Below are 72,089 nucleotides of genomic sequence, written 5' to 3'. Positions count from 1 at the left end.
ACTTGAACTTCTTCATGCCTTCAAAATTCATCCTTGACGCCAAAACTTCAAGCAAAGTCTCGAAAATATGCTCCACTAAGTCTTTAGAACAAAGGGTATGGATATAACTATACTAAGGTTAAGGGTTAAGGAATTTTGAGGGTGATGAAAGAAAAGGCTCAATGTAGGCTCAAAATGGTTAAACTAGGGGGGTCCCACGACGGGCACAAATGGGGACACAGGCTATATTTGGCAATGGTGGTGAAAATCCTAAGTAAGTACCTTTATCCTTTCCAGAATCAGGGCCATATATTGATCATAAACGTCTCAACAAGCATAACAGTGAATTCTAGCATTCTCTAGTCCATTAAAGAGCTATGGCATGTAGTCAATCAAAATGAAAGAATAATGAGATCAACAAATCATCGCCAAGAAAATAAGAGTATAATCATTTTTCGTTAATCACTCACAAAGAAAGGGCACATGGCTCAAATTCTCACAAGGGTTTATTATGAATCACAACTTATCATCCACATGTTCATATTCTGTACCAAAGTTACGCATGCACCATATCTACTACACATTCATATGCTTTTCATAAATCATAATTAACCAAAGAATATCATCACACATTATCTCAATTTTGTGATCCTCTTTTAGCCTTAATTTCAGAGATATAAGCACATCCTAGACAGTTAAAAGGGCATCCTAAGACTCGATCACAAAACAAAACAAAAACAACACACAAAAGTGACGCAAAAAACATAACAAAAACGTTTGGACTTAGGGTTATTTCCCTTCTCCTTTCGGTAATTCCGTTGAGACATGACCAGGTGAAGAGGGGATCGATTTTGGCGGAGCTCAGCTCACTTGATTGACAGGGGACGAGACCCTTTGTCAGCACTTCTAGGATCCGAACTAGACCTTAGACATCACATCCTACTAGGGTACGCCTACGATGAAGAAGATAGTTTCCCAAAATTCATTTTGACTCTTACAATAAATAAAACAAACAAACAAAGAACACAAGTATAAAACCTAAACAAAGTTAACGCAAATTTTTTTATTTTTCTGTATTTTCCGATTTTTTTATTTTGTTTTCTTTTTTTTATAACCACAAAAACTAGCTAAGTGAAACAAAGTGAAATGTTATACCCTTCCCCCACACTTAAATCATGCATTGTCCTCAATGTATAAACAAGTATAAAGCATACAAAGCATCAATCAAGCATTGCATAAGAGTTAACGCAACAAATCCTAAAATAAAAACAAAGTGTACGAAATTAAAAGAGAAGGGAAGAGTTCAAGAAAGCAAATCTGCGTTGATGGTTCCTCCACAGCTACAGATGAAATCGGTTGCCTCCCATGCAGCGCTTAATGTTTAAAGTCTTTCAGCCTAGACTTGTACCTCCATTTATTCTTTAGTTGGTGGCGCCTCTTGGAGGGGTACATCCTCCACAGTGTGCTCCACAAACGCCTCATAGTAAGGCTTTAGACGATGGCCATTCACCTTGAATTCAGCTCCAGTTGTTGGACTTTTTATCTGTATAGCACCATGAGGAAAAACATTAGTAACAATAAAAGGACCAACCCATCTAGAACGCAACTTACCAGGAAAAAGCCTTAATCTATAATGAAATAAAAGAACTTTTTGACCAACTACAAAGGCCTTTCCACGAATCATCTTATCATGGAAAGCCTTTGTCTTTTCCTTGTAAATCCGTGCACTATCATAGGCATCATTTCGAATTTCCTCAAGCTCATTGAGTTGCAACTTCCTATGAAGTCCAGCCTCATCCAAGTCCATGTTGAAGTTCCTCATGGCCCACCAAGCTCTATGCTCCAACTCCACGGGTAAGTGACATGCTTTGCCATATACTAACCGAAATGGTGACATACCAATTGGCGTTTTAAAAGCGGTCCTATATGCCCACAATGCATCCTCCAAACGTTGGCTCCAATCCTTCCTTGAAGGTCCCACAGTTTTCTCAAGTATCCTCTTAATCTCCCTATTTGAAACTTCTGCTTGTCCACTTGTTTGAGGATGATAAGGTGTGGAAACCTTATGAGTAACGTTGTACTTCTTAAGCAAAGCCTCAATGGTCTTGTTGCAAAAGTGAGAACCTCCATCACTAATGATTGCTCGAGGCATGCCAAGCCTACTAAAAATGTTAGACTTTATAAACTCTGCAACAACCTTAGAATCATTAGTCCTGGTGGCTTTCGCTTCCACCCACTTAGAAACATAATCAACAGCCAAGAGAATAAAAAGAAAACCACTAGATGAAGGAAAAGGACCCATAAAATCAATACCCCAAACATCAAAAATTTCGACAACTAGCACAAAATTCATAGGCATTTGATCCTTAGGTCCTAAATTTCCAGTTCTTTGGCATCTATCACATGTCATACAGAATTCATTTGAATCTTTAAACAAATTAGGCCAATAAAAACCGGATTCCAACACCTTCCTAGCAGTTCTATTAGAGCCAAAGTGACCACCACAATGTTTAGCATGACAAAACTCAAGTATAGCTCTTTGTTCATTATTAGGCATACATCTCCTTATCAATTGATCAGAACAAAATTTCCACAAGTAAGGATCATCCCAGACATATAATCTAGCCATATTCTTAAGTTTATCACGTTGAACACTTAACATAGCACTAGGAAACGTTTTAGACACCAAGTAATTAACAATATCTGCATACCAAGGTTCACTTACCTGGATTCCGAAGAGTTGTTCATCCGGAAACATCTCCACTAAAGGTATGGCGGCTTCTTCACTCACTAACCTGCTCAAGTGATCAGCCACAACGTTTTCAGAGCCCTTCTTGTCCTTGATCTCCACATCAAACTCTTGAAGCAAGAGTATCCAACGAATTAGCCTTGGTTTTGCCTCCTTCTTTGACATAAGGTACCTTAAAGCATGCATCTTTGAAACGTACCTGGAGCGTTGCAAAGTCCAAAGGGCATCCTTCTGTAGGCAAACGTCCCAAAGGGGCATGTGAATGTTGTTTTCTCTTGGTCCTCATTAGCAATGGCGATTTGGTTGTATCAAGAATACCCATCCAAGAAGCAATAGAACTCATGACCAGCTAACCGCTCAAGCATTTGATCAATGAATGGCAAAGGGAAGTGATCCTTCCTAGTGGTGGCGTTGAGCTTCCTATAGTCTATGCAAACTCGATGTCCAGTCACAGTCCTTTGACGCACTAACTCATTCTCTGCATTCTTCACAACAGTTATCCCAGACTTCTTTGACACAACTTGAACTGGTGACACCCACTTAGAATCCGAGATAGGGTAGATGACGCCACAATCAAGAAGCTTGATGACTTCCTTCTTCACAACTTCCATCATAGGTGGGTTCAAACTTCTTTGAGCCTCCCTAGTTGGCTTGGCTCCCTCCTCAAGCAAAATCCGATGCACACAAGTGGTAGGGCTAATTCCTCTGATATCCGCTAAAGTCCAACCAATTGCAGTCTTGTGTTGCTTAAGCATCTCCACTAATCTACCCTCTTGAGGTGACGTCAGGGATGATGAAATGATGACAGGTAATGTTTCGTTTTCCCCCAAGTAAGCATACTTCAAGTGATCCGGTAATTGCTTAAGTTCTAAAGTAGGTGCCTGAATCACTGAAGGTAAAGGTTTATTAGTAGAGGGAGAAATAAACACAGAAGAAACATTACCTAGCTCAATTGGTGTTGCCTCAAGAAGAGCAACATGTTCCATTATGGAATCACTATGAATGGCGGTGAGCTCCTCCTTAGGGATGGTTGTGTCATCCTTCATTATTCCCACACTATTGGTAATGGTTGAAACCAAAGTATCCTCGTTCATCATCTCCATAAATTTCTGTGCAAGTTCATCAAGTATATCAATAGAAAAACATGATGAAAAATCAACCAAAGGATACCTCATTGCTTCAAAGATGTTGAAGCCAATAATTTCACCATCGAACTCCATTGTTAATGAGCCAGAATAGACATCAATTTTAGTCCTAGCCGTCCTCATGAAGGGGCGGCCTAGCAACAATGGCGTTCCATTCTTAGGGGACTCCTCCATCTCAAGGACATAGAAGTCAGCTGGAAAGATTAGCTCACCAACCTGCACAAGTACATCCTCAACTAACCCCTTGGGGTATGCATTAGATCGATCTGCCAACTGAATAATAACATTATCATGTTTAAGCTCACCTAGACCTAGAGTTTCATAAACAGAATAAGGCATGACATTGATAGAAGCACCTAAGTCTAGCATGGCATTTTCGAATCTACTTGTTCCAATAACACAAGGGATAGAAAAACTCCCTGGATCCTTACACTTTTCAGGCATTCTGCGTTGAAGCATAGCTGAGACATTCTCACTTACCTTCACCACTTCCTTCTCACGGTTTTGTCTCCTTGTGGTGCAAAGTTCCTTCAAAAACTTGGCATACTTAGGAATTTGCTTGATGGCCTCAAGGAGAGGGATGTTGATTTGCACCTTCTTAAAAGTCTCCAAGATGGCCTTTTCGGCCTCATCCTTCTTGGACTTAGCATATCTGCTTGGGAAAGGCAAAGGAGAAGAAGATGGATTAGCAATAACCGAATTGAAAGAGTTAGAAACTTGTCCTTGAGGTTTCGGTTTTGCATTTGAAGATGGAGACGTCACTTGAGCCTTAGACGTTGCAGGGTCATCCTCCTCCTCTATTATGGACGTTGCACTAGGCCAAAAAAGCTAACAGACAACGGACCAAATTCGTTGTGTGATTTGGACGATCTCCGTTGTGTATCGGAGCGTTGTGTGATGAAAAATGGCACAACGGTGGAAACCCGTTGTGTGAAACACAAACAGTCAACACTTATTTGTTAAAAGTGTTGTGCCTTCTCTCAGCAGATGGCAGCCACAGTTGCCGCGCAGTCATGCTGTGTGTGGCATGTGCATCCTTCAGACAACAGAACTTGTTCCAAAACTGTTGTTGGAAAGCCTAGTCAGACAACAGTTTTTTTAATTTCACCATCGTCTGATATACCATCACACTTCAGTTTTGCAATATGCTTGTTGTGTGAATTGGTTTTGGACAATAGAGTTTAGTTTTTACCGTTGTGTGATTATAATGAATGCATTGTGTGAATGGCCTAATTTTGTGTATTCAAACAATGTTGAATTGCCGCAAAATAAAACTGCTGTACAATCATTTTCATTTTCTATATTTTGTGCACAATAATGCTCAATTTTACCTAATGAACGCAATCAATTGGAAAGAAAACACATTACAAACCATCAAATGAGTAATCCAACCCATTCTATATATATCAAATGTTAAAAGGGAGCATTTCTCAATCATCCAAGCCAACATTAAAAGAAAAAAAAGTATTCTAATACATGCCCATCTACTTGGGATATCCAAAACTGATACAAATTATTCCAAAACAAGATAGCATTCTAGTGCCATGCCATTATCAATATCAATAAACCATCAAAAATTAATATGATTATTGACAAAAATACGAGCAGCTGCTGCATGTGAATACTATATGCTAGCAGACGCAGAAAATGGTGCGTCCATCAATATTTTCCCTCTTTTGCAGAATCTAGAATGAGTCTGTAAAGCCTTCTTACTAGCTTGAGGATCTCAGTTATCTGCAAAAGCAAGAGGATAGGCTGGATTAATATAGAACTTTAATCTGTACATGTACGCACAATTGGGACTTTCAAAGTGATACTACTATGTTAGTTAAGTCCACAACCTCTGTTATTAGCTGAAGCAAAAGAAAATACAAATGTCCAAAAACAACTTTAAGATGCATCCTAGCAAAATTTTATACATTCTGCAAAAACTTACCAGAAATTTGACCCTTTATATCCTGGTATTGGAGATCTCACAGAATGTGGTAAACTGATAATACTCAACATCCACAATGAATATAGAACTGCAACAACACATATAAAAGACAGAAAGAAAAACAAACCAGAAGAAGTGGTAAACTGATGAACTTATAGAATTGCAACAACACATACAATTGCAGAACTGATAAACTTAAAGAAACCAGAAGAAAACCTAAACCATTAATGAATACAGGTCACCCAGAATGGATAAAATAGAACAATCAGGCAATTATAAAAATTTACCAGCAAATTTTTCAAGTATTGTCCTCCTAAGTAGCTAAACCAGAGAATACAGAAAACAGATAGGATTCATCATAATATGTAACTTTACCTGAGGAATAAGGAAAAAGGATTCCTTTGGCCGATGCACAAGAGCAACAAGTGGATCAACATCGGAACTCGGAAGCAAAAGTCCTCAAAGCAGGCTGCTTCAGAATTACTCTCAATGGAGCTCCTAGCACCACTTCCCTTACAGATGCAATCTTTACCAAAAGAGCATGTTTGTACTCTACACATCATCAACATCAAACAAAAAAAACATGACAAGACAAAATATTAGAAACTCAGCCAAAATACAAAATCAAACGGAAAAATACATAATCTGGAACATGGATAACAAAGGGACGCCTAAAAGACTATAATCCACTAAAAGATCATCTAAACCAATCCAAATAACGAGAAAGAACTAGGCGGGTTTTATACGAGAAGCAAGCAATCCAAAAAGCTCAACAACAGTACCAAAAACAGTTGAAGAAAACCTCTCCGAAAATTCATCATTCTACCCAATATACTCATATACATAACAAGCGAGAAATGTTGATTGCATTCACTGACTTTGACACTGTCCTACAATGTTTCAGCATCTTCATGGCAATATAGCAAGCTTATAATGACTGACCTTAGAAAAGGAACTCGTTGAACCTTCATCTGTAGGAATTTTAGAGAGATTGAGCTTCAATGTAAGATTAAACCTGCTATCTCGATGTGGGTCAAGAATCTGCACTACTGATCCATACGCAGCCTTTATAGCCTCTATAGCCCCAGCAGGAAGCCCACTCAAGAACACAGTTTCCGGCAGCGAAACCGAAAGCAGCACAATGTGTGGGTTTTTCATCTCGTCACCTGCATCAAAATCTCAACATAAAAACAAAACCAGTTCATTTATTCACCAATCTTAAACAGCTTAGTATTACAAAATCAAATAATTACAACAGTTCTACCAAATTCAATTTGGCTGCAATTTCAAGACTCATAAGCTTCTTTTCTGACGCCCAATATACTCAAGGAACATTTAAAAACAGAGATTTCAAGAAGCCACCAAACAAACAGATTAATGCAATTGTATAGTTCCACTAACCAATTCCAACAAAACAGGTCATGATTTTAAACCAAATAACCACAATTTTTCTACCAAATCCAATTTGGGTTCAATATCAAGAGTCACAAACGTCTTTCCCTTTCTCTCTCCAACAAATTCTTTATATTCAAGAGCATAATTACTAATCTAACATTTAACAAACAGAGATCTCAAGAAACCACCAAAAAGAAAAAGACTCATATAATAAAAATCCTAATTCAAGAAAAGGGAAATGAAAAGGTTAGAGAATCAAGAACATACTGGGGCTCTCAAACATGAAGAAATATAAACCTCCATAGAGTAGAACCGATCACAGCAGGAGAGAAGCCTCCATAGAGGCATAGATCCTCTCAGTCCCTGTAACAGAAAGAAATATGAAGCAGTAAATCATCAAAAACCCAGGAGGTGAAGCACGGATTTAACTTTACCTCCAATATATCGAGCAATGGTGAAGATAGCGTCCCAGTGTTATTGCAAGTCAGAAGATTGAAGATTCGACCTCATTAACTTGAAACCTGGTGCACACAACGTCGAGGGGATGCATAGCGGCGACGGTGGCGAATCAGGCGACGGCGCAGGCGGTGGCGTTTTCCCACTGCCACTGCGGCGATGCTAATAACCATTTAAATCACTTTCTTTAAAACCAGAGAATAACCCACAGATTTAAAGATTTGAAAATAAACAGATTGAAAAGAGAGGTTACCAGCGAGGTCAAGAGAGAACTTGATGATTGAAAAGAGAGGTTCCGCTACTAGGAGCTCTACCCATACCCAGCATCGTTAGCAATGGAGGAGAGAGAAATCCCAGATCTGTTTTCTCTCTCCTCGAATTCTTTCTCATCTGCGTGCTTTCTCTCTCCTCCGTTGTGTTGTAGAGGTGAAGAAGGTGAGAGTTGAGACAGGAAGTGAGAAATGATGATTGTTATAGGGAAGAAGACAAGTTGTTGGTGTCGTGCCGGAGAAGACGAGCGAGAAAGAGAGAATGACCTAATTGGGTTTCGAAATTGAAGACCCGGATTCCCAATCCAAGATTTCCCTTTAGTATTGGGTGATTCAAAGAGACCAATTTCAGTATTGGGTGAGTGATGGTTGTTTGGCTCGAATGAAATTTTGAAGAGGGAGAGTTTGGGTGCTGGCACGAAGAAAAGGGAGAGTTTTTGTCAAAGTGTTGAAACAGCTTTAAGTGGGAGTGAGAGAATCTCATAATAGAGAAGGTAGCTAGCTAGCCCTAATTAATTTGTCAAAGGCGCGCATTTGGTTCTTTTATTTTGTGTCCGTGACTCAGACAACACATAAATCAAGTTATGTTGTCTGATTATTTACATATTAAAATTGAGATGAGGGAGCAAAGAGGGAAAATTCCCGCTTATGTGCAATCAAAGTATCACTTTTGGCGCTAGCCATAGGCGTTTTTCATTCAGACAACACAAATAAGGAATTACGTTGTAGGAGTACATATATGTAACCTACATTTCAATCAAAATTTGTTCGCTTTGGGGGAAATGAATGTCATTCTGGGATACATCTAAACCTTCCCAATATATCCTCCTCATTTGGACAACACAAAGTAAAAAACTGTTGTATGACATTTTGCAAGCTACACTCATACAACAGATACAAATAGACTGTTGTACTATAGAGGAGGGAAGTTTGAGCAGAAATAGGAGGGAAATGTGCCTCTTATTTTTTTTCCATTCACACAACATACCTTTCTTATAAGTATTGTGCAATGAGTTTCTAACTAAGAACTTTTGAATTTTAACGACCTTATACGACGAAAGTTTCTTAAATGTGTTGTATGATTCACTTTCCTTCATCACACAACAGAAAAAAAAAATTCGTTGTGTAAAAAGTGTTGTATATTGATGTTATTGGCCTAGTGTTGAGACCTTCTTGGGAGGCGTTGGAGGATCTACAAGGGTCTTACCACTCCTTGTAGTGACGAATTTGGCTTGCTCAAAGTGAGGATTTGGGATGGTACCACTTGGTAGCTTTCCTTGCTCATGAAACTTACCCATAAACTCCACAACTTGACTCATCTGCTTCTTCATCTCATTGACATCCGTAGATATTGCATTGATCTGATTCCCATGGTGAGTTTGACCTGCAATCAAAGCTTGAGTAGATTTAGTTAGGGTTCGAATCAACTCATCATTAGAAGAAGAAGAAGCATTGGAATTAAAGTTCGAATTAAAAGGAGTAGGGTTAGGAGGTTGGGGCTTTTGATAAAAGCCTTGAGGACGTGGTTGGAATCCTTGAGGTGCATTTTGAACGTTGTCATTGTCCTTCCAACAAAAGTTAGGGTGATCCCTCCATCCAGGATTGTAAGTATTCGAGTATGGATCATTCCTAGGACGTTGGTACCCTTGTTGGAAGCCTATGGCGTTGACACCTTCTTGTCCTCCACTTTCCATGAGTTGAGGGCATTGATCAGATACATGCCCTTGCATAGAACATACTCCACACACCATGACTTGTCCTTGTGCTCCCTGAGACACAAGAGTAGTAAGTTTGTTAATTTTTTCTTCCAATTGAGCTAAAGTACTTACCTCATGGACCCTTTCACGTGTGGTGGTGGTCTTGGACCTAGAGCTTCCATATTGTTGTTGATTCAAGGCCCTATTCTCAATAAGGATCATTCCAGCCGCAGGCTCCTTGTCAACAAAAGATCCACCAGAAGCTGCATCTAGCATATCTCTTTCCAAAGGGGTGAGACCATCATAAAAGCAAGTGAGCAAGGTCTCATCCTTCATGCCATGTTAAGGGCATTGAGTGATAAGAGACTTGAACCTCTCATAGTATTCTGCGTAGGACTCATCCTGCCCTTGTTGGATGCCACTTATCTTCTTCCTAAGCATGATGATGCGAGATGTAGGAAAATACTTCTCAAGAAACGCCTTCATCATGTCTCCCCAAGATGTAATTCGTCCACTAGGCAACTCGTAGAGCCATTGTTTTGCCTTGTCAGCCAACGAAAATGGGAAGGCTTTCAACTTCAAAATATGCTCATCAGCTACTTGAGGCTTCATGCTAGTGCAGATGAACTGAAATTCCATCAAGTGGTTGTTGCAAAAATTGATACGCTAAAATTAAGCGCTCAACTTAACCCTGCAAAATGTAGTCGTTAGCAATATAGAGTAAGCAAGGATCGTTCAAGCCGGGGATTGAGGGTAACAAATGAATCACACAAAATAAAAACAAACTAACTAAAACACAAATCAAACAAACAAAGAGACTAACTAAAAGAAAAACGCAGAAAAGGGGAAAGAAGAGAAGAAGCAATCGAAAATAGAAGAAGAAAAGAAAAATAAATGTTTTGGGGATTTTTAGATTTTACGTAAATAAAAGGAAAACAAAACAAAGAAAGCAATTTCGATTTTTAAGTTGAGAAAAATAAAATGGAGAACATGTTAGAGACTCGGAAATCCACCACCAATTACTTTCGAACAATGTTAAGTTAACCTAGTTTCAATTACTAAGGTGTGAACAGAAATCAACCAAGAAACAAGTCGGAGCAGATCATGTCCCTTATTAATGTTTCCCTAATTACTTAGTCTACGTGAACGCACAATAGCTAAGCCAATCAAACATGCAATCAAGGTATAGAACGCTATCCTATCAACAACACATATAGTGTCAACATATTTGAAGCATTAAGATCTCATGGAAACAATTGATTATAGAGTTGCAATCTAGTGTGAAACGCCTACCTAGCATGCTCTTCTAGTTGTTTAAAACCTCAGCTTTTGTCCAAAGCCTTGCATACTTGTGGATTAGAAAACAAAACGATTAGGTGAATTATTTTCTAAACCTAGCTCCAATTACATGCATAAATCCTATGTTGGCCACCATAAAACAAACACATGCAAAAGTTTTCAATCAAATAGAGATAAACAACCAATCCACACCAAAGATTCAGAAACTAAATTTAAACAAACATATGTTCTACATAATTGGGGCTTCAAACCTCGCCCCTAACAAAAAGTGACTAGCCACACATCGTCTTAAATTCAATAAATAAAAACATGAGTATTAGATTACAAGATAGTAAAAACCGTAAAAAGGGGAGTATGAGAGCCACGAATTCACTTTTAGGCAGCCTTAGATGCAGGCACTCCTTCAAGATAGGTCACGGCAGAAGCTTGATGGAAGGTGGAAGATGGATTGCACGGTTTTTCTTCTTGAAGACTTGGGAATTTTAGACTTTGTGTGCTAGGGTTTGGGAACAGAATATGGCGCTGTAGGATGGTTCTTTTCAACGTGTTCAGAGCCTCTATATATGTGGAATACACAGCCCAAGTTTCCTTTTCCAATTCTGCTTTGAAAGCCTCCCCTAGTTACTTGAGGATTACTCTGATTGGTGCACAATTAAATGATTTTCAAGGCTTAATAATCTTCCGAAATTCTTGATGAATCATTCTAGGACTCTCCTTGTAATTTTCAGCATCAATAAACTTCCAAAACTGCACCCAAAATTCGTCCATAGAAGATTTCTGCCAAACAGTCCTGTTTTGACTAGGATTCAGTTTCTGATTCTGAAGCTTCCTGCTTGGACAAGGAACGACTTCGTTTTGACACGTTTCTGGATGGTTCTTGACTCCCACGTGTTCTATGACATCATATCTTCTAGATTTATCAACAACCTTCGGGAAAAAATCCAAGAAAATCGCCGGAAAAGATCTCCCAAAAAGCTTCGTGAAAAGCTGACAGTTTCTGCCTTATCGGGAAGCCTACTTTGCATTTGATTTCCTGCTTCCTCGTTGACGTTTCTGACCCGTTATTTGGCTCTTATTGAAGTATGACATCATGTATTCAAGGTTCGCTGGCCCTTTCTGCAAAGGTGCAGCCGGACGAATGCAAGAATTGCTCCTCAAAACCGTTCCCAGAAAGCTGATTCTGAAACTGCAGTTTTCTGCTTTGCAGCAACTGTTTTGCACAATGATTTCCGTGTACTTCCCTTGTAATTTCTGGCCAAATGGTTGATCAAACTTAGTCCTCTGCATCAGTACTTCATGTTCCATGGCTTCGTTGCTCCCTTTAAGTTCTTATTTCTCTTGAATCACTCCACGAACTACCTAAAAAGAAAACAAAGTTAAAACTGACTTTTTAAAGGAAATAACTAAGAAAAGTGTAGAGGATTCCACGCTATATTTGTCGCATTTATGCTCCTATCAAATTCCCCCACACTTAGCTTTTGCTAGTCCCTTAGCAAAATCAAAACAAAGAAAATAAAATAAAGACTCAACACAAACTATGCCTTCAACATTGTTGTCTCAGAAACCTCTTACTTTCATAGCATCAAGATTAGCACGCAACCAAGATTCAATCATGAGTAATTCGAGAGTTAATTAAAACATATATTCCACATATAAACATGTAAGACACGGATGTGACAATGGTGATGGGTGGAGCTCAGCATGTATCCAACAAGTATGATTCAAACCTCACAGGATTCACCACTCTTTCTTCTCTCAGATCAAGGCTAATGCTTAAAAGCTTTTTCACTCAAATATATGTGAGAGATGATAATATTTTCGACAAACAAAAAGCTCACATATATAAAGAAAGAAAAGGCTATGTCGAAATCTATGCATTTTTTTTTTCTTTTACGATCTCATGAAGGATACCAACTACTTGCCGAACGGACCGAACCATATGCTCAACTCTTGTAGCCAATCTCCACAGATCAAAGGCTGCCCATCTTAAGGATCAAAGAGGTCTTAATTCAAGGTTGTAATGGGGCCAAGGTTTAGGGGTTTAAAGAAATGAAAGGGTAAGGAAAAATCACAAATTGTTCTAAAAACCTAGTGGAGCTTTCAGTGGAGCATTGAGACGTCTTCTTTTAGTCACCAAGGCATCTTGCAACGTTGAACTTCTTGTGTGTCTTTATTAAGGACCGGATGTCATTGTGTTGGGCCCTTGCTTCATGCTAACCTCTTCTTGTAGTCACAACTAGAGATCCAAGTACATACATAAATCCTTCTCATGCCTCAGCCATATTTTCACTTTTTTTTTTTTCTTTGCCGTGCATTCTTTTTTTTTCTTTTTTTTTTATCTTTTTTTTTTTTTTTTTTTTTTTTCGGCAATAACACTATATATATATATATATATATTTTTTTTTTTTTTTATGGCAAGGCTTTTACATTTTTTTCAACTCAAGATGTATGACTTGATTCCCTCACACTTGCTTCCTTCCATCAACTTCCTTGTAGTGCCTTCAAAATCTTGTATGTCTCGTGAATTAGCTCCACTAAATCCTTAGAACAAGGGTATGGATATAACTATACTGAGGTATAAGGGTTAGGATTTTGAAGGTGATGAAAGAAAAAGGTTTAAATGTAGGCTCAAAGGGGTTGAACTAAGGGGTGTACATCTTGTGTACACAAATGGGGACACAGGCTATTTTTGGCTTTGGTGGAATTTCCTAGGTGCCTTTATCCTTTCCAGAATCAGGGACATGTATTGATAAAAGTTTCGACCAGTACAAGAGCAAGTTCTAGTAATCTCTAGAGTCCGTTAAACTTAATCTGTGGCAAGCAGTCAATCAAAGAGAAAGATAATGAGATCACTAAGCATCGCCAAGAAAGTAAGAATATATTTTTTCAATAAACACTCACAAAGAATAGAAAATAGGCTCAAATTCTCACAAGGGTTACTATGAATCAAAACTCATCATCAACATGCTCATAATTCTGTACCAAGGTCAGCAAAAACCACATCTACTACACAATCATATGCTTTGTATATATCGTAATTAACCAAAGAATTCTTTTAACATCATCTCAATATTGTGATCCTCTTTTATCCATAATTTCAGAGATTAAGTTCATCCTAGACAGTTGAAAGCAACCTAAGACTCGAAAAACAAAACAAAAATTGAAAACAAGAACTAAAGACTCGAAAAGAAAGAAAATAACTAACGCAATCATTTTTTTATTTATTTTTTTTATAAGACTCAAATTCAAATTCCCTGCCCCCACACTTGAATCATACATTGCCCTCAATGTATGGCAAAGTAAATCAAACAAGGCATAATAGAAGCGTAAAGAAGGGAAATCAAAAAGAAGAAAAGAAGAAAGGTGAAAAGGTTGATAGAAAATCTCCCCCTCGTAGACCTCCCAACGCTCGCGACCTTTGGAGATGACAACAAAGACCCCAAACTCAAGACCAGAAGGTCTTGACTTCCTAACGTAAGCTCCGTGCTATATTGACTCCAAAAGAAGTGATGATGGGTTGGATAGGAGGGAAGGAACGAAAAGTGCACTTTCTGCTTCACAGTTTTGTGTCATGAGGCCAACTTCCAGCCCTTATAACTGCTGCAGGGACTGCCCGCTGGATGAGATGCTTCTGGGAGCTGAAAGTGGGTGTTATAAGCTATCCGTGCATATATGGCACGTCTCTGAACTCCAGATAGATTGAAAATGGCAGCCCTGCAAAGTTAGAGGAAAAACAGAATTTTGGACAGAAAAGCTGAGAAAAGGACCTTGACCCACTCAAACCTTTATTCCGGGAGCATCACTGGACCAATGGACGAGATTTTTAGCCTGAATGTAGTGCACATATAGATCTTGGATTCCATGTAAAGAACTCCCCATTTGGATCACGGAAATATTCCCAACTTTCCCTTGTCTGTGACACAACTGCACAGTTTTCTGTTTTCCTGGGCTAACCTTGCTGCATTCAAACTTGAACTGGGAACGCATATGAACTCCAAATCCAGTTCTGTAAAAACCTACAGAAACTAGACTTAAAGATCTTTCTATTAATATATGGTACGTCTTCTGGCTTCATCTGAGTTAAAAACGGCAGGCATCCAAAGTAGACTGACTGAATGGTCGGCACTCTGTTTTTACAGAAGTGACACTTTTCACACTTCTCTACAAACTTATGACCTGCACACAAACTAGAAACATAAAAAGGAACTAAATAGAAAACGAATAAAGTAAGAAAGAGACGTTTGGGTTGCCTCCCAAAGAGCGCTTGGTTTAAAGTCTTTCAGCCTGACATAGCAGCTCTTCATCTAGAGTAATCAGGAGGTTTAGGCCGCGGTTCGATCAAATGCTTAAGCCTCTTCAAAGATGTTTCATGATCCCTTGATAGCAACTTGGGTAACTTGGGAGCAACGGAAAGATAGGATTTGATGCTTCTCTTTTTCTTTCTTTTCTTCCATTGTCTCCTTCTTTTCTTAACTTTAACAATCACGGCAAGAATTATCTCCTTATCTGATTTGAGATATTCACTTATGACCATCTCCACATGATCAACAAACTCAACCGTTGCTTGGATGGGGAGAACATTTGTAGAGGTTGAATGAGGCGTTGTAGGATCAGATGGTCTTCCATGTGCTAGCAACAAAGGTCCAAATGTAGGAGCTATGATGGAATCTTCTTTTAAGCAATCCTCCCTCGTGGTCTCATAACCTTTTGGATCTTCATGTGATACCATGATTGTTTTAGGCACTTGGGGCACATTTGCATGAAGCTCATCCTTACTTCCTTCATTATAGGATTCATCATCATCAAACGGATCTTCCATTTCCCACTTTTCAAGCTCGGTTATGTAGCATAGTTCATAGTCCTCACAAGTCTCAACATTGAGTTGCTCTTTATATGACTCCTCCAAATCCATTACTTCATCCTCATCAAATGTTGAATCATGGACTGCATCATGAGGTTGACACAAAGCCGTAGTTGTTGGGAGCTCCCCTAAAGTTGCCATCGGTTTAGAAGGGTGCTCCTGAGATATTAAGTTCTCCAAACGCTTTAGTTTTTCTGCCAAATCATCATCAAGAGCTTGCTTTTCCTGAATCCAAGCTTGAAAAGAAGCATCTAAAGCTTGTTGTCCCTGAATCAAAGCTTGAGTAGCAGCATTTAGTTCCTTAATAATCTCATCATCATTATTAGACATACCTGAGTTTTGAGGAGGTGGGGCTTGTGGCCAATAGTCATGGTATGAATATGGAGAAGCTTCGAACTCATTGAAAGATCCATGTTGCATGTTTGGATCGTTATTCCACGAAGAGTAAGGAGGATTATCCCATGCCGGATTGTATGGAGGTGAATAATAATTATTCCAATGCCCTTGGTTGTCATGAAATCCTCCAAGCATGGTATTTTGATCATAGTATCCTTGATATTGGTTGCTTGGACATGTCTCCATTGAATGACCAACCATGGAGAATATGGAACACACCTCATAAGATTGATGCCACATTGAAAAACAAAACAAAAATTGAAGTTAGTAATATATACCAAAAAAATAAAAATAAAACCAAACAATGTGAAAAATAAGTATTTTTCAATCCCCGGCAACGGCGCCAAAAATTGATACGCTAAAATTAAGCGCTCAACTTAACCCTGCAAAATGTAGTCGTTAGCAATATAGAGTAAGCAAGGATCGTTCAAGCCGGGGATTGAGGGTAACAAATGAATTACACAAAATAAAAACAAACTAACTAAAACACAAATCAAACAAACAAAGAGACTAACTAAAAGAAAAACGCAGAAAAGGGGAAAGAAGAGAAGAAGCAATCGAAAATAGAAGAAGAAAAGAAAAATAAATGTTTTGGGGATTTTTAGATTTTACGTAAATAAAAGGAAACCAAAACAAAGAAAGCAATTTCGATTTTTAAGTTGAGAAAAATAAAATGGAGAACATGTTAGAGACTCGGAAATCCACCACCAATTACTTTCGAACAATGTTAAGTTAACCTAGTTTCAATTACTAAGGTGTGAACAGAAATCAACCAAGAAACAAGTCGGAGCAGATCATGTCCCTTATTAATGTTTCCCTAATTACTTAGTCTACGTGAACGCACAATAGCTAAGCCTATCAAACATGCAATCAAGGTATAGAACGCTATCCTATCAACAACACATATAGTGTCAACATATTTGAAGCATTAAGATCTCATGGAAACAATTGATTATAGAGTTGCAATCTAGTGTGAAACGCCTACCTAGCATGCTCTTCTAGTTGTTTAAAACCTCAGCTTTTGTCCAAAGCCTTGCATACTTGTGGATTAGAAAACAAAACGATTAGGTGAATTATTTTCTAAACCTAGCTCCAATTACATGCATAAATCCTATGTTGGCCACCATAAAACAAACACATGCAAAAGTTTTCAATCAAATAGAGATAAACAACCAATCCACACCAAAGATTCAGAAACTAAATTTAAACAAACATATGTTCTACATAATTGGGGCTTCAAACCTCGCCCCTAACAAAAAGTGACTAGCCACACATCGTCTTAAATTCAATAAATAAAAACATGAGTATTAGATTACAAGATAGTAAAAACCGTAAAAAGGGGAGTATGAGAGCCACGAATTCACTTTTAGGCAGCCTTAGATGCAGGCACTCCTTCAAGATAGGTCACGGCAGAAGCTTGATGGAAGGTGGAAGATGGATTGCACGGTTTTTCTTCTTGAAGACTTGGGAATTTTAGACTTTGTGTGCTAGGGTTTGGGAACAGAATATGGCGCTGTAGGATGGTTCTTTTCAACGTGTTCAGAGCCTCTATATATGTGGAATACACAGCCCAAGTTTCCTTTTCCAATTCTGCTTTGAAAGCCTCCCCTAGTTACTTGAGGATTACTCTGATTGGTGCACAATTAAATGATTTTCAAGGCTTAATAATCTTCCCAAATTCTTGATGAATCATTCTAGGACTCTCCTTGTAATTTTCAGCATCAATAAACTTCCAAAACTGCACCCAAAATTCGTCCATAGAAGATTTCTGCCAAACAGTCCTGTTTTGACTAGGATTCAGTTTCTGATTCTGAAGCTTCCTTCTTGGACAAGGAACGACTTCGTCTTGACAAGTTTCTAGATGTTTCTTGACTCCCACGTGTTCTATGACATCATATCTTCTAGATTTATCAACAACCTTAAGGAAAAAATCCAAGAAAATCGCCGGAAAAGATCTCCCAAAAAGCTTCGTGAAAAGCTGACAGTTTCTGCCTTATCGGGAAGCCTACTTTGCATTTGATTTCCTGCTTCCTCGTTGACGTTTCTGACCCGTTATTTGGCTCTTATTGAAGTATAACATCATGTATTCAAGGTTCGCTGGCCCTTTCTGCAAAGGTGCAGCCGGAAGAATGCAATAATTGCTCCTCAAAACCGTTCCCAGAAAGCTGATTCTGAAACTGCAGTTTTCTGCTTTGCAGCAACTGTTTTGCACAATGATTTCCGTGTACTTCCCTTGTAATTTCTGGCCAAATGGTTGATCAAACTTAGTCCTCTGCATCAGTACTTCATGTTCCATGGCTTCGTTGCTCCCTTTAAGTTCTTATTTCTCTTGAATCACTCCACGAACTACCTAAAAAGAAAACAAAGTTAAAACTGACTTTTTAAAGGAAATAACTAAGAAAAGTGTAGAGGATTCCACGCTATATTTGTCGCATTTATGCTCCTATCAGGATCTTCCATAGGGAGTCCATGGAACGTAGGAAGACGATGAAGCAACCCAGACTTCAACTCAAAATCAGCTGTTAATCCCTCAGCTGCAGCAGGGTAGGTTATGCAGGTTGGCACTCCCCCAGGTGGGATGACGGATGTAGAGAGTTGCCTTATGGTGAGAGCCATTGGTGGTGGTGGTGGTAAAAGCAAAGGTAGTGGGGCGTTGGGTGGTTCTTGATGTGGTGAATGTGGTGGTGATTGATCAGATGAAGTGGTTGAAGCGTCTAATCCTCTCTCTATTCTGTTCCCTTCACTATCTAACTCAAGTTCACGAATTTGAAGTGGAGTAGAGACTTGAACGTCAAAGATGTCCGAGTTCTGCTTTAACTTTGCAATTCGTTCTTGGATGACATGAAGGGGCGTTTTGGTGTACTTGGGTGGCTCAGACGATCCAGACATTCATTGATCTGTAGTAAAACAAAAGAATAAAGTTAGTAAGGTATAAACAAGACGTGGACCAAGGTGCATACATCAAAAACGTCACATATATGCAAGCATACACAAGGCCAACGAAAATTTTGTTAGTGGTTAGTTACAATCTTCTACAACTTTCGAATTAACCAACTGTAATAAGAGATTTGTAAGTCAAAGTTTAGACGTGCGGCCCAGAGATTCTAATGTTAATACAAGTCTCCCCTCCTAAATCTTTTGGTAACTCTTTTCACACAGAGCCAGGTAGTAGAGAGGAAGAAAGCTACTCCCACATTGTGGTTTACGCCTTCTTAATCAATCAACCTAGACACCCTGCGCTACTAAGGTGCGCCTACTTGATACAGAAGGTTGCTTGACAAGTATTAATAAAAGAACTCTCACCTATTCCGTTATGACTTACATTCTACTTACCAAAATCAACTCTTTCGAAAATTGTCTAAGTATATTGATTCAATGAGACGTCATGAACATTGCTTTGGACGTGCGGCCCAAGTCCTTGCCTCCACACTTATTCCTTTTCAAATCCTTTGGGCAACCTTACTAGAATGGCCAGGTGGGGGAGGACGAACACGAGAGGTAGAACCCATTTTGGCACAAGCTACTCCCACATAGTGGTTTACGCTCGTTTGATTGCACTTCTGGATTCAAAACCCATCATGAACGTTGTCCCCTTTCTAGACACCATCCCACATAGGCTATACTTACTTAGATAAGAAAAGTCCTAATTGCAAGACATTGTTCGATTGTTAATGAAAGCCGCCCTCAACCTTAAGAGACCTGATGCAGGTACTAGTAAGGGGTTTAGGCTAAAATTAACAAAGGGACTTCACCTATTCCATCAAAGTTCACGGCCCCTTACCAAATCAATACCTTAGTGGCGTTTTCATCACATGAAGACTTTTCAATCCCCGGCAACGGCGCCAAAAATTGATACGTGAAAAAGCATCGCCAATTTAAACCCTGAAAAATGTCATCGTTAGTATAGAGCAAATAGGGTATCGTTCAAAACCGGGGATTGAGGGTGCTAACATGTGAGAAACTAATTAAAGAAAAGAATATACAAGTTTTCGAAATCAAAGACACATAAAACAATTCACACGAAATTATTACAAATTTACAAGTATACAAACATACAAACATGCATAAAATTCGAAACAATCAAAGAACTAGAGAGAGAACACATACATAATACACGAAATTAGAAGACAATGAACAAAATAGAGGAACGAAATCACATACAAACACAATTCGTAAAGAAGAGAGAAAACAAGTTATGATGGGTTTTGGAAATCCTACTTCTATTTATACACAATTTACAAATCCATATCACATAGGGAATCCATATACAACAAGGAAACAAAAATCCCTAAAGAACACCACCAAAAATCCCTAAGAAACACAATTCCTAAAAAACACCAAAGAAATCCCTATTTTTTAGCAATCCCTAAAAAACACACAACAAATTCCTAAAAACCACCAAATTAATTCCTAAGAAACACCTAAGGTATAATTCGGCAAAAACACTTTATATTTTAATTATTTACGATTTAACTAAGTATTTTCAGATTATTAACTTGCTAATTAACGTGATCATGCAATCCTATACACCTAATTCCGATTTTAATTATTTACACAAACAAGAAAATATAAAGATGGGGGGGGGGGGGGGGGGGTTTAAAGATTTAAACTATAAATTTTTAGAAAAGAAATAAAAGATTAAAAACGTTTTCTTTACAAAGGTGGGAAAAGAAGAATTTTCGAAAATACAATTTATCAAGAACTTATCACGAATCAATGTTTCATGCATCCCTTAATCTTTATTAATCACCAAGAATGCCATCAACCAAGACACAAAGATCAAAGCAACCAATGTCCCTTTTAACTTTCTTTCTTATGTTAATCGAAATAGCAAAACACCAAATCAATTTATTTTGAAAACCCGAATACACACATACGTTGAAAATTCGTTTTCAAATCATTAAGTTCAAGAAAGAATTGATGAACATGCAACTCCAAGGGCGTCACTACTCATCATCACATGCATAATCTGATTTCCGACTCAAAGCAAGCCTTTACTACTTATTTCGAATTAGAGTTTACCAAGCATAAACCTAATTACTAGCAAGTTACATGCAAGTCATCTATGGTTTCAACCACGTCAATCATTAACATGTAATGAAGCACAAATTCAGAATATCATTCAATCAATTCGGCAATCAATCAAGACAAAGAACACTCAAAACAAATCAAACATGAAAAGACATCAAAATTATACTTCGAAAATAGTTTTGCATACTCAAAAGATTCAACTTACACGTAGATAATCCAAAGCAGAAAATCTATCTAACAATTACACAAAACCGTGAAGTACATGTATGATAAGGCTTATGAACAACCCTTAGTTACGTCCCAAGGTCCAAAGCAGCTCCTTAGCACGGCAACAAGTGATGAACACGGATATGGAGGGTGATGGCACGGCTTGCTCCTTGAAGAATTGTGAAAACCTGAAACTTGAGAGCACACAAGTGAGAATACGAAATTGTGGAGAAAAATGTTCACCTTTAGACGTCTAATACACTAGGTATATATAGGAGAACGTCTCAAGGCACTCCCAATTCGTTTCTACTTGGTTTCTCCAAAGTTGTGTTGATCTAGGACTTGTTTGGCACAAAGCAGATTTCCGGCAGACTTGACCTCAGTACACTAAAACGGCCATAACTTTCTCTAGAAAACTGATATCGACGAGCTGTAAAAATTTCTGGAAACTAGACATCTTTAGCTTTCCCACCATATAAAGATCATAATTTTCTGAGCTCGGATCGATTAATGGCACTCCGTTGAAGTTGACTGATCTGCACAGGCAGATTTCCGAATCTGTAATGGATTTGACTTTTAAAGCACAACTTAAGTCCAACTCGGTTTTCCTTCACATCACATGCCTCTCACATGTCTTCCACGCCTTATTGAAGAATGACACGTCAAGAACTCCCTAGAACCTTCAAGAATCTCACGAAAATTCCAATCCTTTTCCACTTCGAATTCCAACTCCATATTTCTCTCAAAACCGAATCCAAAGTGTATTGCTCTTCCATGTGCACGGCATATGATCTTCTTGAGACTTCTAGATTCTTCATGAACGCTCCAAGGCTCTCCTAGTATGAGTAGAACTCCATATGCAAGTAGGTTTCCTAGTTGAATACAGCTTTCTTTTCCGAGATGCTTCTACACTCTTCCGGAACCTTCTTGAGTAATCATTATCCAACATGGACTCCTTGTCACACTAGTATTCCTTATCTGAGTAGAATTGGGTTTCCTTGTCCAAGTAGAACTCCTAGTCCAAGTCAGCTTCAGACTCCTACTCCAACTGGAATTCCTTTTCCTAGTCAAACTGGGAAAACTTCCATTTCTTCATTTCTTTCCATTTCTGCGCCACTTGTGCCTTCCTTAGTCACTTTTGGACTTTGAGACTCCATTTACACCTGTAAAACACTAACTAAGTTAAATTGATCAAGATAAAGGAAATAACTTAGCAAAATATAGGGTTTAAACATTATAAACGTCGCATTTTATGCTCCTATCATAGTTGACCTTCCTGCAATTCTTTCTGATCTTTCCCCTTGAACCTGTAATTGGTGAAAGATTCCCCATCTTAATCATGGACTTGGCAAATTGCTCGAGGAAAAGCTCGTTGTTCACTGCATATTGCTGAACCAATTGGTTGGCTACTTCACTCTTTGTAACAAGAACTTGGTCAGAGTTAAGCAGGCCCTTGTTAGCCAATAAGTTCTTGAAGTAGCTGTTGTCAAACTTTGTTGGGCTCACATAGTCCAGGAAGAACAGGTTTTGGTCTCCACCAGATCTTGGGCAGTTGTTCCTCAAACTGGCAGCATTTGGAAGATGGTTCATGATCTTAGCTAATGTTTTTGAAATATGCCAACCAATGGCAATAAACGAGTCCTGCTTTGCACTCTTTTCCCATCTATGGCAATAAGCAGTCTGAATAACCAAAATATCAGCAAACCACCAAACTACAATTTAAATTTGTCAGGATTAAAATCACCATTACGAGAACGATGGTAACTTTTGACAGATTTTGTAGTCAGAAATTATATCAAAGTAGTTACTTTTTCGATTTCTGCTATGATCTTGGTTAAATGTGGAATGAAGTAGTTTTTACATGTGAGTGCATCTAATTAATTCTTCGAATGTTGTCCAGAGACATAACTAACACCAAAAGCCCTTACTTAAAATGACAAAGAGTTAAAGTTCTTCTCAATTCCATGTTATTCTATTACTTTTACTTTTAATAGTCAACATGCATTTGATGTCCATGTTCAACAATCAGTGAGAGAATAAAGTTATTCAGGTATAAATAGCAGCCACACCAGCAATTCAGGCAACTTTAGCAATTCAGTTACCTGATTTTGTACAGACTAAATAGCAGTAGTACGTTGCTGCTATCTTCTTTACTTTTCACAGAAAATCAGGCAAAGAAAACAACAAAGTCCCAATGTTGAAAGTAAAAACCAGATTGTGCAGGGCTTAGCTACATGGAACCACTTAATCTGTAACACAAAATCTGTCAAAATTTTAGTCTTCATATGGCAGTTCAATTGATCCCTCATATAGGGATCAAGACAACACAACTATGCAGATCGTTTTAATTGAGAAAATGGAGTGCCTCCGTATCTGCAGAATTTTATGCAGTTTCATAGTTAAATACTTAAATGACTGGGCATGCACACAAGATGGCTGCTTAAGGATAGGAACTGAAATAGTGAAATGAACTGCAGCTAAGAAATCTATATCTAAACTCAAAGTTTGAAATAAGTCATAACATTTATTAAATAAAAAATGATAGCCAAGTATAGCTGACAAGCAAGCAGCTATAAAACGGACATTACTTCGCTAACCAGCCCTGGTTAGCTTGGGCTGACCAGGGCAAATAATAGATCGACACGTGTATGAAGTGGGAATTGATGCCAAAGCAATGAAGAGCAGGAGATAATAACTCCTTAGCCCGGCCGATCAAAACGACGGAGTCCCTGACCTTCAACCCGACGACTCTGAGCAGTACGAAGGTCTCGAGAATGGAAGCGATGTTGGTGACGAGGTCCTTGATGATGAGGTAGACCTGGCCGGGCTTGAAATCCTTAACCAGAAAAAGGAGAGAACTTGACCGGTGGAGTGATTGACCCAGGAGACGACATCGGAGACGAGTTGCTCGGTCTGGAGGCGCGAATCACGGCTACCCCACTCGTTATCGATGGCCAATTGAAGCGTCGACCACCGCAATAGAACTAATCGGATCCATTCTTGGAACACAGCCGCAGCCGGCCATGGGGATGTCATGGGAGATGCTGATGCAGGTGTCGATGGGGAGGGTAGCGCCCATTAACTCAGATTTTTGGTTTGTGATTTTGATTTGATGGGTTTGATTTCATTTCTCTCTGTCCCGAAAACCTGAAATTTTGGGTGGATTGGATTTGATAAAATTTTGGGTTTTGTTTTGTGAGGGGTTTTGTTTTGTGAGGAGAATAGATGAACAAATTCGTATCTTCATTGGAGAATTGGGAATAGATGGACAAGTTTTGTTTTCAGAATTGAGAATTTGGTTAAATTTTGTTTTGTGATGAGAATAGATGAACAAGTTTGTATCTTTATTGGAGAATTGGAATTGGACTTTCTCTGTATCTTGATCTGGCTTTCTGATTGTGCTCTTAGAACTATTGAGTCTATGTTTGCTTCTCTGTTCTGTCTATTGAAAACCAGTGAAAGGGTTTAACTTTGCCTACTTTCAATTTCTGATCTTTGGCACAACAAACATTGTCATGATAATTGTAATTAGTGTACTTGGAGTTGTTGACTTAACTTTGTTAGTGTACTTAGGATCAGCAATTTGGGAGATGGGGACACCGCAGATGAGGTCGTAGCAGGTGGAGGAGGGGAAGGCGGTGATTCGGGTTTGAGAGATTTGGTAGAGGAGATGGGTAGGAGACGATGAGGAGAGGCGGAGGTCGATGCAACCAGGCTGAGTTATTATCTCCTGCTTTTCATGCTTAGGCCTTGGTCCCACTTCATACACGTGTCAATCTATTATTGGCCTTGGTCAGCCTAAGCTAACCAGGGCTGGTTAGCGAAGTAATGTCCTTAACTCATCGCTACAATTAAAGCAAGCGGCTTCTAGCTTCTAACGGAACAAAACTAGCTCAAGTTCGAGATCTTTTGCCTTGCTGATACAACATATTGCAATGAGGCAAAGACAGAGTTCTGCAGTTTCATCATCAGCAAATACACACAGGACCCAAAACCCAATTCCCACAAAATCACAACAACAACAAAAAAAGGAAGGCCCACAGTTTGATCTGCTAGCCTCACCCAAGAACATTTATCTCTTCTGCTTGGCCTTTCGAATGGTAAATGCTCTGTTGGTTCAGACCTATTTCAACCCAGATGAGCATTGGCAAACTTTTGAAGTTGCTCACCGCATCACTTTTGGGTAACACTGATTTCACCTTTTTTTTTTTTTTTTTTTTTGAGAATATCACTGATTTCACTTTGTTGTTATAAATGCCGAAATAGGATGATAGAAACAAAATGCTGAAATGGGTTTTTGTATTTCTAAATGACAGGTTTGGCCATTTGACGTGGGAGTGGAAGAAGGGGATTCGTAGCTACTTGCATCCTTTGCTCTTTGCTTTCCTTTACAAAGTGCTTGCCTTGTTAGGTCTTGATACCCCATGGTTCATGGTAATGGCCTTTAAACCCACACAATGCATGTCATCATTACATTCTTAACGAAAGCTGTTGCAAAAGATTTCTTTGTATTTATGTGTAACGCGATCATTTTTAGCTTTGAAGTCTATGCTAAGCTGACCAGTAGAGTGAACAACCCATCCTTGTAGTAGTTCTCTATTAATTCCTTGCAACAGATTTTATGTCTTTATAGTATGAGCATTTCAGGTCTTCAATTATCTTATGTAAAATTTGGATTGGTATTTTGTGACTTTAGTCAGAGAGTAAGAAGAATGAGGTGCGTAAGGAGTGTAAGTATTTGCTAAGATGTTCTACCTTTTGTGATCCGAAGTATATTAGTCGAGTTAGCTTATTTGTATAGTAAACTTTGTATTATCTTTGATTTTCTAAACTAGAGACAAAATGCATTGATTTTCAGCGTATATTATCTTGGTAGTTGTTTATAAACATTTCTATAGCCATTATGAATTGTTCTCAAGTGATTCAAAAGATACATGAGAATTTTCATTTTCTTCTGGTAAGGTTGCCATTGATTTCTTGCTACTCATATCGCATTAGTAGATGACATTTAGGTGCTTGAAGTAATTGCTTTTCTCCATGTTTTCTTTCAAAGTTTTCATTTTTTTGTTGTTGTGTTTATATGTTTTGTAGGTCAAGGCTCCTCGGCTATTCCAGTCCCTATTCTCTGCATTTGGTGATTTATACCTGTACAAATTCTCTGTCATCCTCTTTGGCGACCAGGTTGCAAAATGGGCTGTATCCTTTTGTATAACAGAGAGCTTCTTTACTCTTTGAATAATTATATATTTTATGTCAAGCTCATGGGTACACTTTACACTGCAGTATTGAAAACATCAAGTTGTTTGTGCTACAAGATGTACTTAACTTGGTCTCAGCTTTTTTCCCAATTGACAAATTGGTTTATGTTTTTCTGTCTCACTCGTACATTATCGAATAGTCTGGAGACTGTTCTTACCATTGTGAGCTTGTACTACTGGCCCTGTATCAGGCCTTCTTCCAGCAAAGTTCCGTTGGAATCTAGAAAGTGGGGTTTGCTTATTGCTGCATTAGCTTGTGCTATTCGACCAACAAGTGCCATCATATGGCTTTATGTTGGGCTCCTTCAGCTATTTGTGTCACGCGATAAACTCAGATTCATATTTTTGGAGGTGGCTCCTATTGGGTAGGTATTTATCCATTTTCCTTTGAATACCTAATTTACATGAAGTGCTTACAATGATAATTTCCGCCTAAATTGTTTATGCTCCTAGAATACGTGATTCTCATAGTTGTTTTTTCATGTTTGTTTCTACTTAGAAGTTTGAAGGAAGCAAGTTATAATAATAAATGGTGAGTTGTTTGACGTTGAGTTTAGTGAGGTCTGAGTGCAATATTGAAATGATGTGATAAAGTGAGAAATTCACTGTCATAGTAGTAAGAGCTTAAAGGTCCTTGGTGATTAGTGTAATGCCATTAATAAAAATTATCAATAAAGGTGATGCAAATAAAAACAATATGTTGTAGTATACATGAATCATATTGTAGTATATATGAGTCATAGTATAAATGTCTATATCATGTATAAATAGGCACTTGAGTGTATAGATAAGGTACTTGAGTGTATAATATAGGTATAGAGACTTGTGTGACAAGCTTTATGCCAAAGGGCAACAAACATGGCAATTATCATCATCACAGCTATCATGTTGAGCTGCAGCTGTAAATCAAGTTGATACCAAGCTTGATATTATCTTTGAGCTTTCACACTTGTAATGTATTCCTATAAATACCCTCTTGTATGAGATGAATAAACACACATGAATCTCCATTCTCTCTGAATTATTACTCTCTCTATATTTCTGTCAATTTATGCTTGTCCTCAAACACGTTATCAGCACGAAATTGCTCTAGAATTAGAATCGAAATTGTCAAAATAGAGGAAGTTCATAATCCGATTAAAGCCATTTTGCCAAACCTACAAAAAACCTCCAAACCCTAGCACATATCAAAACCCTTATTCCAAGAAGCCCAGAACCGGTTTCAGAAACGACAAAACCGGCCGGAAACAGCCTGAACCGGCCACCGGAAAAATTGAACCGCTGCCGAACCGCTGTCGAAGCCCTGCCGAGCCCTGCCGAGTCCTGCCGAGATCTGCCGAGAAGCTGCCGAGCGAGCCCTGCCGAGTCCTGCCGAGAAGCTGCCGAGCGAGCCCTGCCGAGTCCTGCCGAGACCTGCCGAGCGCATCTGCCGAGTCCTGCCGAAAGCTGTCGACAGCACCTGCCGAAAGTTTCCGAGACCTGCCGAGCGCATCTGCCGAGCCCTGCTGCGCAGCTGCCGAACAACTGCCGAAGCACCTGCCTAGCAGCTGCCGAGCCGCTGCCTAGCAGCTGCCGAGCTGCTCCCTAGCAGCTGCCGAGCTGCTCCCTAGCAGCTGCCGAGCCGCTGCCTAGCATCTGCCGACAGATTCCGACAACTTTCCGGCAACTTTCGGAACACTTTTCCGGCAACTTTCGGAACACTTTTCCGGCAACTTTCGGAACACTTTTCCGGCAACTTTCGGGACACTTTTCCGACAACTTTCCGGGCACTTTTCCGGCGACTTTCGGGACACTTTTCCGCCAACTTTCCGGGCACTTTTCCGGCGACTTTCGGGACACTTTTCCTGCAACTTTTCGGTCATTTCGGACAACACTATTTCGAGGTATTGCTTATTAAAAGTTCTCGTTTTTGAGTTTTTATTCATTTTTCTCCTCTTTCTTTTTATCGGGAACTTACAATCAAAAAGCGGAATTATAGAAATTCACGCTAAACGAACTAAGAGCGTTCGTGACCAATGAACTAAGAGTGTTCATAATATTCGGACTAAGAGCGTCCGCGAGCATCGATTTATGACCCTATTAAACATCATTGTTTAGGTCTAATCCAAATATTCTTGGAAATTGATTTCTTGGTAGCATAGCTCGGAAATCTGATTACTTTAGTTTTCGTGGAAGTTTAAACTCTGAAACTAATATATCTTTTCTTCTTATCTTCAGGATGTCGAATGAACCTAGACTCGATTTTCAAATCCTTGACTCAACAGGTTTGGAATACCATAGTTGGAGAGCCGACGTTGAGAACCATCTCACATCGAAAGGGATATTGCCCATCATACAGGCACCAATTGCGGGCCTTGTGTTCCAACGAACATCCATAAAGCATGCACAAGCAATTATCTTGATGCGACGCCATATGGACAAAGCACTCAGATTAGAGTATATGTCCATCAAAGATGCAAGGGACCTATGGGCAGCGCTAGAAGAGCGCTTTGGTAATATCCAAGATTCCCTCCTCCCTGACTTGAAGGTTCAGTGGAACAATATACGCTTCTCAGACTTCAAGTCTGTTTCTGAATACAATTCAGAAGCTCTTCGCCTAAAGGCCATGCTGAAGTTCTGTGGAAAACCTCTCACAGAAGAAGAGCTAATTGAGAAAACTCTCTCCACCTTCCCCGTCTCAGCAATTATACTATCAAAGCAGCATCGCACTGAATTTAATGCTGGACGACTTACAAAGTTAAATGAGCTCATCAATATTTTGTCGGTAGCTGAGAAGCACGACAACATCCTTGTAAAGAATTATAATTCAAGGCCCGTTGGAACCAAAAGCGTTCATGAGGCGAATTATAATGCACCCAAGAGAGGGCGCAAGGAGCGATACCCTACTAATAGGGGACATGTGTACCCTAATAACAGGGGACATGAAGGACGAACGAGTCCATATAACCGCCCCAACAAAGAAGGCAGCCGCAACTATAGTGCGGGCACACGTGGTGGTAACTACACACGTGGGAGAGGTGGATATAACAACACCATAGGCCGTAACACTGTGGGCCGTGGAGGTCGCACCATACGCCGTGGTAGTAGCAGTAACAACCCGCCTAGGGAATATCCACAACGTGCACCACCTGCACCTCAAATCAAGGGAGGCAACCACAATGACATGTGTCATCGGTGTGGTTCAATCGAGCATTGGTTTAAGCAATGCAAGGCAAGTACTCAACTAGCTGCACGCTACAAGGAGTACAGGGAAACAAGGGAGCAAGAAGCCAACCTTGTTGAAGAAGAAAATGGTGAAGATGTCAATCTCACCATAGAAGACTTCAAAGCTGTAAATGAAGAGCACGAGGATGCCGCAGACTTTGATTAGAATAGTCTTTTCTATTTTCCAATAAAACGGCAAATGTGCCTTAGTCAATAAATGACAATTGTATTAACTCTTTCTCATGTGGCGTACCTAATGAAGTATGATGTCTAGGATAGTAATTGAGATCGGGGTATTTAAGCGAGCCTCGCTCCACCAACATCTCTCTACTTCCCTGGTCATATTTCATTGGAATTACCAAACGGATTGAGCAATTACAATTTGTATAAGTTTGATTTTATTTTGGAATAGACTTTGGAAACTTTGATGTAATCATTGGCTTTTTCCTTATTAATAAAGTATCGCATTATCATTCAATGTCATGGACATGTGTTAATATTCCGAACTTTATTTTTTCAGTATGTTTTCGGGAGAATTGGAATGCCTTCTTGATAGTGGCACCACACATACTATATTACGACATAGGCAATTATTCTTATGGATGACGCCTAGTCAAACTTCAGTAACTACGATGGCAGGACCATCACAATTGATTCATGGTCGAGGACCAGCTCAATTTTTGTTGCCAAATGGCACAAATATTAATATCACCGAAGCTCTATATGCTCCAAGGGCTAGAAGAACCCTATTGAGTTTTAAAGATATAAGAGCCAATGATTTTCATGTGGAAACACATAGTGAGAATGGACAAGAGTTCCTTTGCATCACCTCTAATAACTACGGAAATACACGAGTATTAGAGAAACTTATGTGTCGCTCTAGTGGATTGTACGCAACCACTATTGAATCCAACCATGTCATGAATGAAAATTTATGGGATTCTGACACATACAGGCTTTGGCACGACCGTTTGGGACATCCAGGTCGTGATATGATGATCCGTATATTAAAAACTTCACACGGACATCCATTCTTCAAAACGAAAAGAAGTACGAACCCAAGAGAGGTTCAAAGAATTACTTCTCAAGCATATCATTCGTTTTGCAAAGCTTGCTCTTTAGCAAAAGTAGGATTGAGACCATCCTATGCAAAGGACACTAAAGAAAATATACCATTCTTGCAAAGAATACAAGGTGATATTTGTGGACCTATCCATCGAACTTGCGGACCATTTAGATATTTTATGGTGTTGGTTGATGCATCGACACGTTGGTCACATGTCATGCTCTTATCCACAAGAAATGCTGCATTTGCTAAACTCCTAGCACAAATCATTAAGTTAAGGGCTCACCACCCTGATCACCCTATTAAGTCAATTCGTCTTGACAATGCTGGGGAGTTTACATCAAAGACTTTTGATGATTATTGCATGTCCATTGGGATCGAGGTTGAACACCATGTCCCTCATGTACATACCCAAAATGGTCTCGCAGAAGCTGCCATTAAAAGACTTCAAATGGTTGCTAGGGCATTGGTTATGCGCACCAATCTCCCTATTTCTGCTTGGGGCTATGCAATATTGCACGCAGCTGTGCTTATTCGTCTAAGACCCACTGCCACACAACCCTTTTCTGCGTCCCAGATGGTAACTGGGTATGAACCAAATGTCTCACACTTACACATATTTGGGTGTGCAGTCTATGTGCCAATTGCGCCGCCACAGCGCACTAAAATGGGTCCTCAAAGATGATTAGGCATTTATGTTGGCTATGACTCTCCAACCATTATCCGCTACATAGAACCCTTGACAGGTGATCTATTTACCGCTAGATTTGCGGATTGTCACTTTGATGAGACAGTCTTCCCGTCATTAGGGGGAGACATGAACACTAATGTTCAACAAAAAGGACAGGAATTGTCGTGGTTTGTCCCCACTTTGTCTCATCTTGATCCCCGAACCGTACAGTCTGAAATAGAAGTGCGGAGAATTCTCGATCTTCAGAACGTAGCAGAATCGATGCCTGATGCGTTTTCTGATATCGCTAAAGTGACGAGATCACGCATACCTGCTGCAAATGTACCTGCAAGGATTGATGTCCCTAAAAGACATAATGTCATCTCAAGAGTACATGAGAATGGCGCCAACATCCCCTCTATGGGTGACACATTGGCTAGGCCCACGGCTCCTGCCAGGAAACGCGGGAGGCCCATAGGTTCGATGGATTCTCGCCCAAGGAAGAAAGCGAGTTTGGCACAAAATAATCCATTAATCATCGATACAAATAATCCATCTCATGAGAATATTCCGGACTATGGTTATATCCAAGAGACATCATTGGAGGACGCTCCAATGACAGAACCAAATCCAGAGAATAGAGAGATCTCCATGAATTACACTAGTATACATGTGATGATGGATAGAAATTCTATGACTATTGATGATGCATTTGCATATCATATTGCAAAAGGAATTATAGAATACGATGATATCGAACCTCGCTCCGTTGAAGAATGTCAACGAAGAGCAGATTGGTCTAAATGGAAAGATGCGATCCAGAATGAATTGGATTCACTAACAAAGAGACAGGTATTTGGGTCTATAACGCTGACACCACCAAATATAAAACCTGTTGGCCATAAATGGGTCTTTGTTAGAAAGCGTAATGAGAAAAATGAGGTTGTTAGATACAAAGCCCGCCTTGTGGCGCAAGGTTTCTCACAACACCCTGGAATCGACTACGAGGAGACATATTCTCCCGTAATGGACGTTATAACGTTCCGCTACCTTGTCAGTTTGGTAGTTTCCGAAAAACTTGACATGCAGCTTATGGATGTGGTTACAGCATATCTCTATGGGGATCTAGATTCAGAGATATATATGAAGGTTCCAGATGGACTTCAATTACCCAAATCAAGTGGCTCTAAACCACGGAGCGCGTTTTCAATAAAATTAAGACGCTCACTATATGGATTGAAACAATCCGGACGGATGTGGTATAACCGTCTAAGTGACTACTTGATTGGGAAGGGATATGTTGACAATGAAATATGCCCTTGCGTGTTCATTAAAAGGACAAGTTCCGGATTTGCCATTGTAGCAGTTTATGTCGATGACATGAACCTAATTGGAACTCTAGATGAGTTAAAGGAAACTGCTAAATATTTGAAATCCGAGTTTGAGATGAAAGATCTTGGGAAAACACGGTTTTGCCTCGGAATAGAACTCGAGCACCGTAGTGATGGGATTATGATCCATCAGTCAGCATATACTCAAAAATTACTAAGGCGCTTTAATGAAGATAAAGCAAAGCCTGTAAGTACTCCCATGATCGGCCGTAGTCTTGAGCCCACAAAAGATCCGTTTCGTCCATACCCTATCTAAGTGCGATAGGCGCATTATTGTATTTAGCTCAATGCACAAGACCGGATATCTCATTCGCAGTGAACTTGTTAGCTCGACATAGTTCTGCGCCAACACGCCGTCATTGGATTGGCATAAAGACAATCTTTCGATACTTAAAAGGTACGATTGATATGGGCTTGTTTTATCCCTACAGAGAGAAAAGAAAAGACGGAAGCATGGGATCAGACCCCAAGAGGCAAAAAGCCATCTTCCGTAATGTAGACGCCGGTGACACTATCCATGGTGACCGACGTTCTCCTCCTCCCCTCCATCAAAATGATAATGATGTTTTGATGGGATTTGCTGATGCAGGGTATCTCTCTGACCCTCATAAAGGTCGCTCCCAAACAGGTTATGTCTTTACCATGGGAAGCACGGCGATATCTTGGAGATCTACAAAACAGACCCTTGTTGCTACTTCCTCAAATCATGCAGAGATTATTGCTCTACATGAAGCTGTGCGTGAATGCATATGGCTAAGGTCTATAAATAGACACATTCGAGAAACTTGTGGTTTGAAGTTTACCACAAATGAGCCCACATGCATTTATGAAGATAATGCAGCTTGTATTGAGCAAATGAAATTAGGTTTCATCAAGGGCGACAATACCAAGCATATATCACCGAAATTCTTTTACAATCAGCAACAGCAAACACTTCTAAAAATTGAAGTAAATCAAATCCGATCAGAGGATAATGTAGCGGACTTATTTACTAAGTCGTTACCAAAAACCCCTTTCGAGAAACATGTGAAGAGCATCGGATTAAGAAGGTTATCCGAACTCCCATGATCTTCAAGGGAAGTCTAAATCAGGGGGAGTATCCAGAAACATACTCCACACTCAAACGCGCGTTGTGCTCTTTTTGTCCTTCGACCAAGGTTGTTTTTTCCCACAGGGTTTTATTACTTGGCAAGGTTTTTAACGAGGCAATTTCGAAGCGCACGGCCTAGACAATGCTATTAAACATGAAATATCCAAGGGGGAGTGTTGTAGTATACATGAATCATATTGTAGTATATATGAGTCATAGTATAAATGTCTATATCATGTATAAATAGGCACTTGAGTGTATAGATAAGGTACTTGAGTGTATAATATAGGTATAGAGACTTGTGTGACAAGCTTTATGCCAAAGGGCAACAAACATGGCAATTATCATCATCACAGCTATCATGTTGAGCTGCAGCTGTAAATCAAGTTGATACCAAGCTTGATATTATCTTTGAGCTTTCACACTTGTAATGTATTCCTATAAATACCCTCTTGTATGAGATGAATAAACACACATGAATCTCCATTCTCTCTGAATTATTACTCTCTCTATATTTCTGTCAATTTATGCTTGTCCTCAAACACAATACTAATTATGTGAGCTACCTTGAAATTATGGAGACAAAGAGAGTTGGTGTCACTCTAATAGGGTTTAGGAGTGGCAGCAAATGTTCTTGGTGATTATGCAATGTGATATACACATGATAAAGCTGACGGTTGAACACTACTAGAAAAACAGGTCCTTTCACACGGATCATGTTGTCACAGAGGTTCACACGGACAATTATCCGTGTATAAAGTGCTATAGTACACACGGAAATCAGTGTGTATATATTTTCCACACAGACTATTGTGGCTACATAAGGTTCAAACTGGGACCTAATATTTTTCAATCAAATTTACACACGGAGTCCGTGTGAAATAAATTACAATTCAGAGAATCTTCTAAATTTGTCAGAGTGTAAATTAAAAATTCACACTGTTTTCCGTGTGAAATATTGCTTCACACGGATATCTGTGTAAAAATATGAATAATAAGATTCCAACACCAGCTTTTAGTCATGTCAAATAAGTGTAGTTTTAATTTACCCACTGTATTCCGTGTGAAAATGTAAAAGCATAATATTCTAATATCAGCGTTCAGCTTATCAAATTTTGCTTTTCAGTTTATACACAGAGTACCGTTTTCCCACACTCCGTCAATTTTCATTCCCAAAACCTAACCACCGCGACACCACTCCAACAACCGACCTCCTCTTCCTCCTTCTACGCCTCCGACCTCTCTCTTCCTCCTTCTCTCATCTCTCTTCTGAAATCCACTGAATCTGCCAATTACTGAGAGTCGAGAAACCGAAGCCGAAGCCGCTGTCGCCGTCTCTCCTTTCTCTCTCCATGGGCCTCCCCCTCTCAGCCCCTCTCTTCGACCGTCGAGGCGTCGACGGCCCTCGCTCTCCTCGACTGTAACTCAGTAAGAAGTTGTCTAGGTTTTTACTTTCTAGGTTTTCAATCGATCTATCTCTCATAAACATCTCCATGATTTTCTGGGTTTTCAGACAAACAGCCTCGAACTCTTGGTTGGTCTCTTCCTTAAGCAGCAAAGCAGAAAACTTTCTGGGTTCAATTTCTGATTCTTCAAAGTCCATGTCTTGGGTCTGTTCTCGATCTCTTTTTACTTGGTTTCTGTTTTGGGCTTTTATTTTTTACTCGCAGATTCAAATTTTAAGTTGTGATTTGCTTTTTTGGCTGAGGTAAGGTGTGAAATTTTAATTGCTTGGACCTATAGTAGGTTGAAATCATGGTCATGAAGTAGTATATGATTACAAAGTCTGAAAGGCTGTTCCTTTTGTTAAGCAATGGACAAATTAGTGAAGGCTGTTACTAACTGTTAAAAGAAAATACTAGAGGCGGATAGCATTTTCCATATTTTGATCAGTCTAGCAATGTATTGAGTTTGTGTGATGCAATAGCTTGGAGTTCATGTGATGCAGCCTAATGAATTCAAACTTTTTAATTGGCTGTTGGTAGTTTTGAAATGTACTTTTCTTTGTTCGTAGACTTGTTTTGTGGGGTGTTGTTGGACTGAGAATAATATACATACTGTGTTGTAATGTTGTGCTTCTGATGCTTGATATGAATCATTATTGATCAGACTTCCAAATATGAATATGAAAGCATTGTGGACGATGCTCTGTGGGTTGTGTTAATCACTTGATCATTGTCAGCAGATGGTATTAATCCACATAGCTGTGATGCTCATTGATGAAATTGGCAAGCTATCAAGTCATCTGGTGATAACAAATTGATCATATTCTTGGCCCCAACTGTTCATCTTGTTCGTCAGGTACTCTTTTCTGTTCCCCTTTTGGTAATGTGGATCATTGGTTGTCTCAAAGATTGTTGAACTGAATGGCTTTTGGTATTGCCAGCAATTTGAGGTTATTAAAGAACACACTACTTTTAAAGAGGAGTATTATGGAGCCAAGGGGGTTGTTGCGTGGGATAAGGAGCATTGGGAAAAGGAATTTAAAACCCGTGATGTAAGTTTACTTCTTTTGAAAATCTTGACCAGTAGTTTAGATTAATGAGGTTGATGTTCATGCTTATATGTCAGTGCTCCTTATCTTTGCACTGTCTGCAACATTCTTAGTCCGTTGAGATTTGAAAGATGGCATCTTTTTTATTGCTGACGAAGTAACAAGCTGATCCGTGCTCACTTTGCTTATTAGCTAGTTATGAGAAATTACTTAATTTGTTCAGAAATCATGTAGTATAATTTATCACAGTTCATTTTGTTAATCCTTTTGTTTCTAGTTTTTCTGCATGATTATTGAGTTTATATCTGTATTTCCCCTTCTGTTTTTAGCATAGTGAGAACCACATTTGAAAAGAGCCATTAAAGTCTTAACAAGTGTAATTTGTTTGAACTAGCTTCTCAAAATATCTTACTATTCATAAGGCACATGACATACTTCTATTATGACGCCTCAGATTCTTTTGGATGCCTTAAGAAAGGCATTTTTGACCATAGAAGCAGTATGCTTGATGATTATGGATGAGTGTCATCAGGCTACCGGAAGCCACCCTTATACAAAGATAATGAATGTTGATTTCGTTGCTGTATTCCTCCCATTTCTTTGTTGTGATTTGTTAAGAGATATGCATAGTTATGTCGTTTGTAGTCGACCAACTTGGCAATATTTTCTCTTTGGGTGCAGGAATTTATCACAGTTCTAGTATGAAGCCAAAAGTTTTTGGAATGACGGCTTCACTGTACTTCGAAAAGGTAATAAATTGCTATTATCTATTGTTTCTTATCACTCTTGTTTCAATGTATTACTATGTTTTTTGTTTATATAGAGGATTGCTTTTTACATGTCCATTATTGATACCAAACATACCGCTGAAATTTATGGATCAGGTGTCTCATCCACAATGGACTGTGAAGATCAAATATCTGAACTTGAAAGCATTTGATTCCCAGGTAACTGCCTTTTTTTTTTTGCTTTTTTATTTTTGAGTTGTCACTGTCACTGCCTAATTGATTTCATACTTCTAAATTTTTCAGTTGTAAAACCAGTTTATTATATATTTCTATATGTAAGTGTGTGGTTAATTATATAATAAACTATCTGCATTAATTGCACCAACACCCTATTTTTAACTAGTACTGATTTTGGCAGCAAGTAGAAAACAAAAAGGATGCACCGCCTAACCGTAAAGAGAGATTCAAGATAACCCACCTAAAGAAGGGATCTAAAACAGAGTACATTGATGAAGCATCAACACAAGCTGTGGTTAGTACTATAAATTTGACTACAATTATTTGCATTATAATTGAAATTGCTGCAGCTTAATATGATTGTTTGTATTCAATGGTTGTAGCTTATCTTTGAACAAAAAGAAGCAGAGAAAGCTAACCAAAACATAGAAATAACCTCTAAGGTTGTAGAAGATATATATGCTGACGTGTTTGGTGTTGAGAGGAGGAACCGAGTTAGAGGAATGGGAACGGGATATAAATGGGCTGATGTTCCTTTTATCCATACAGAAAACAAAGGGATTTCAAAAGAGGTGGAGGAACTAAGGGCTGCTGTGGAGGAACAAAAAAGTGTGTCTGCAAGAGCATTGATGGAGGTTGAAAGATTGAGAATTGAATCTGCAAGGGAAAGGAATGAAGTTGCTGAGAGAGAAAAACAACGTGAGGCAGAGTTGGATAAGATAAGAGCTGATCAACTACAGATGATGGAGAACATGAAAAAAATGCAAGACTTGATGGAAATGCCAAGGACATGATTTGCTCAGCCATGTTTGCTGCTCTTTAACTTCATCATGATGTTTGTTGCTCTTAACTTAATCATGTTTTTGTTGTTTTGATCCTGGTTTAATGACATCTAGATTCTGTATGTTTTTGTCTAAAAATTTCTAGGAGTTATTAATCTAGTGCAGCAGTTACCATTGTATATATTGAAGAATATAGTTAAGCTTTTGAAGATGGGTTGTATCTTTAAACTTTCTGTTGTATAATTTTATTTAATAGAATTTTTTTTTTAATTTTTTTGGAAAGAAACCCACGGTTATATCATCTGTGTGTAGGATGCTGTCTGTGTGAAACATTGATGCTACAGTTCAATTAAATGTTTGTAAATTTGGAAGTTAATATAATTGGGATTCATACGGGACCCACTTAATATAGCTCACACGGACAAGCTTTCCGTGTGAAAATGGTTTAGCAACGCTCGCAACACATACGAATTGTGAATCTGTGACTGTACTGTGTGAAACTGCCCATACACACAGATTTCCGTGTGTATTTCAATGTATTCACACAGAATCCATCCGTGTGAAAGTACCTATTTTTCTAATAGTGGAAGCTACTGATAATATATAAGACCAACGAATTATGTGGCATAAGACGTTTGAAGTCTTCATCATTTTCATTTAAGTTGTCACCATATTTAGCTCACAATTGTGTGACATCTGCAAAATGACTGTAGCTGTTGTGCAGACTTATACAAATTTTTAGTGAACTGTATCATGTCAGTCATTGTGTGCCTGGTGGCGTTTATGTGAATGTTTTCTGTACTCATTTTTGGTTTCAGGGTCCTGGTGCTTGGGCTTACATTTTTAATAGATCGATTGATGTACGGCTCATGGGTCTTAGTACCTCTTAATTTCCTAAGATTCAATTTTCTTTCCTCTGGTGGAGATTATTATGGAACTCACAAGTGGCACTGGTACTTCACTCTGGGATTTTCTGTCATGGTATTTTCTTTTTTACCATTTTCTATAGCTGGCATCGTGCAGTCGAAACAATGGAAGCTTTCTGGCCTTATTGCATAGGTTCTGGTACTTTATAGTGTACTAGGCCACAAAGAATTCAGGTACCTATTCATTCATAAGGTATATGAGTTTATACAAATAAATGTGACTGTTTGACCTTTTTTTTTGTATTTGCAACTAATACTCCACTTTGATTCTGAGTTATAGGTTTGTTTTGCCTGTGCTTCCGATAGCTTTGATATTCTCTGGATACTCTTTAACTGCATTAAAAACATCAGTTTCTGGAAATGGTCAAAGGAAGAAATCGGCAGATTACCATAATAAAGTCTCTGCAAAAATGCTGTTGGCCATCTTTTTCTTGCTCGCTACCAATATTCCAATGGCCTTATATATGAGTTTGGTTCATCAGGTAGTTTGTTTGCTCTTTGATAACCACAAAAGCTGGGTAGTATATGTTTGGTGTTTGGCTAGCCAACTTAAACACTATTCTACTTCTATCATCAATGTTTTAATTATCTATTTGAGGGATCACCTGTAATCTTATAACCATTGTCATAAAGTAAATCAACACACAAAAACATAGATACAATCCTGTGAATGTAAAGCACTCAGATACATATGCAATAACATGAACATATGAAGTGTTCTTGAAGAGTCAACAAACCTGAAGAGGCCATTGAACTTCAAACACTGATCTTCTACACTACTCACTGCTATATCTCTCTATGGGACGAGTTACTGAATGTCTGGTGAGCAATGAGAGTGCAGGGACCAGGTTTTATATGGTTAGACTTAGGGTTAGACCTCCCCCCATAAAGGAAGCTAATTAGTACAAACCATATATTGCTAGATGCATATTGTTAATTTATAATTCATTTTCCATACTGAATCAGATATCCTACCTTAGTCACTTGATACACAATAACTAGGTGATCTGGAATTTAAGTTAATTGATTCCCCATTGCTTAGTCTGCAAGTGAATGACAAGTTGTTGAGATCTTTATAGAACTTAAATGATAATGTCCATTTTAGTCTTACATTCTCCCACTTGGACATATCATAAAGTTCACTCAACAAGAATGCCAAGGTTTCAGATATAGCAATCAGTTCCTTAGTGCACAAAAATGGAAATCAAGAACTTAAAAAATCTGATGCAAGGCTCTGTCAGCTTGTAGCCAAAACATGGAGCTATGGAAGAGCTTCCAATTCAACAGAATGGAAGACTTTCACAACCACTCATGTAGCAGCCACACGCCACATGAACCACTAACAACAATATGCCTGTAATTTGCATTAGAGTCACAAAAATGTATCAAAATTTCTAATGCTGTGGTCCTCAAGAAACACGATTTTTAAAGGGGCTGTAATCTGGAAGTGTTTCTCACAATCTGTAAGGATGCTTTATGTTGTTTCAGTCATCTTGAAAAACAACCATAACTGATAAATAGCTATTTCACATGTATGCAGAATATAACATGCAACATGTCACTCATATGAAGAATTCAATGAATAATCAAATGAGCAAATTTAGGCTGCAGCAAAAATGAACTGAACTGAAAACACAACTGCAAATTTTTTTTTTTTTTATTCTGAATGAATCAATGCCATGGTCTTAATCATGAAGTTCAGATACTTTATTATAATATAGAAGAATGTCCAGATTTGGACATGACTGAAAATCATAAAGTAAAGGAAAACAACAACTTCAACTCCCACTGTTCTTAGCAATCAAAACTAGCTAAGATCCCTATGTTGCTAATGTGCTTATGAAAAGCAATAATCTGCAAGGCTTTAGTAAAGGGGTCTGCCAGCTGAGATAGAGTGCCAACATTGGCAATCTCAATTTCTCGGCGCTTCACTCTCTCCCTAACACTGTAATATTTCAAGTCTATGTGTTTTGAGTTTGTAGACCTCTTGTTGTTTTTTGTGAAGTATACAGCAGCTGTGTTGTCACAAAAAATCTTGAAGGGTCTAGTGACTATAGAATCTATCACTTTAGTCTGCAGCAGGAAGTTTTTCAGCCAGAATGCTTGGCATACACCCTCATAGATTGCAATGAATTCTGCTTGCATGGTTGATGTTGCAGTTAGAGTTTGCTTCACACTCTTCCAGGCCACAGCTCCACCAGCCAAAATAAAAACATACCCTGAAGTAGACTTCTTGGATGATGGAAAATTCCCAGCAAAATCTGAATCTGTGTAGCCTGTGACTTCCAAATCTTCGACTCTTCTGTAAACAAGCATGTGATGCTTGGTTTTCTGCAAATACCTCAAAATCTTCTTTCCAGCTATCCAGTGAGCATTCCCGGGATTGGATTGAAATCTTGCAAGCATCCCTACTGCAAAAGCAAGATCAGGTCTGGTGCACACTTGTGCATACATCAGACTCCCTACAAGTCTTGAATAGGGCTTGTTCTTCATTTCTTCCTTTTCCAAATCAGTCAAAGGACATTCCAACTTGGTCAACTTATCACCCTTGGCCATTGGGACATCTCCTCCAGAACAGTTCTGCATTTCAAATCTCTTCAAGACCTTGGTGATATAATTTTGCTGAGATAAACCAAGTAAGTGTCTTTTCCTATCCCTTTTAATCTCAATCCCTAGAACATATGAAGCTTCACCAAGATCTTTCATGTCGAAATTCATTGACAGAAATTTCTTGGTTTCATTCAATAAAGCAAGGTTGCTGCTTGCTAATAATATGTCATCAACATACAACACTAGAAAAATAAAATGGCTGCCTTTCACTTTCATGTAGACACATTCATCTACCATGTTTTCAACAAAGCCAAAAGAACTCACTACAGAATCAAACTTCAAGTACCATTGCCTTGAAGCCTGTTTTAATCCATAGATGGATTTGTTTAATTTGCACACCAGGTGCTCAGTTCCAGGTGCAATAAAACCTTCAGGCTGCTTCATGTATATTTCTTCCTCTAGGTCTCCATTGAGAAAAGCTGTCTTCACGTCCATTTGATGTAGTTCCATGTCAAAATGGGCAACTAAGGCCATGATCAACCTAAATGCATCCTTCGTTGATACAGGTGAGAATGTCTCATTAAAATCAACTCCTTCCTTCTGAGTGAAGCCTTTGGCTACTAATCTTGCCTTATATCTCTCTATTGAGCCATCTACACACCTCTTTGTCTTGAAGACCCATTTGCACCCTATTGGCTTTTGTTTTTCAGTTGCTTCAATCAACTCCCATACATTATTATCATCCATGGATTTCAGTTCTGCCTCCATGGCTTCACCCCACTTTTGTGCATTTTCACCTTCCATAGCTTGCTTGTAGTTGAGAGGATCATCTTCCTCCCCAAAATCAGTTTCAGCCTCTTGTAAATAAACCTCAAACTCATCTGCATTTATTGCAGGTTTTCTCATTCTTCCAGACCTCCTCAACTCTTGTGGCTGTGCTGCAGATTGTGCTTGGGCTTCAGGTTGGACTTGGGGCATTGGCTGAACTTGCGGTTCAGGTTCAGCTTGGGTTTCGGTTTCTGGTAATTGTTCTGCAGCCTCTTCTTCATATTCAAGTTGGTTTTCTTGCAAAACAGTAGGTAAAGCTGGTGCTAAGGGAAAAACAGTATCTGATGGGACAGTGGAGGTGATTGGCACGTTGCTGATTTCTAAGCCTTCTTCACACTCAAAAATGTAATCTTCAAGGGACTGGTTTTGCTGCATTTCATCATAGAACACAGCTCTATTGGTTTCAATAACTCTGGTGGTGTGTGAAGGGCAATAAAATTTAAAACCCTTGGATTTTTCAGGGTAACCAATAAAGAAGGCACTCACAGTTCTACTGTCAAGTTTTCCAAGTTGAGGATTATAGGGTCTTGCTTCTGCCTTACAACCCCATACATGCAAGTGATGAAAACTTGGCTTTCTGCTATTCCACAGTTCAAAAGGTGTACTGGTTATGGCTTTACTAGGGGTTCTATTGGTGAGGTAATTGGCTGTCTTCAATGCTTCACCCCATAAGAATTTTGGGAGGCCAGAAGCACACATCATGCTCCTAATCATGTTTTGATAAGTCCTGTTCCTTCTCTCAGCTACCCCATTCTGTTGGGGTGTGCCTGGTGTAGTGTATTGGGCTGCAATCCCATTCTCTTGCAAATATTTTGCAAATGGTCCCATGTGTTGGCCAGACTCATCAAATTTCCCAAAGTACTCTCCCCCTCTATCAGACCTTACTACCTTAATTACTTTCTCCAACTGTTTTTCTACTTCTGCTCTAAAAATTTTGAATTTTTCTAGAGACTGGCATTTATCACTCATGAGGTATACATAGCAAAATCTACTGAAATCATCTATAAATGTTATGAAATATTTATTTCCACAGATAGTTGTATCCCTGAATGGTCCACTAATGTCTGTATGGATGATTTCTAAAAGACTCGAGCTTCTAGTTGAACCCTTTTTTCTGTTGGAAGTTAATTTTCCTTTTATGCATTCAACACATGTTTCAAAATCTGTATAATCCAAACTAGGAAGAAGGTTTTGTTTTTCCAAAATTTTCATTCTTTCAATGGAAATGTGTCCAAGTCTTTTGTGCCACAGAAAAGAAGAGTTTTCTGAAAATTTTCGTTTGGCTCCAACGATTTTGTCAACATTTTCAACAGATTCTAAAACTAGCACAGGTTTAATTGTTGGATAAGAGCAAAGTAACTGAATGTAATCACCAATAAGAACACCAGAACCAATATAATTGGAATGCAGAGAGATTTTTATTTCAGAAATACTTAGCCAAAAACAATAATTTGTTCTCATCAAAAGACTAACAGAAACAAGATTCCTTTTCAAAGAAGGAATATAAAAGACATTGTCTAAATCCAAAAAATTTCCAGACCCTAACTCTAAACGAACTACTCCAACTGCTCTCACAGCTACTCTCTGACCATTCCCGACACAGACTCTTTGTTCACTCTTTCTTGGTTCCCTCCACTTTAGAAACCCCTGCATAGAATTCGAAACGTGTATTGGTGAACCACTATCAAGCCACCAGGAATCTGGTGAAACATTTATTAAATTAATATCAATAGATAAGACTATGTAATTACCTCTTTTCTTAAGCCAGTCCCTATACTTAGAGCAATCCCTCTTCATGTGACCCTCCCTCTTGCAGAAATAACACTTAAAGACAGTGTTTTTCTTAGGTTTCAAGGTAGTAATTGTTTTGGTACCTGAGGTGCTAGGTTTGGATGTGTCACTAGAGCTAGCAGCTTTCTTTCCTTTGAACCTCCAAGCTTTGCCATGATTTTTCCCCACAAGGTTCACAGTCACATCTCTCTTATGGAACTCTTCCTCCTGAACACAAATGGCAATGAGCTCATTAAGAGACCATTTGTCTTTCTGGGTATGGTAGGCAGTCTTCAGCTGGCTAAATTTTGAGGGTAGTGAGTTTAGTGCAATATGCACAATAAACTGGTCATCAATGGAAAGTTGCAAATCTCTCAGTTTTGCAGCTGTCTCAATCATCTTCATGATGTGCTCCCTTATTCCGGTTGATCCACTATATTTCATAGTGATAAGAGAATCCAAAAGCTGTCCAGTCTCAGCCTTTTCACTTTCCTGATACATCTCAGCTATGCTATTCAGGTAATCCTGGGCTGTTCCCTCATCTGGGACACTCCCTCTTACTGTCTCACTCATGGCTCTCTTCAGAATGAGCTTAGCCATTCTGTTGGCTCTCATCCACTCCTGGGCCTTTACTTTATCAAGGTCAGATGTTTGATCAGTGATCGGCTCAGGTGCATCTTCAGTTAGACAAATGTCTATATTCAGCAGTCCTAGATATATTTCAATGTCTGTCCTCCATTTCTTGAAATTTGAACCAGTCAGTGGTTCAATGGTAGCAAGGCTAATGCCTGAGGATCCCAAAACTGAAAATAAATAAAATAAAAAAGTTCTTAAGTTCTTTTGTTTCGCTTAAGTCTCACGGGAATTATGTCAAACCAGCAAACACAAGGCTGAGGACAAATGGAAAACTAGCAAAAAAACAATCAAGCAGACATTCATAATACATAGAATTAGTCCCTGTATACTCAATGCCATGTAATACCTGTAGTGGCAAAATAACATGGCATCCCTTATTTTCTGTATCACAAAACCAAGTTAAATAAAAATGCCTTTTGCTAAGGTCAGTCAACACCTGTAATGGCAAGAAGAAAAGACCTAGCAACCTAATGCATTTAAACTTAATTTGCAGTGTGCTGCTTATGCCATTTAAAACATAAAAGTTTAAAACCTTATGTGTAAGATACATTCATGCGCTAAAAGACATAAACACAATTTCCTGGTTCTTGTATCCACAAGGTTAATGAAAAGTTCAGAAGCAGTTTGCTGTGTGCAACATGTGCCTCTGAAAGTTTCATTAACTCAAAACCAGTTGTTGGCTTTTCTGCATGATCATCAGAAAACTGATAATCAACCAACTGTACCTGTGATGAAATCAATCTTATCAACAGAATGCAAAAAAAAAAAAAAAAAAAAATTAATCTGGGAGACAAGCCTTATATATATGCATCCTTAATCAATCATCACAGACAACAAAATCAGTCAACAACATTGATCGATACACGGAATTTCCACAGTTCATAAGATATGAACAATATATCAAGAGCATGAGATATATCTGTAATTCTGAAAAAATACCAATTCATTATCTCATCATCCATCACAAGTGATCAATAGTTGCAGAATTGAAAGAATAGAAAAGACTTTCAGAGCATTAAGAGAACTGACCCGATCGCTATCCCGCGCTGCATAAAACATGTTAGCGGAAGCAAAAATATATTGCAGCATATAATTGAAGCAGCCTGAAGAGGCCATAGAACATAGCAATTCGATGTAAAAGTCAATTAACTCAAAAACCCCTTTCTGAAAAGATATGAACCCTAAGCCCCGAAGTTCTCCAGAAAATGACCGTTGACCACAAAAGAGAGTCCAGCTCTCTTAATTGTCTTTTAAACCTTTGGGTTTATTTAGACCCGTGTTGGTGTGCTCGTTGGTGGATAACAAGGTAGGCCTTGACAAAAAGGTGTCTTGGCCTGTTATAAAAATTCTCACATATTTATTTTGTTGCAAAATGAAATCCTAGAGAATATGCATATATAAAAGAGATTTCTGCAAAGACCATATTAGATCTAAGTCCTCGTGTGTGTGGCTCTGATACCACATGTAATCTTATAACCATTGTCATAAAGTAAATCAACACACAAAAACATAGATACAATCCTGTGAATGTAAAGCACTCAGATACATATGCAATAACATGAACATATGAAGTGTTCTTGAAGAGTCAACAAACCTGAAGAGGCCATTGAACTTCAAACACTGATCTTCTACACTACTCACTGCTATATCTCTCTATGGGACGAGTTACTGAATGTCTGGTGAGCAATGAGAGTGCAGGGACCAGGTTTTATATGGTTAGACTTAGGGTTAGACCTCCCCCCATAAAGGAAGCTAATTAGTACAAACCATATATTGCTAGATGCATATTGTTAATTTATAATTCATTTTCCATACTGAATCAGATATCCTACCTTAGTCACTTGATACACAATAACTAGGTGATCTGGAATTTAAGTTAATTGATTCCCCATTGCTTAGTCTGCAAGTGAATGACAAGTTGTTGAGATCTTTATAGAACTTAAATGATAATGTCCATTTTAGTCTTACATCACCTTCTTTGTATCTTTTAATCGAGTAGTTAAAGGAGAAAATTTCTCTGATTTTTTTTTTCAAGTTAATTTTCCTATGCCTCTCTTTCCGCTGGTAATTTCAAATATGGTGAACAGAGAGGAACTGAAGATGTTACTTACTATCTGTCCAATGAAGTGGTCGAGGGAAAAGTCACAGACATACTTTTTCTAATGCCTTGCCACGCCACACCTTACTACTCTACTGTGCACCGAAACCTTCCAATGCGATTTCTAGACTGCACCCCGAGGTTTGGAATTTGACAATTTGGCTGGAACTGTTTCTTCTTTCCATGAAGCCTTTAATATAATTGTTTTGTAGCTTATGCATTGTTCAAAATTTTGTCAACAGTGAAGAGAAAGGAATCCCAGACGAATCAGATCAATTCATGATGGATCCTGTAGGGTTTGCATCAGAATTTGCAAAAAATTGGTCTTTACCGAGTCATATTGTATTATTTGATTCGGAAGAAAAGAAGTTACGGGATTTTCTAGTCTCCCATTCTTTCAAGGAGGTAGATTCTTCGACTCAATTAATACTTCTAAGTTAGTTAAATAGTCGATTCTTAAATTGCTCTGTTCTGATCACCGATACAGATACAAAGATTTTTCCATGCTCACTTCAAAGTGGATCGTGATCTTCAAGCATCAGTCGTTGTATATGCTTTGACAGGCTCCTGATTATTGTTTATGCACTGATATAATTGGCAAAGAAGTTATTGGCTTCAGTTGTTCCTCAACTAGCGAAATCCCCATAGCTTGGACTAATTGGTGACGTGCTTGCCTCAGTGGAGATCAACTTCAGATCTTCTTTAGTATGTAACAATTCTTTCCTACCTCAAACTTTTATTAATTAATTTATTATTGTCAACCTCGGGAAAAAAAATTATCAGAGCTTTGGCTAATTGGTTGAACATTTATGTTAGACGAGTAATCTAAATATGTGGTAAAAGTAGTTGGAGGCATTACACTGTAGATGCTATTTTTGATTTTGTCCAAAGAAGTTGTTATTTTTTGATAGTATTGGACTCATTTAAGTGATAGAGACATGGTATATAGATATGGTACAATGTTTACTCGGTAGTTGTTCTAGACTATTTAATTGAATGCTTATATGTAAGCCATTTTTCACTCTCTATTTACTCTCTCCTGGAAGAAGAGGAAGAAGATTATTATTATTATTTATTACTATTTGGTTAATATGAATTAATCACAAGTATTTGCCTATATTTATTATCTCTGAATTTGTTAGTGTAGCTCTGCTCTGGGAACATATGAGCTTGTTATGATAGCGACAAAAAATCTGTTAAGCAGGAATTATGAATTTACTTATGATAATTACATAAAACAGGACAGATATGCACATCGGTGCAACAAATTGATTATAGTAATAGCTGGTGACATTAGTTTTTGTAGAACTGAAGATGATATTTTGATAATGAAGTAGAGAGCATCAGCATATGATTAATGGTAGTGGCCCATGTCGTGTAACGTTGATAGTCATCTTCCATGTCAAGTTTGAATGTCCCCTTACTCGTTGTCAAGACGATAAGATAACCTGTACCAGTCTCTGCCTCTGAATCTTTATACAGCTCTGCATGCATGTCCAGTATGATACCTATAGCAAAACACAGATGATTGTTGCACTACATTAAATTGGTCCTCTTCAGTTTAATGTGGCTGCGAACCTATCAAGACTTACAATTTACCCAACTGTTTGAAAAAAGGTTAGATTCCATAGCAATCTAACTTTACTATACATTGAAAACTAATAAATACATATGAAACAGAGTAGCAGACTTACTTTCCTGCTTGCTTTTCAACAGACTGAGCTTCCTTATTTTAAGAACAACCTACATAAGAAATTGAGAATAGTTCAAACTAAGATCTCTGTTAAACCGCAATTAGGGCATGCTTTTACTATGCAGCACGACAAAATAGAGCTGTTACAATTTAAGCTTTAAGTTGACCTTGGCTTCACTGCTTAGGATGACGGACACTGATCTGACCATGTACTTCCCTGTTAACAGATAGTTTTGAATGTACTATTAGCATATAGATAAGTAAATCAGGATATTGTCCTAGGAATTATAAACTAGAACCTAGGATAACTACGCTACCCTTCTTGTCAGAAAATGTAGATGCATTAAGTTGGAATACAAACCATCTGGTGTTTCGATGCTGAGGTGCACACCCATTCCGAGCATGGACCTACACTTTTCAAAGTCGAAGTCAACCTCATGGCTCTCCTCGATGGGCAGCACAGGTGCACCCCCATGTAGCATATTCTTGCATCCTGATCTTGCTTTAAGTGTAGCTGCTCCTTTTAATGCTACATACACAAACAAAACAGAAAGAAATGACTCTTTTTAAACAGAAGAAATGTCGAGTCATATTAGACAATAACATCGTAGGATATAAATGACTTTTTCTCCTGGAGGTTTTATGATTTGATGCTGTTATTTGTAAAGTGCAAGTTGTAAAAAAAACATGTGATTATTTTTTATTTTTCGAGAACTGTCTTTCTGTGAAGCGCCTGCTCATTTTTTTTTTTCAGTGATCGTATCTATTGTTATTGACATCAAGTGACAATTGCAAATGTTTACTGCTATTTCTTCACCAGTAATAATTGCAAATGCTTTTTGATTGTTTTACCAGTCATTTTAATTTATGTGCACATGGACAATTATCACAGACATAAGAAAATAATATACACAAGTCTAAGAAAAAAGAATCACAACTACTTGGTAGAAATGATAGAAGTTATCTAATGTGCATAATGTTAAGTTGGAAATTGTTGTAGGAGCTGGTTGAGTGATTGATTAAATCCAGAATCCTTTTTTTATGCATTAAACCAAACTGGAGAAGGATAGGATATTTACATGTTGCAGCTGCAGCTGTGAGGGTTAAGATATCACTTGCACTTGTACTACTCATGGCTGAACCTATTACACTGCTGATCTGTTCCTTCTTTGCTCCCATTGCTTCTGCAACTTTTGCACACTGGGCTGCCACCAGAGCAGCTGCAGAAGCCACAGCTGCTTCCTTAACAGTGCTCTCATTCTTTCCAGAGCTTTCAGCCGCAATGGCAGCAAGCGCTGCTGCCACACCTGCCATAGATATAGCTGCATGGACTTCAGCTCTTTGCAACCTGTGTTCCTCTTTCCGCCTTTCTTTAATCTCCTTCAGCCACTTCTTGATCGACATGTTCTTGAATGGCACTATCTTCCATGACAGCTGCAATGTAATATAATTCTTTGCTAAAGCATTTTCTTCGTAAAAAATTCAGCAGTGAATACACACTTATCATATATAGAGAAGGATGTTGTGTAATACAAAGTACTTACCCATTTCTTTCGGAAATAGCTGTTGTAGTTCAATTCTGGATGCATGGCTTGTTGCATCCATATCCATGACTAATGAAGAAAGACAAACAGATGTTATGCATGAAATTTGGTTTACTTATCAATGAAATATCATAAGCAAATGATGTTCTGTCACCAAAAATGGCAGGTTGTCGATGTTATGTGTTAATATGCGGTGTAATTAATAGACAATTGAACATACCTGATAGATATGTGACCCGAATATTTCATGTTTATCAACTTACACATGCTTACCTTTACATCATTAGATTTCCATGGTGGTAAAGGCTTGGCATCTGCACCATCCATCTTTGCATTCTTGTCCAACTTCTGAAAGTCGCAAAATATCTCCGTTAAAAATTCTCATGGTCGGCAAAAATAAAATTCTAAAATGTTCACAGTATTGAAATGCCATGCTAAATGAATTAACTTGGCCTACCGTGATTTGAGTCATGTTCGGGCTCTCAAACTTGATAATTGGATCATCTAATGAAACTAGAGATTGGTGGTCTTGTTGCACTGGTTGCAAAGCTTGTACTGCAAAATTGCACCATGCAAGAGACAGAAAATCCATCGTATCAGGATGTGCCTCCGTAGGGCTTGGGCTGAAATTCGAATCCATGAACCTGGGATCTAAAAGCTGCTACTTCCCAGATAAATGCAACAGATTGAGAGATTGAACTGCCAATTATATAGAAATCTTAAGCTTACAAGTACACTACTTATATAGACATCAAACTCACCATCATTATATTCATGTATGGTCCACGTTTTGATGCAAATTTTCAGAAAAATGTGGAAATTAAATAATATTCAAAAGGGGAATGCCAAGTAATTAAGTACAAAATATTCCAGTCCTCTCATGGCACACCCAAAGCTTTACTCCAAAAGAAATTGGACAGATGAGATATTACAGTTGGAAAGGGTATTTAGGATTATATATAAAAAAATGCAGGTGCTAAGAAGGGAACTTGGAGGGTACCCAAATGTCCAAGAGAGAGAAAACACATGCTAACCACTATATAACTTATACTTGTTGGATAAAATGATCAAGGAGAATGAAGAGGCCCCTACTTTGTACCTTTAAATGAAAACCATAGACTCAGGCTAAGCATGAAGGGAGCTTAAGATAGGGTTAAGCTTGCTAGAGCTGGCCAGGGCCACCACACTAAAACCCCTAACCACAACAGCCTAGAAAAGAAAAGAAAGGCATGATAACCAAGCATGCAATTGGGCCAACATTGATATAAAGAAAGCAGACACATATGATTGATAAGAAGTCGGCAAAGATATATCATTCTTAAGCAATATTCCATTAGAGTAACACTGCATGCTTAAGTATTTGTTAATACATTTAAACAATGATTAGCTTTTGTGAGTTAAAAGCATTATGAAAGTTAGGTGTGTTAAACTTTTATGGATGTTTTTAGAGTTCAAAAATGGTTATGGGGTCAGCTTACTCGATTTTTGTTGGTGCATTGATGTAAATTTAAGATTTGGTTAAAGATGTTCTCAATAGTTTCATGTGACATCAAGTACGTATTATGCTTTGATGCTTATTAGTGTTTTCTTAATTGTGAATGATACCCCAAATATAAGTCTAGGGGTGATGTTGTTGGAAAAGTGTGGTTTAGATTAGAACCATTTGGAATCTCACATCAGAAAGGTGAAGAGTCATCTTTGGGTTATAAGGAATGGGGTAACACACACTAATGCCGAGACCTTTTGTATTAAAACCCCATACCCGTTCTGGCGTTCTGCATCGGGTGGCTAAAGTGGGGGGGAGTATCGGCATTATTGGATCCGTGTGTGTGGGACTCATTTGCCGCTTCCCCACAACAAACTGGTATCAGAGCCCAGGTTACGCTTGGGACTTGGTGTCTCATACGGTCGAGTTGCAATTTGGAGGAGCTCTCATTTGGATTGGGATCACAAGATTTGGAATTGGATGCTTGTGGTCAAGGTGGAGCTATTGGAATTCGGATCATGAGACAATTGAAGATGGCTTGAATCACGCAAAGGTGGAGATTGTTGGAAAAGTGTGGCTTAGATTAGAGCCATTTGGAATCCCACATCAGAAATGTGAAGAGTCATCCTTGGGTTATAAGGAATGGTACCACACACACTAATGCCGATGCCTTTTGTATTAAAACCCCATACCAGTTCTGCATCAGGTGGCTAAAGTGGGGGGAGTATCGACATTATTGGATCCGTGTGTGTGGGACTCATTTGCCGCTTCCGCACAACAAATGCATCGTTTCATGATTACTTTAAGGGCTAAATACTAGTTAGTACCCTGTGGTTTAGGTCCAAAATCAATTCAGTCCCTGGACTTCTAATTTCATCAAAAACACCCCTGCACTTTCAATTTTGATCTAATAGGTCCAATTCATTAATATTCTGTTATGGGTTCAAGTTATAGTTGGATTATTTGTTGAAAAACTATTTATTTTTAATAGTAGGACTCACTCCTAAATTGACTATGCAGACCACCTCGACACCACATTATAAAACATAGGCCATATATGAGCCACATTAACAAGTTAAATAACTCAATTGTCGGAAAACTAACAAATTGGACCTATTAGATCAAAATTGAAAGTGCAGGGGTGTTTTTGATGAAATTAGAAGTTCAGGGACTGAATTGATTTTGGACCTAAACCACAGGGTAGTAATTTGTATTTAGCCCTTACTTTAATGAGAAGGGAATTAAGAGTTACAATTTCAAAGATATTTGATTCAGCTGAAGAAATATCAAGTCTCATTCGGTTGATTTATTTTTATCTCCATGGGGCAACCTATTCAGATTATTATTCCTTAAGCAAGTGTTATCGTTATGGAGAGATTGTGTATGTTGTTTATCTGTTAAGATACTTGATGCAGCTTCTATGTATAGTTGGCAATCTCTAAATAGATAATTTTTTCTTTAGCATTACGATAAAATTACAAATGATAACTCGCACATGACACAAACATAAAGAGACATCAACCAACTTTCCACAAGGGATGAGCTCCCCCCCCCCAAGGCACAGATTCAACAACTTGAATTGTCCAGGTGAAACCATTACTTCGACCCATGAGATGAGTAATCTGTCACAAACTTTGAATGTAACGAGAGTCATCATGGTGAGAAGTACACCTAAAAGAAACCAACATAGTGAAAGCTAATGAAGCCGAAATACATAGACCATCTTAACAATCCAACCAAATTGTCCTCCAGCCCATAAGTAGAAAACCCACCTAGCCCATAAAATGAACTTAACATGGGTTCAAAAATGCCCACAAAGACACCAAACCCAAAACGTGGCTCGGTTGCACTTGAGCCAAGTGCTTGGGTAACTGTGTTTCCTCCACCTAACCCTTTGCTGGAAATCCTGAATCCTACCGCCAGTGAAATCACCAAACCGCATCCACATCGCCACCTGGCACCTACCCTAGACAATTATGAAGAGCCTGAAACATTCACAATCTCCACTAATCCATCAACCAAGGCACTAAACCTGCATAGTCACTAAAAACACACGTACATTTCACCAAAGAGGACCCAACCATCGAAACCCAAATGGCCAAATCCAATCCTCCATAAGGACATGGCCTGTAAAGACGAATTTTTTTTGTTGAATTTTTATTGAAATTATTGAGGTTTCGGTTTATGCATTTCCTCATGTTCGTACATCATTTCTTGATTCGTCAGTGAAGAGAATGTTTATTTTCTCAAAAACGTTTTAATTATGAAGGGGTCGAGAGTTTACTTTTGACTCATTGATTTTCTCGAAAAACTTTATTCACGAATGTTGTAGAGTAAGTCGATACGAGTTCATAGACATGTGGCAGTATTTTTCTAAGATCGTATGGAAAAGTTATGATCAGAGAAATATTTTATATTTTTGGAAATTTTACTATAAATAGAAGAAATTCCAGAAAAATTCAGAAATTTTCAACTTCCTATTTTTGGAAAGCTTTGTTTTCTTTCTCTCCAGAAACCCCAATCCGAAATGCCAAACGGCTGACTCGACCCTATTTTTTCTCCTCCTCCGGCGATAATAGTGGGTGCTATCGAGCTAGATCGACTCGCCGTTGTCTCCTTTTCCTCCCCTAGCCACTCATGTCCACCATTTGAACCGTACACAGAGGATCGAAGGTCGAAAGTCGGTGGAACTGACCCGATTCGATCTCTGTTTTCCGACAACATCACGACTTTAAACCGGTTGGGTTTTGAAGATCTCCACTTCCTCTTTTGATCCTTACAAGCCTTCCGGACCAACCGAAGTGTGGAGCTCAAAATTTGGATTTGAAGTTTTGTCCACCCAAAATTTTCGAGCTTGATCTAGCTTGATGTAGGCAGAGTTGGACTTGGTGCCAGATATGAAAGTTGCTCTCCTTGTTGTGCTCTACAAGGTGGTTGGAGCTGATCGTGCAAATTTTGAAGTTCACCGATGACGCATCCGGCCACCTTTGGAGCACCTGGTTACTCCATTAGCCTCTGTTTGTCGATACGAACATCTATGTGTGTTTAGTTTTGTCATTGCTCGATCTTTTGGACGAGTTAGGTTAATTTCTGTTTCGGTACGTTCGATTTTGATCCGTGAGGATCCGACCGTTAGATCGTCCTTTTATTTTGTCAATTTGATCCTAGAAGTGTTTCGGAGACTTTGGGTGGTCTAGGATGAAGTTTTGTCTCGACTGATGAAATCTTCGGTTTTTAGTTGAAGTTCATGTTTCGAACTCTAAACGCTTTTGTACTTCGTTTGTACTGAGCAAGCTTCTAAAAGACGCTAGGCACTAGTCGGGCGGTGGTCTAGGGACTAGCGCCTAGGGGCCTAGGTGGGGACTAGGCGGTTTTTATTTTTTTAATTTTTAAATTATTTTTATGACATAAAGTTAATAAATAATTGTATTAAAAGTTTTACAATTAATCGGAAGTAGTTAAAATAGGAACGAACAAAGGTTATGAAATCATACTTATTAATATTAGCCAGAAAAAAGAGAGAGTTAAATACTGTTTACTCCCTATACTTATAGGGTTTTATCGTTTCAGTCCATGACCTTCGAATTTCACCTAAAAAGTCCCGGAACTCTCAATTTCCTCCCAATTCGTCCCTGCCGTTAAGTTCCGTCCAAATTGTCCATTAAATTGATGATGTGGCATCCATTTTACACTGAAATATCCATTTTACCTTCAATTACTGTTTTTAAAATAATTTTTTTCTCTTTCTCTTTTTTTTTTTTTTTTCTTTTCCTTTTTATCTCTTCTTCTTCCAGGTTCTCTCTCCCCTCCTCTGTTTATCTCCATCTTCTTCCCAAACCAAACCCAGCTCTCTCTCTCTCTCCCTCTCCATCTTCTTCTTTGGAGATGAATATGCCTAGCAAACTCAGCATAATCTAAAACGAAATCGCCTCACCTTTACGGGCCTTATGGTCTATGTGGCCCGACCCGAACTCGACCTCTAATTCCTCCATAAACCGATACAAAGCCCAAGGTAAGAATTGATCGGGGATGCTGCTTATCGGAACAGTACAGTTTTCGAAGCTTCTCGATCTTGTTGTGGCACTACACGGTGGTCTTGGACGGCGAGACAAGGGGGAATTCGGCGGCGAGAGTGCTGGCGACATCATCCCAATCGTTCCTATCCAGATACATAATTTGCTTCAATGTGGCGACCATCTGGCGGCGAAAATCACCGACGAGTAGGGTGAGGCGGCATAGCCAGACCCAGAGCCCGAGTCGAAAATCTCTAAATCGGACCCTCCGGTGAACGAGGACGAGTGGGGAGGAACTGATGAGGTCGTGAAGATCGAGAATGGAAGTCTGGCCAAAGCTGAGGCTGAGAGCACAGAGGAGGTGCACTCCAAGCTTATTGAGCTGAAGAGGTGTTTGGTAGATTTGTTTTATGGGACTGAATTGGGCTTTCGGGCCGGGTCGGAGGTGAGAGCAGAAGTGGTGGAGTTGGTTAACCAGTTAAAGGTGGAAAATCCCACTCCGGCGCCGACGAAGAACCCAGGGCTACTTGATGGCAACTGGGTTTTACTGTAAGTTCAATTTCATGTCTGAGAGTGTATGAGAAATGTTGGGAGAACTTATGGGGCATAGATTGCTTTTTCGATTCGAGATTGGATTGGTCAAATGAAGGGGAAGAATTAGGCTATTGGTAATTGCTTTTTTCATCACAAAGTTTCATAATTCAGAGAACTGGGTTGCAAAATTGGAATTGAAATAATAACAACTTGTAGGTTTCCAACTTAGGGGTCTGATCTGTTAGTTTGTGGCTATCTAGTTTTTTCTAAGTATGACGGCGGGAAGCGCCGACAGAAGGTGGGTGAGGACATTAGGGTGTGGGATAAGGAAAGAAGGGAGGCGTAAGTTAGGAGAGGAATAAGGGTTGTGACGGTGGTGGTGGGTGGTCGTTAACATTGGTTAAGGGCAGAGAGAGAGAGAAAAGAAGAAGAAGAAGTGGTAAAAAGAAAAAAAGAAAAAAAAAACAGTAATTGAGGGTAAAATGAACATTTCAGTGTAAAATGGATGCCACGTCAGTAATTTAACGGACAATTTGGACGGAGCTTGACGGCAGGGATGAATTGGGAGGAAATTGAGAGTTCAGGGACTTTTTAGGTTAAATTCGAAGGTCAGGGACTGAAACGATGAAACCCTATAAGTATAGGGAGTAAACAGTATTTAACTAAAAAAAAAAAGATGACAGATGTCACCTATTTATTTGGTCTCTATATAAGTCTAATAAAACCTAACATCAATTTGGGTCTCACAGCTTTCTTGATCTCATCTCTGCCAAACTCATAAAATCCCCAATTTCTATCAAGAACCCTAAGTCTTTATCTTTCAATTATGCAAATTACAAAATTTATTCATCAACATTTGCAAAATCTGGTATTCCACTCATCAAATATCCTCCATTTCTTCTTAACTCGTTCCCCTCATCAACTTAATCTCCACGAGTATAACTTCAATTTCCTAAATCTATCTTGGCCATAATCAAAGATCAAAACCACCAGAAAATGGGGTTCCGAAAATGATGTATGATGATCGCAAAGCACCAGACAACCATTCTACATCCTCAGACATTGCGTTTCTGTTCTTCTCTGCTGACACGACTACTCTGCGTTTCGATGCTTCGATTCAGGAATCTGCTTTTGTGAGATTAGAGAGGGTTAGTGATAGAGGTGTTGTAATTAATAATTATATTTTGCATTTCTTAAGTGTTGGATTCGGATTTGCAACAGGTATTCTGATTCCTTTCTTTTTAATCATCAGAATGTCATGGTGCGATGCTTATTTCTATGATGAGAAGTAGAAGAGCAGGCCGCTCAGCGCCGGCCTAGGCACCCGCCAAATCCCAACCCGATTTCGGCAGTCGCCTAGCCCAAAATCGGGGCGGTCACCCCACGCCTAGCGCCTAGGTGGCCGCCCAGACCGATTTTTAGAACCTTGGTACTGAGTTGAGACCTTGTTGCTTAGGTGCTTGACAAGATCATTTTGAGCGGAGTTTTGTGGTATTGTGCTTATTCTCGTTTTGGGTGAAAACGTAGCGGAATTTCGAGGTGAGTAAATTTCATGTTGTTTCGGGTGATAAATTAGTTATATTATTAATCACCTGAAGTAAATCATATGCAAACATTTATTATATGTTGAATTGTTTGATTTTACTATTCTGATCTTGACATGACCCAAACTGGGTTTCACCATGAAATCCGGAGTGGCTCTGCGGGGCCCACCTTAGAAGAAATTTTACAAAAAATTTAGCAGAACTTCCTGTAAAAGTAGACTACCCAATATCTGTAAAAAAACATTCTAGCACTCCTCAATAAACTTATCCATCCTCAACTACTGGAGCCTATCTGCTCCCCACAATTCATAAACAACTTCCCAACAAGTAATATGAAACAAATCTGAAACTCAAATCTTGAATACCAAATTACGTTTCTACTAATAGAACTGAAAGATGGTCATCAGATCAATATAGACAAAAGAACTGGAATAAAGTACAAATAGGTTAACATGTAACCTACAAAGAAGAGGGAAGCGGTGGTCACTATGCCTCGACATCCTACGCAAGCTCGACCTCAACTACTCTGCAGACTGGGCAAGAGAAACCTAAAAGCCCATGGAAAAGCATTTAAAAACCGTTAGAGTGAGTAAACGAAAAATAAATAATTTTAATGAAAATAACATAAAATAAATATAATTCTCTCCCAATTTATTCTCTTAAAAACCAAGCATGCAGTAAAGTCTCATGAAAATACTCTTGATCCTCCTCTTTACTAGATACTCAAACATGTATTGTAACACATCTCGAAAGTCATCTCAAAATCTCATTAAAATACTCGCATGATAAAATACCTTAAAAAAAATAAAAAAATCTCGGAAATATACTGGTGTCTCAAATCATATTGTAAATCTCATCTCGTAAAGTAACTTCAAATCATCCGTGAAATCATCTCAAAACTCTTATAAATCTCATAAAATACTCATATCGTAAAATAGGCGATGACTAGAGAGAACTGACTAGTCATCTCATGCCACCTGGAGGGTACTGTCGACGAGAATACGAGGAGGTGATGGCTAGAGGGTACTGCCGACTAACCATAGATAGTTAGAGGGTAATGCCGACTAACTATCTCATGCCATCTGGAAGGTACTACTGACCAGATAACGCATCGAAGGGTACTACCGACCGAAATATATATTTTGGAGGATATTGCTGACCAGAATATTGTCTAGAGGGTACTGCCGACCAGACTATTACTTGAAGGATACTGCCGACCAGGTAATGCATGCATGCATGCGCTATTATACTCATCTTTCATAATTAACTCCTCAATTCATAAAATAAACTAACAAATTTCTCATCTCAAAATATTAAACTCAGAAGTTCTCTTAATAACTACTCGATAAAAATCATCATTAAATCTCAATGATATAAATCGTAAATCAGATGCTCGGATATTATCACCAAGCCATTGAAAATATAATTTATAAAGTTCTGATAAATCATAAATTTAAAGAAATCATGAAATCGTAAAATCATATGTTAAATCTCATTCAGAAAATAAGAATAACTGCATGCACATTTAATTTAAAAACAAATGTCCACTCACAGATTTGCGCTACACGGCCGTCTAACGATTTCCTCCTCAAACTCAATCTACACGTCGTCATGAAAAAATTGATATTATAAATAACTGTTTCCCAAGAATCGAAGCTAAATTGACTATAATAACCATCAAAACCTCACAACGATAATGCGTCGAAAAATCAAAATCATAACGGGACGAGCCCAAATTTCATAGGTCACTTTGATTCGATAATTATAACAATATGTTGAAAAATGGGATCGATCCAACGGTCAGATCTTCCCAAATCAAAACCCGAATTTCTGAAACTTCAAAAATTCCGATCATTTTCAAAACATGCACCAACCGACACAAAAGTTATATCCATATGTCCGTAACGCTATGCTCCACCTAACGGACTGAAACAAGAGACATAAAGTGGCCGGACGTGCCCCTACACCTCCAACCCCAAATTGGGTCATGAAATTTCATCACCATGATCCTCTCATCATCCCCAACAAGTTTCTCAACTATGACAACAGTCAATTTCAAGTTTACAAGTTGGAAATTATCTCAAAAGCTAAGAAATCCCTATATTTTTTTTTCGATCTTCGATTTGTCCTTCTCTGAGTGAATTGGAGCCGGTGGCTTGATGAGTTCGAACAACAAAGAAGAGGGCTTCAAAACCTGACCGGAATCATAAAAAATGGTGGCCGAAAAACAAAGTTTCCGACCGGGTCTTCAAAATGGGTCGGCCAGAGCTTTTGTTTGATGTGCCTTCCATCGTCGTAATAGTCATACGTCGCCACCACAGAGAGGAAGAGGAAGACCAGGCGGTTCAGATGGGACCGGTTTCATGGCTTAAGGTGGCCCGAATCAGTGCTGGCGAGGCTGAGAAGTTCGGCACAGATTTGAGGGTTTATGGGTTTCTCTCTCCTTCGGCTTCCCGAAATGCAAGTCCCCAAAATAGTAAGGTTTCCATTTCTGGAAACACCTAATTATACTATAAAGAATTTTCTAAAATTTACAAGAATGCCACTAAGTTTTAATCTTTATAATTTATTCGTTACAACTTTGATTTTAGCGTGCTTCGTGTTACATATTTGGTTTAACGTGCACTACAACTTTCCCGAAAGAAGTTTCCTCAAATATCGAGTCGAATAAAAAGTCAACTTTTTGACCCACTAAAAGGTCAAAATTAAGGTAAAAGTGAAATTTTTATTCGTTTACCGTCCAAATGACCAGTAAACGGGTAAGTTTAGGTTATAGGGCATAACTAATCTTCTATTTTGATTATTGGAGTTTACTCATACGAGCTTCAAACGCTTACCGGGTTTGTTTGTTGTATCCTGATGCACTATTTGATGGTGTAGAGGTTAATCCTATAGGTTAGAATAATAGTGGCTGAAGTTTAAGTTTTGTGGTCGCAGCTATAGGTGTCGGAAGCTAATTTTGTTGCTTTGATTTTATTAAACTTCTGTTATGTAGTATGCTATGAGGGTGCGTTACTTATTAAATTGTTAACACAACTTAATTTGTAAATTTTGTGTAATGTAATATATGACTCTAAGGAACGAGTTTGTATTGACATTGTGAGTTCATGACTCATCGTACGCTTGTTTTAAAAGAAAAAAATAATTTCTATTATTTAGGGTCGATGTTTGAATCATCACGCCCGATGTACTTTGTCATTCTTATTTTGTTTGTTATTTGTGTTCGAAAATCAGGGCGTGACAGTTTGGTATCAGAGCGTAGGGCACATGCTTGGTGATGATCAGTACTACTCTAGTGATGGCCCATCTGCAGCGGCTCCCCATCATATACTCTTCAGTACTGGTATAATCATTAGGTATGTAGTAGTGTTGGGTGTTGTTCAAGGCATTAAGTCATCAGAGCAGCATGTCGCTCTGTAGGTGAAGCGTTGGAGTGTAGCCTCTTTGAGTTGCAGTCTTTTGAGGAATGGGAACCTCTGGACTGAATTTTGGATTCGTTATCGAGGATTATTTTCTTAGGAATTGTTTCCGTTTTTGTTGTCTCCGTTGTGTTGGTTGTTATGGTCATTGGTGTTTGGCATATACTCGTATTTCGAATTGGTACAAGTATTTAACTAGGTTATGCTATGCTTTTTAGGTGATGGATCCTTCGAGAGGTAGAGCTAGGGGCCGATCGATGTAGACCCCTAGGTGGGGGTAGGGCTAGAGGTAGAGGCAGGGTTCCCCCTCAAGAGGAGTTCTATCAAGAGGATGAGGCGGAGGAACTGCAGGTGGTGCAGCCTGTTCCGTCTGTTATTGAGGTAGTTGATGCTACTCGCCTAGTTAGGCTGGCTAGAGAGGTCACTAGATTGAGCAGTCGCATTTCAGGGTGGTAATGATTTCATGTTAGCTGATCGCTGGATTGTGAACCTGGAGATTTACTTTGAGATGGTCATCTGTACTGACATTGAGAAGAGGGAGATAACTACGTTTCTTCTCCAGGATGAGGTAAGATAGTGGTGGAATTTCATACAGAGGGCTAAGGATGTGGCCACCTTGACCTGAGAAGGTTTTGTGGAACTCTTCTGAGACAAGTATTTTTCCGCTTTTGTGAGGGAACAGTTGGAGATTAGTTCCTTGATCTAGCTAGTTCAGGGAGATATGAATGTCAGGGAATATGAGGCTCATTTCTCCCAATGGTATCGCTTTGTGTGGCCAATGGAAGCAAAGACGCTCGAAAGTTCGAGCGGGGACTGAATCCCTCGATTAGGCAGGGTGTTGTTAATTTTCGCCTCCCTTATATGTCAATTATCATGGATAGTACTGTAGCAATTGAGCAAAATAATCTAACGTTTTAGAAGGAATTATTGGCTATAAAGGATTCCCAAGGGTGAGTCCTGGAAAAGGCAAAGGACTCATCAACAGGCTCCAGCTGGAGTAGCCGCTGAACCTATTAGGGCTGCACCTATCAAGCAGATTGCGTCTTTTAGGGTTTAGGGAGAGTCTATGAAAGAGAAAATGTGAGATAATGAGAGAACCTTAGATATAGAGATATAGAGAAACTTGATTTTTTTTTTTTAAACTTGTGAAATCTTACCTATAAATAAGGCATGTAAATGTGAAATAAAAATGTCTAATCAAATTCTAGGACAAATCTTACCTATAACACCATAATCGATTCTATATTAAAGGTAAGCAAGAACTTCTTACCAAATCTATAATAAAGATAGCTACGAATTGAAGATGTCATCATGTTAGTAAGACCTACAAATGATCTAAGAAGGGAGAAGCCACACAAAAAAAATACTAATGTGAAAGAAAAAGCTAGAAATAAACAGAGAAATGAGAAGTATGTGTTGGAAATAGGATATGCATGGAACAAGAAAAGGGAAAAAACGATGATTCGGTAGAAAAAAGGAGGAAGAAGAAGAAGACAATGTGTGATAGGCAAGATCAAGGAAGAATAATATCTTAAAGATTAAATACTTGTTACTCCTCATAATTTTCCCTGAAAAACAGTTTGGTCCCTCGCCTTTTAAATTAAACTGAATAGTCCTTATTCTCTCTAATTCTCATATAACAAGTCCAAAATGATCCGAAATGACTATTATGCCCCTCATTTTCTATTTTTATAATTATTTTTATATTTTTCTCTATTTTTTTAATTTTTCACCCTTTTTTTTATACTCTCTCTCTCTCTTTCTCCCTCCCTCTCTCCTGGCCGCACGGTCTCTCTTTCTCTCTCTCGACCTCTCTTCTTCTTCTCTTCCTCTGCCATCACCGGAGACCGCCACTTCCGGCCACCATCTCACAGCGCCACCATCACCAGTCGAATCCAAACCATTTTTATCAAAACGAAGCCTCTGAAAACTTAGAGAGAGAGACAAAGCGACGACGCAGGCACTCAGATCCAGAAGAGAGAAAGAGAGAGAAGAGCTATGGCGGACGACGAGCAACCGATCGTGACTGAGAGGCGCCGGAGTCGAGGCGTCGGCGCAGTCCAGCGATGATGTGATTGTCGAGTTTGCGCCGGACGAGGCTGATAGAGAGAGACGGAGGAGGCCACAGCTGGCGAGGAGTTTCGTTCCGATTACCGGAGTTAAGAGTGAGAGAGGCGGTGCATGTCGATGGTGAGGCTTGGGCTTGGGTCGGATTTGGGTGCTGGATCGATTGGAGGCGGCGGCGTGATGAAATGGTGGCCGGAGATGGTGTTCTCCGGTGGTTGCAGAGGGAAGAAGAAGAGAGAGGGAGCGAGAGGTCTGGGGAGAGAGAGAAGAAAGCAGAGGATGAGGTTCTCCGGTGCTGCGATATGGATGTGCTGCGATTCGGAGGTGCTGGGATCCGGCGGTGGAGGCCAAGCGCTGGGTTGTGCGCGGGTGAGGCCGGTTCGGCTGGGCAGCGATGGGCTAGGCTGTGCGGAGGAGCAGCGAGGTGGTCTACCGGTGTTGCGCTGCTGCAAGGCGCTGGGATGCAGGGTACTTGCTGGGCTGTGCGGGCTCCGCGGGGGGGGGGGGGGAAGAGAGAGAACTAGAAAAAAAATAGAAAAAAAGAGAGAAAATTAAAAAGAGGGAGAGGAAATTAGAGAGAGAGAATTAAAAAGAGGGAGAGAAAATAAAAAAAATAAAAAAAAGAAGAGAAAAATAATAAAAAAGAGGAAATGAGGGTATAATAGTCATTTTGGACCTGTTGTGTGAGAATTAGAGAGTATAAGGACTATCTAGTTTAATTTAAAAGGCGAGGGACTAAACTGTTTTTCAGGGAAAAGTTTGAGGAGTAAAAAGTATTTAATCCATATCTTAATATATATAGATTCATCTTTTGAATTCAATCAAGAAACTAATAATATAAATTAAAATCAACACATTAAATTTGCTAATTTTACATTAACAAGATTGCAATAATTTAGGATTCCCATTAATATATTGGCTTTTACTGTTTATTGTGCAAAATATATTAAATAAGGGTATGTTAGGAATGAAAAATTTAGGTGTTGAGTCAGCAAGATAAAAAAGGAAATAAATCCAATGTGGCAGCTGAGTCATAGGACCGCGATTAATAAAAAAATTCATCCGGACTGCATCTAATATGGGTTGTGAGTTTTGGACTTAGATCTAATTAACTCTTAATTAATTGAAGTGTAATGTCGGTTTCGACTAGCATTTGATCTAGTAAATTAAGCATTTTTCCACCAAAATATGAAAGAGGATGACGTTTGGATCATCCCCCTCCTTTTCCGAACTAAAGAATTCGGAATGAATCAAATCTCTCCAAGTACGCTAGGATTCAAACCTACGACCAGTCAGTTAACAGCCGACCGGTTGCTCCGCCACCCATAAAAAGAAGAGTATATATGTGGTCTTTAACGTCAATTATTGAAAACTAGGAAAGCGTGTGCATGGGATATGCGTCCATTAAAGGTGTCCGGGACTTGATTGTTTTGACTTCTTAATCTATAACTCATGGCTGCAGATACTGCTTACTACGAACAATTAAGGATATTATGATAATTATTATGAATTCCAAAACAGTGCAGCGTCTATTATCAGATCCACATATAAATATATGTATATATACTGACCCTCAGAATCCTTCTTCAAAGATAGAAATTTAACGGAGTACAAAGTACTTAATTGATTCTTTTCGCAGGTACAAGAAGGAACATATATAAACTACAGATTTTTGCATCATATCTTTCTGCTCTAGCTCTTTGGACTATTCAGTGCAGAGTCCGAGAGTACGTACAAGTAATTTCTGCTTGCTTAGACTCCGTATGAAATGGACAGGTATCTGAGAGCATTCACTTTGGTTTCCAGGAGATAGATGTAATTAGCAATTCCTTGGAACAAGGTTTCTGGGTTATTGATGTCAACAATGCACCCGGGGATGATCCTTCCCAGCTCCATCAGACTCCTTTCTATGGACGATTTGGCAACCAGTTCGGAGTTTCTACCAATAGAGAGCTTTAGCTTTCTCTTCTTCGACTTAATTCTCCATGGAATTGAACTCCTTGTTCTCATTTTTGACTGCGTGTATTTCAGAGAGAGAGAGAGAGAGAGAGAGAGAGAGAGAGATGCATTCATCAAGGGGTGAAGTGGATGTTTAAATAGGGAAAAGATCAGAGGCCTTACATCATTTGTCTATCTTTCGAACTATTGTTGATTAATGTCATAGAGAGCCATAGTGTGAGGCTATAATCAAATGAATATATTATTGCCATTGATGCATGGGAGAGGTCAGATCTATTTGGATATTCATGATATATAATACTACTGTTCACTTAGTACCCTAAACCAGTAACCCTACAGTTGAGTACTGTGAAATATGACTAACTGAATCATTGCATTTTTTCACTTTGAAATGGAAAACATGGCCTTTATACTAGAAGACAGTCTGCATTGTTGGAGAGAGATCAAATCAGCCATTCAATCGATCGATCAATTCGTACAGACAGCGATTTCATATCAACCATAAGGGTAAAATGTAAATCGACTGCTACCTGCAGCATGTAATCAAATGTTTAGTTCAAAAGACTGTCAATTTCCGAAAGATTAGCCGATAATAAATAGTTGATGGATGGTCTATTCTCGTGATATAGGACCGTTTATCTTGACAATGGGATTTGCATGGAGTGGGTTTGACATCGAGTCATCGACCAAGGTTAGAAAGTGATTCAATCTCAAACATGAACGTGCAACAAACTGAATCAAATAAACCCCATTATGGAATATATATTCTCAGGTGCGGACGTCCGTACCGAATTTTCGGTACGGATTTCTTGTTTTCGACCACTTTCCGGCTACATTTTTACATCTTAACCGTTCAGTTTTTAGGTCCTAGTGTATAGATCACCTCTACAAAATTTCAGCCAATTTGGTGATCGTTAAGGTATCCAAAACTGCATTTTACACGAACGGACCGAATCTGTCCAACCTGAACCGTTCGTATTTATAATGGTAAATTACAGTTTTGGATGCCTTAATGATCACCAAATTGGCTGAAATTTTGCAGAGATGATCTATACATTAGGACCTAAAAACTGAACGGTTAAGATGTAAAAATGTGGCCGGAAAGTGGTCGCAACAGGAAATCTGTACCGTCCGCTCGGTACGGACGTCCGCACCTGAGACGGACTGTATATATATATATATATATATATATATATATATATATATATATATATATATATCGCTTCTCCACTACGGACGTCCGTAGTTTTTCTTAAGTACGGATTTTAGGTTTTGACCCACTTTTCGATCATATTTTCACATCTTAACCGTTCAGGTTTTAGGTCCTAATGTATAGATCAGCTCTGCAAAATTTTAGCCAAATTGGTGATCGTTAAGGCATCCAAAACTGCAATTTACAACAATGTACACGAATGGTTCCAGTTCGGCAGATTCGGTTCGTTCATGTAAATCGCAGTTTTGGATGCCTTAACGATCCTCAATTTGGCTGAAATTTTGCAGAGGTGATCTATACATTAAAACCTAAAAACTGAATGGTTAAAATGTGAAAATATGATCGAAAAGTGGGTCAAAACTGGAAATCCGTACCTTTTTTCTTAGGTGAGGATATCCGCACCTGAGCAAAGTTTTATATATATATATATATATATATATATATATATATATATATATATATATATATATATATATATAGTCCTTATGTGCTAAGGAGGTTTTTAGATATTAATATCTAAGAATTTCCTTGATAGACCCACTTTTTAATTGCATATTCACATCTCGACTGTTCAGTTTTTATATATATATGAGTAGATCATCTCTGCAAATTTTCAGCCAAATTGATAATCATTAAGGCATTCAAAACTGCGATTTACAATTATGAACACGAACGGTTCAGGTTGGACAGATTCGGTTCGTTCATTGATTTAATCTAGTTTAATACTTTAACGATTATCAATTTGGCTGCAAAATTTGCACAAGTGATCTATACTTTAGGACCTAAAAACTGAACGGTGGAGATGTGGATATGAGAACGAAAAGTGAGGCTATCAAGGAAATCCTTAAATATTAATATCTAAGGATATATGTATGGCTATTTTAAGGGATCCATTGTGGGACCCACTTTTCGATCGTATTTCGACGGTTCATTTTTTAGGTCCTAATGTATAGATTATTTATGCAAATTTTCAATTAAATTGATGATTGTTAAGGTATCGAACTAGATTAAATCAATAGACAAACCAAATTATCCAACCTGAACCGTTAATGTTCATAATTGTAAATCGCAGTTATGAATGCCTTAATGATTATCAATGTGGTTGAAAATTTGGAGTGATGATATACTCATATATACCTAAAAACTGAACGGTTAAGATGTGAATATGTAATTGAAAAGTGGGTCTAATGAGCGATCCCTTAAAATGGCTAAAACAAAGGATCCCTTAAAATTTTGCAGAAGTGATCTATACATTAGGACCTAAAAACTGAACGGTTAAGATGTGAATATGTAATCGAAAAGTGGTCAAAATATGAAAATCTGTTTCATAAGCTAAGATAAGGATATCCTTAGCAGAGAAGAACTGATACACACACACACACACAGAGTCTGTCTCAGGAACGGACGCCCGTTTCTTAGCTAAGGAACGGATTTCTATATTTTGACTACTTTTCGATCACATATTCACATATTAACTGTTCAGTTTTTAGTTCATAATGTATAGATCACTTCTGCAAAATTTCAGCCAAATTGATGATCGTTAAGGCATCCAAAACTGCAATTTACCATTATAAACACGAACGGTTCAGGTTGGACAGATTCGGTTCGTTCATTGATTTAATCGAGTTTGATACCTTAACAATCATCAAATTAATTTAAAATTTGCAGAAATAATCTATACATGCATTAGGACTTAAAAACTGAACGGTTAAGATGTGAATATGTGATCGAAAAATGGTCAAAATATGAAAATCTGTTCCTTAGATTCCTTAGCAAAATCATATATATGTATATATTTTGTATGTGTGTCTATAATTATATTTATGTCATGCTCCTCTGTAGTCAAAGATTGAAAGCCTTGAATAGATTGTTAACGACACCAATAATGTTGCCAGCTTGTCGATTACCGTCGCATATCTGTATTACATTACCAAAGGGCATGCTCTATTATTATCACGTATCTGTATGCTGGGTACCGCAGCTTTCTCTTGTAATCTGTTGATAGTTCTCAACTGTATGCAACAGTGAGACTTCATGCATTATAGTTGTTTGCGTATACAAAGTTCGAAACGAGGAAGAAACTCGAACTCCTACTTGATCATATTCTTATCTATTTTAATTCTAACTCAATTATTTTCAGCTCTTAATAAAAAATACTAAGGTTGATAGAAGAATAAGATAGCGTGATTAGTAATGTAAAGTCGAATCATAGGGACCAATAATTCATAGACAAGAGCGATGCATGCACAGACACAGTAATTGACTTGTTAGTCTCGAGTCAGATCTCCAGTTTTCCAAAGTGCCGTCCTGCCCGTGCGAAACTTGTATATGTCGACATTGAAGGTCTTTTTCCAGCGGAGGATTTCAACTTCGAACAGCTTTCTAAGCTAGCCAACGAAACCAAGCTAGCCCAGATTAAGATTGATATATCATCCATACCATACGTTTCGTGTGGGGGCCTATTGCTATATTCAATGTCACACACGTGCAAGATGGATAGGCTACTTTGGTGGTGGGTACTCCTAATCTAGATGGGCAACGCTGTTTCCATTGGGAGTTCAAATAGAGTTGTCGTCTTTGATTTGGAAACATTTGGACTCTATCTATTTTATTGCTTTCAGACCCATCTGCTTTTTCTTCCTTTACCCGTAACCTGCATTATTGTTCTTGTTCTTACAACTATGGACCATTCAATTTCAGATACATGCTACAGCAAGCTAGCTAGGTACAACATTATATATATACCCTCCAACTGTTGGTAACTCACCAATCGATTATGTGATAGCCCCAGATAAAACAGAGGGTGCATATCACAAGATGATAGCGAAGAGTGTTAGTTTTAATTTCTGATAGTCACCTAATTGGTGGATTGAACATGTTATGTGCTATAATCGATGCAAGTATTTAGGTTGGTCTCGGCCGAAAGACCTCAAACTAGTGTGAGCTTAATTGCTCGGATAAGACTAATTTTGTTCTCTGTCATAGCTCAATATACATATTATTAAGATATTGGCCGCCTTAATTTACTATGACCTGAGAAAACTCGTCGTATTATAGAGATGTTGGTCTGTGCGTATAACACATATGAGATCTTGATCCCTGAGCTCTGATGGAATGACATTGCAAGCCTTCTGCCTCCCAAAACGTGTTTGGCTTTGATCAAGTTTACGGACGATTACTCTTGCAAGTTGCAACCAGGACTCATTAAGCATAACAGGCCTTTGTTCATTTTAGGATATTTTAATGGATTAGAGATAACAAATTAAAATCATGATAAATGAGGGATCGGCTTATTCTCTCGTATCAAGTAATGGAGTTTACGGGTCTATACAATGATAAATCGAATCTACCATATAAATCTAGTATTTTGTTATTAACTAGGCGGGTATATAATAGTGACGAACAACCAATGATCTACTCTAGAACAAATTGCAAGTAATCCACACATGTAGAATAATATATAATTCCATGTAATTCACACAATTTGTAATAATCGATACCTACAATAACTATTCAAACAGTAGAGCTGGCTGTCCTTGCATGCTTCGCTAGCAAATCAGTATTTCTTATCACACACACTACCAATTTGATATAGTTATATGTAAGGTCAAACATCGCACGTGATCAAAAGGTCGATGTGACGCCACATAGTGTTTAAGACACACACCACAATGTGTGGGGGAAGGTACAATGTATCCATCCAGGTAGTACTAAAGTACTATTATGGTTTTCATCATTTAACACAAGATTTATGGTGAAGAGGTTTGGATATGCTCCGGATTTCAGAGTTTGGATATGCTCTGGATTTCACTCTGAAATCCGGAGTGATCGTGCGGATTTCATCTTAGAAGAAATTTTGCTGAAATTTTTGAAAGAACTTTCTCTAAAAGTGAATTACTCAAAACCTGTAAAAACATTCTACCAGTTCTTAATAAACATATCAATTCTCAACTCCTCGAGCCTACCTGCTTCTCACAATTCATACCCAACTCTCCAACAGAAAACATAAAACCAAACTAAAATTCAAGATTCAATATCAAATTATCTTTCATACTAATACAACTGAAAGATGATTATCAGAGCAATCTAGACAAATGAACTGGAATAGAGTACAAGTAGGTTAACATGTAACCTACAAAGAGGATGGAAGCGGTGGTCATTATGCCTCGACTCCTACGCAAGCTCGACCTCAACTACTCTGTAGACTGGACACGAGAAACCGAAAAGCCCAGGGAAAAGCATTTAAAAACCGATAGAGTGAGCGGATGAAAATAAGAAATCGTAAATAAAGTAAAACAAATATTTTTATGCTTTCCCAAATTTATTCTCTCAAAAACCAAGCATGCAGTAAGGATTCGAGAAAATGCTTTCAAATTTCAGAAATCTCAAAACATTCTAGAAATCTCACATGTACTGTAATCTTATCTCAATTAAATTCGAGCATCTCGTACTTTAGGAATCTCAAGAAATCTCATTGAAAACATTGTCATGATAAACTAGGCGATAACTAGAGGAAACTGCCGACTAGTCATCTCATGCCACTTAGAGGGTACTACCAACCAGATGACGCATCAGAGGGTACTGCCGACAGGAATCTAAGAGGTGGTGGTTAGAGGGTACTGCCATATAACCACATATAGTTAGAGGGTACTGCTGACTAACTACCTCATGCTATCTAGAGGGGACTACCAACCATATAACGCAACAGAGGGTACTGCCGACCAGAATATTGCCTGGAGGGTACTGCCGACCAGACTATTATCTAGAGGATACTGCTGACAAGGTAATGCATGCATGCAACAACACAATGATCGGAGTAATATTTTCTATGTTTTTAGTATCATTTCCTCTACATTTTACTTAGTTATTCTCTTGACAATATCATTTCTAACTTAGTTTCGTGTTTATAGGTACATTTGAGCTTCAAACGCAGGAAATGAGCTAAAAAGAGCTAGAAATGATGGAAATGAAGGCAAGGAGGAAATGAGGAGCAAAAATGGGAAAGAAATGGAGAAATGGAAACTTTCCTAATCTAAAACAGGAAATCCTAGTCGAAGTAGGAATCCTAATACAACTAGGAGTGAGCTCGGAAAAATGGTGTTCGGAAATGAGAAATGACAGAGTCCTAGTTGGACTAGGAAACCTAATGACACTAGGAGTCCTGGTGATGCTAGGAGATGCTGTGTCTTGAAGATGACTCAAGATAGTTCAAGATTGTTCTAGAATATTAAAGGAATTTCGGCAAAAATATAAATGGATTTCGAATTGGTCCATTTGGGGAAGTTTGACCTGAAGTTTGAAGCATATGACTTGCACATGATGCTCTAGATCTTTCTTGACGTTTTGGATGAGTCATAGGCCCATTCTACATGCTTTTGCCGTGAGAATTACAAGGAGTTACTAGAAGATTTCGGCAAGATATATTATGGGATATTATTGGATTTTCTTGGGATTTTATGAGAGAAAATA

General features: G+C 38.6%; 3 protein-coding genes, 1 long non-coding RNA gene and 1 pseudogene across 7 annotated transcripts; 2 read left to right on the top strand and 3 right to left on the bottom strand.

The window, feature by feature from the left end:
• Positions 1-7,469: 7,469 nt before the first annotated feature.
• LOC133708734 (uncharacterized) lies at positions 7,470-8,301 on the bottom strand. The gene is made up of 3 exons (XR_009846019.1): positions 7,914-8,301; positions 7,639-7,822; positions 7,470-7,567 (listed from the first exon to the last, which is right to left on the bottom strand). It is a non-coding gene; the product is annotated as an uncharacterized LOC133708734 (long non-coding RNA).
• A 776-nt stretch (positions 8,302-9,077) lies between these two features.
• On the bottom strand, positions 9,078-10,238 carry LOC133711612 (uncharacterized). Its single transcript, XM_062137714.1, has 3 exons — positions 10,000-10,238; positions 9,759-9,906; positions 9,078-9,698 (listed from the first exon to the last, which is right to left on the bottom strand). The coding sequence occupies exons 1-3, from the start codon at positions 10,236-10,238 to the stop codon at positions 9,078-9,080; spliced, it is 1,008 nt and encodes a 335-aa protein (XP_061993698.1).
• A 15,108-nt stretch (positions 10,239-25,346) lies between these two features.
• Positions 25,347-47,901, top strand: LOC133712834 (mannosyltransferase APTG1-like; annotated as a pseudogene).
• LOC133712591 (uncharacterized) lies at positions 36,262-38,676 on the top strand. Of its 2 annotated transcripts, XM_062138702.1 has the most exons (6): positions 36,262-36,400; positions 36,486-36,596; positions 37,275-37,342; positions 37,478-37,540; positions 37,740-37,853; positions 37,942-38,675. In XM_062138702.1, the coding sequence occupies exons 3-6, from the start codon at positions 37,295-37,297 to the stop codon at positions 38,350-38,352; spliced, it is 636 nt and encodes a 211-aa protein (XP_061994686.1). In that variant the 5' UTR covers positions 36,262-36,400; positions 36,486-36,596; positions 37,275-37,294; the 3' UTR covers positions 38,353-38,675. The 2 variants fall into 2 exon arrangements, with proteins under 2 accessions (XP_061994686.1, XP_061994685.1); XM_062138701.1 differs by lacking the exons at positions 36,262-36,400; positions 36,486-36,596 and having other exon boundaries at positions 37,205-37,342; positions 37,942-38,676.
• Positions 47,902-48,240: 339 nt separating the features above from the next.
• On the bottom strand, positions 48,241-51,394 carry LOC133712835 (VAN3-binding protein). 3 transcript variants are annotated; one of them, XM_062138950.1, is made up of 9 exons: positions 51,147-51,390; positions 50,843-51,046; positions 50,659-50,733; positions 50,386-50,454; positions 49,921-50,275; positions 49,203-49,370; positions 49,009-49,058; positions 48,843-48,891; positions 48,241-48,656 (listed from the first exon to the last, which is right to left on the bottom strand). In XM_062138950.1, exons 1-9 carry the CDS (start codon positions 51,159-51,161, stop codon positions 48,442-48,444), a joined length of 1,200 nt encoding a protein of 399 aa, XP_061994934.1. In that variant the 5' UTR covers positions 51,162-51,390; the 3' UTR covers positions 48,241-48,441. The 3 variants fall into 3 exon arrangements, with proteins under 3 accessions (XP_061994934.1, XP_061994935.1, XP_061994936.1); XM_062138951.1 differs by having other exon boundaries at positions 50,843-51,043; XM_062138952.1 differs by having other exon boundaries at positions 48,516-48,656; positions 48,989-49,058; positions 51,147-51,394.
• Between the last annotated feature and the right edge of the window lie 20,695 nt (positions 51,395-72,089).

This window comes from Rosa rugosa, chromosome 5, assembly GCF_958449725.1.
Source record: "Rosa rugosa chromosome 5, drRosRugo1.1, whole genome shotgun sequence".
Taxonomy (NCBI): Eukaryota; Viridiplantae; Streptophyta; class Magnoliopsida; order Rosales; family Rosaceae; genus Rosa; species Rosa rugosa.
Note: the sequence above shows the minus strand (reverse complement) of the source record. Positions and strands in the feature narration are given on the sequence as shown.

Excerpts from the sequence above, each read along its gene's own strand:
- LOC133711612 (XM_062137714.1), bottom strand. The coding sequence starts at position 10,238 with ATGAAGCCTCAAGTAGCTGATGAGCATATTTTGAAGTTGAAAGCCTTC. Across the intron at positions 9,907-9,999 it reads TACGCAGAATACTATGAGAG|AGATATGCTAGATGCAGCTT; the intron begins GTTCAAGTCTCT and ends CCCTTTGGAAAG. Across the intron at positions 9,699-9,758 it reads CACGTGAAAGGGTCCATGAG|GGAGCACAAGGACAAGTCAT; the intron begins GTAAGTACTTTA and ends CTTGTGTCTCAG.
- LOC133712591 (XM_062138701.1), top strand. The coding sequence starts at position 37,226 with ATGTCGTTTGTAGTCGACCAACTTGGCAATATTTTCTCTTTGGGTGCA. Across the intron at positions 37,541-37,739 it reads TGAAAGCATTTGATTCCCAG|CAAGTAGAAAACAAAAAGGA; the intron begins GTAACTGCCTTT and ends TGATTTTGGCAG. Across the intron at positions 37,854-37,941 it reads AAGCATCAACACAAGCTGTG|CTTATCTTTGAACAAAAAGA; the intron begins GTTAGTACTATA and ends CAATGGTTGTAG.
- LOC133712835 (XM_062138950.1), bottom strand. Across the intron at positions 50,276-50,385 it reads GCTATTTCCGAAAGAAATGG|CTGTCATGGAAGATAGTGCC; the intron begins GTAAGTACTTTG and ends ATTACATTGCAG. Across the intron at positions 49,371-49,920 it reads CACAGCTGCAGCTGCAACAT|CATTAAAAGGAGCAGCTACA; the intron begins GTAAATATCCTA and ends TTGTGTATGTAG.